We start from the raw sequence: 72,089 nt of genomic DNA, 5'->3' as shown, positions 1-72,089 counted from the left end.
TATTGATCCATTCATTAATTCACTCATTAAATTCATGATTTTATTCATTGATTCATCCATTCATTTTGCAACCCTTACATTCATCCATTCATTAATTCACACTTGTGCCATTCTCGAACATTTAATCAAACTTTCATTTGTCTGAAATATTAAAACTTCTGCCTATATAACTGTTTAAGGTTATGCTTATTTAAGAACATTTAAGCATGATAAGATGTTGAGTATCGATATCTCGAAAAGAATTTACGATTTATTCTGCAAGCTCAACTCTATTTTATAAAGCCTATATTGCTTAATTGCGACAAATACGATCAGTAAATAAGGAATCATAAGTTATTTGAGCATCGAATCGGGTACAGGTAGGGGGGTAATCAGATATATCCACTCATTGCATCGATTAAACGATTAAACCATATCTTTCATCAGCAGAAGATGTAACACACTATGACGTCAAATGCGAACATGATGATTTGATTTCTTCAAGCATTCTTAGCAAAGAAGGGATACTTACTTCTGTAGTATGCCAAAACTTTCTATTGCATCGTGTTTGATTGCAATGTGAGGTTGTTATCATCATGATTCTTTTCATGTTTGATCGAAAAGTGCAACTCGTCTAATATTTGCCCCATTTTGAAATTAATCAGGGGACAGATACAATCTTCATTTTGGAAAATATCATGCCTGACCTGAGCACCCCCCGAAGCCTTCACATTCTCCGAACATCCCTTTCTTTCCGTTATAGCTTTCCGTACAACATTAAATGGTAATGCATTCTTGCCGATGTGTACAAATCACTTGGAGGCCCGAATCATTTGAATCCCCCAGCTCATAACTTACGCTAAAATGCCATCATTACCATATCAGTTGGGTAATAATGACTGGAGGGGCAATTTACATGTACATTGATTAAATAAGCACATCAAACTTCGATTAAACTGGTTGAGGTCATGTGATGCAAACAGCCACACCGGGGATATCGAACCCATACATACTGAATGTATTTACGTTTTTTTTCAATAGCATACCTATTGGTCGGTTTCGAATCGGTTTCGTTAAGGCCACCGCACTCCTTACGACTGTTCGCGATCCGATCTTGGAACAGATCCCATTTTGCTCATTTTCTGAAAATGTGAATGGAACATATCATTTTATTTGAGGTTGAAATTAATTGAAAGAATGCTAATATAACCATTTTGAAAGATAACAAGCCTTTATTTTGGAGTAAAGCAAAATTAGTGTCAAATCGTAGCCAATCGTGCGACTGCTATGACGTCATTACGACTAGATATTATATTCGATTTTATTCTAAGAAGGATGATAGCATAGTCACAGATTTGAACATACATGTAGGTATTCGTACGATGATTACAGAGTAAGATATTCCTAGTCTCAATATCGGTATCAGCATCAAATTCTACTACATTTTATTCTGAAATCGGGTCGCATCCCCTAAACGCATTTTTTTTAGAAATGCGACGGCGGCCTAACGCTCAGTCACACCAACAAAATTGACTCCAAACGGACCGATTGTATACCATCGGACATAATGTAACAGTTTTTATCGGTTTGGAGTCAGTTCCGTTAGTGTGATGGAGCATTACTAGTGCGATTAGTGATCAAAACGTCAAGGCATGGCCTTTGGTGTGACGTGTTTGACGACACTCTTGCAACTGTATCATTAATCTGTTCATCCGGTCATCAATGCAACAGCATTTTACAGCTACCACTAACTGAAACTTCCATAGATTATTCGAATCTAGGAAAAAATATACTTTCAGCCATTAAAACTCATTTATAATAAAGGTATACTAAGGGCAAACTTTCCGCCTCCCCCTTTTCAATGTTGTCTTATGTGGCCAGAAGTACCACATGCGTATATATTTTTTTCAACCTTGAGGAATACCGACTAGCCCCCAAAGAAATAGCTGAAATGCGCTAGTTACAAGGTTGCTGCTAGAGGTGGATGGGCTGCAACTGAGTAGTCCCAACCAACATACCAGTGTCGATTTCTTAGTTTAATGAATTTTTCATGTACTACAGACCATGCCAAGTTTATTACATATGCATCCAGCGGTATGAACACGCCATCAGCGACGTATATATGTTTATGTGAACACGGGATGACACGAAGATGTAGCGATGCTTTTTAAATGACAGACGGGCAAAGCAATACTTGACACATCTCATCATGACGATTGCACTGAAACATCGAATGTATCAACAGAGAGTTGAACATCCATAGCTTGCCGGTATCCTTTCAAGATAATGGACATGATCGTTCCATGTCGTATAGGAATTTAGTTGAGTCGTGTTAAAGAGCTGCGATACAGTGACATCTGCAAATCCAACTCAAGACCGATAGAAAGCTACTACGTTGTGACCAAGGACATCCTATCGGCGGGTTTGGAGTCGGCCTTCTGGGTGTGACCGTAACATGTGCATTGGGCAACTTGTAAGAAGGCGAAAGCCATGAAAGACGTAAAAGAAAGGAATTTCTAGAAAGTCACAGGTGCATTCGTTTATTATTCATACGATAATTACTGTATGTTAAACGTCATTCCACAACATTTCGAATGTGACATTTGGTAAAGGTCAGGTTGCTTGGTTCTTTTTGTAGTAAGCCCCTTGTATTTAGTCTCCTTTTATAACAATCCGTGTACTATCTATGTTGTTAAAAGATGGGAAACGAAACGATTGTCGGTGAGAGGTGGTACAATATTTTGGCTATCTTTACTTATTCACCTTATCCACTGTGCAACATGTATTATGCAGAATGATTATCCATCATCTTAAAATTAAAAATTCAGTATTCACATCATAAGCTTCATTTATATATATATTTGTCAATCTATCCATAGTCATGCAAGGTGTCCATCATCTAGAGCAGGCCTGATCTAGAGTGATGATAGTTTTAACTGAATGTTAGCTGCCCTTATCATATGATTGTTATTGTTGTTTGAGATGTGGAATGTCCTCTATGTTGCATTTGAAATTGCTTCAGGAATCCCATGGTCTCCTAGGATGCAATATCATCATGATCATGAATATGTGAATCATGAAATTTGGTTTTCATTGATAATAACCCCTCCCCGATGGTAATGATCAACTACACGAGTGGAAATTTGAATGTAAAAAAATAATAATAATGAAAATAGGAAAGGTCTAGCCAACACTGCCACCTTGAAGGTGGATACGTTAAACATCTCCTTTGATTGAGCTACACTCGATATCAGTCTCTACCAGGTGGTGTCAACCTGGGGGTAATAGTTTGGCTCGTACATTCTTGATCGCGTGTAGAAAGTAAATGGGTAATCCACAGCGAGTCGTTCACCTGTCCGGTGCTAAGGTTGGATTCGACCATGACCGCCATGAGAATGTAACACATTCCCTCTGGAACATTAAGAAAGAGAAAGAATACGAAATATGATTCACTGAATTAGTGACGACGACTCGACCTATCTGAATGGCATTGGATAGGCCTATGGTTTCTCCTGCCTTGATAATATGAACTTTTTGTTCATTCTTAGATTTTATATTACTCTATCGCTTTTTGGATCGAACGCATACAATGTCATTCTTTTTAATATATTAAATAAAGGCTTGTTTCTTGGTCATTGATGACCATAAGTCTACCGTCACCTATATACTTTGCAACCCTTTTCGAACCTCTTTTTGACAGAAGCAAAACAGACATTCAACGCCGGAAGACATGTTCTCATGTTTTCATAGTCAAAAAGAGAGATATCATGACGTATTTTGCCGCACTCGGTTTGCTGCACAAAAGCCGTTGAAAATATCACCACTCCGTCCTGTTTTCCAACCTCGAAAGAATTATTCGTCATTTTGCCAACAATTAAAGGAATTGACTTTACACCGGGGCAGTCACCTTTCAATTATTAATGTACCCATCACCTGATAAGGGTATAGGTACACCTGCAATGTCAGACACGGCAGTTTGGAGCCTTGAATACGCGCCATTGTTCAGTCCGTGCTTTGCTGGAAAAAGAAAGGGAGAGAAAATGCAAGCGGCACTTTTACCGTAATGTGAATTTCAATTAATTTTGAATTCCAAAGTGAGCGTAGTACGTAGGCTAAATTGACTAAGTTAACCGTCGCTATATTCAATTATGGAAGGCAGGAGCGTGTTTCTCTTCGTACAACGAGGCTCGTAGAAAAAAAAATAAAAACGAAAGGAGACATTTCGTTTTGGGGGAAAAAGAACAGGAAGTTTCGCCTTAATGTTATTTATAATGAGCTTGGACCCCTGCCATCAAATGCTAAAGGAAGAACGGCTTTCGCATTGCTCCCTGATAACCGCTGTAGATGGAAATTAAAGCGTGTCTGATCATACAGAATGCCACTTTGAATACTCAAAATATGAATACTAGAGCTTCTTGCGAATGAAAGTGACATTCCATTTTTTATGAGAAAGAATCATCGCAAGACATCATAATGCATCTCGACGAAAAGCATATATGGTCAAGGCGTTTTGCAGCCTTTGTGCTATTGCAAACATTAGATTCTTAATGAAACATACTTAAGTGTTTCTTTGTTCTAATTTTTAGGTATCAAAATGTTCATAACTTTCCTTACATGCAATATAAAAAACAACCGTTAAATTTGGTTTGTAGAGCATAATTGTAGCTTTTGATGGTATTCTATTAAGGCTATTTAAAATAAAAAGCCTGAACTTGATTCCAGTTTTCTTGAGTGTTTCTCACAAGAAAAAGGAGACTTCCCTTTTTCCTTTGGGTAACGCCCTTGGTAGTCTTTGCTGTTTCAGGCAAGTGTAAAATTGTCATGGAAAGTGAAGGTCAACCAGGTTTTATAATCACATTCCTTTAATAATTGATATCTACGGCGAAGTTTGAAGTTCAGCCGTCCACAAATCACGTCCCTATTAGAGCCTTTGTGGAAAATTTGCCCAATAGCATAGAATAATTGATGCCCGTTGCCTGGCAACAGCAAGACTTCCGGTTGACTCCGACACAGTTACTTTGAATGTGGTTTGAAAAGACAACAACTTTCGTGTTGGATCAGGATAAAGAGAGGAAGGCGGTGGGTGTGGGGGGGGGGGCTCCACCAAAATTTCAACCCGAATTTGTTCATAAAGAAGAAGTGTATGGTATGGCACATCCTCCCCTTTTCCCCTTTACCTAGGATTATATAGCTGCTTGACGTCAACATTTTATTGTTAAAGTGAACCTCTATTTGTAGTGATGACCCATTGTCTCCTTTGCATGCCGACCCCCCCCCCACCCCGGAACCATAAAAAAAAATGATTGCCTCTACCCCGATTCTGTGAAAACCACATGGTTGTAAATTGGTAGGTGTATGTGAGAATGCATGCACGGCGTGACAATGAGAGGGAAACACTACCATGACTAGCGATCGTTTGAAGGATGATATATTTGCTTAATTTTCCATCCATTTCAATTGATTTTAGGGATGGATTCGAAATTTTGTAAATGGGAGGGAATCGGGCTCATAAAGTGGATGGATTTCTTTGAAATTTCCTTTAAAAAGAGGAAAGATCTTATCTTTTCACAAAAAAGAGGCAATTGCCTTTTGTTTAAGAGCGGCAATGTGTCAATAAAGAACAAAATGGGGCGCCTACTTCCTGTGCCCCACTTGACGCAGGCGAATGGGGCAGTGGGCATGAAAATGCCCTGAAAAGGCCTTCAGTGGCGCTGCCATATACCATGCGGAGAGATCCATAACGCAATGACTCGCGGTTGAGTTCTTTGCTTAGTGACCGTCAAATAGGCCTGATACAATTTGTCAAGGGAAATTTTCCGGTGCGTCCGTCAAAAATAATGCACCTTGGAGTCAGGGTGAGAGTATGAGGGTTTTTCTTAGGTTGGAATTGTATTAGGGGAGAAAGGGAGAGAGTGTGCTTGAGAGAAAGTGTCTTTTTTTTTATAGTAGGCCTATACACGTAGTGAATGAGTGAAAGAGAGGGAGAGAAACAAGGAGAGAAAGACAGTGGAGAAAGAGACAAAAAGAGAAAGAGGGGGGGGGGGGGGGCGCGGCATAAAAAAGGTAAAGGAATGTGAATTTACATAAGTTATCAGAGGGGTAATATTTTGGAAATTTCTCGTTTACTTTTTAATGAAAACTAGAGAAAAAATAGCGTTTTTGCTTTACGGCACACAAAGTCACATGGAATAAAGAAATCAATAGCAATGTTTTGTAAATGATTGATGATTTTTTTTTTATTGTGCATGTTCATATATAATTTTTTATTGACGGAGAATAAATACAATACAACACAACATACTGACAAAAGGAGAGTCGTACTATTGAGTGTTATTAAACATATGGAGATAACATGCCCACGTGCTAGATAGAAAAAAGATAAAAGAAAAGATATGCACTGTCCACGGTTTCACGGAACATTGTGTTAAAAAGGACATTATGCATAAAATGGAGGATGCATGCACATACATAATTCAAAATAGAGAATACATGATAAAGATAGAAACGGCCAGTCGGTTTGCGAGCACATAATCATAAAAATTCAAGGTATATAAAATTGCGAAAAGTAGGGGTCGAGAAATGGTTTTTAAAATGTGTGTGTGCGAAGGGGGGGGGGTTGAACTTGGGGATGAGGCAACGCAGAAATCACTTGGGTAATGTTACGGGGTTTTTTTACTCGTTTATTGAAAAAAAGTGTATGTGTATAGGGGTGATAGGCGAGCGTCAGCCCCCTACACACCTTACACATACACACGAACAACACACCCATACGCACGCTCCCCTACCCCCTCACACACACACACACAACTTCACAAACACGAACACACACACCCATACGCACGCTCCCCTACCCCCGCTCACACACACACACACACACACCCACCTTCACAAAGGAAATTGAATACTTTAAGTAGAATATACACATAGAGAAAGTGTCTGGAAAACATTAAAAACAACACAAACAGCTATAACGTTTGTAGTTAAGAGAAAGAGAGAGAGAGAGAGAGAGATGTAGTATGGAAACTGTGGCAAGGGTATCTTTCACCCTCATTTCATATTTGATAATGCATCGACGATGATAGCTGAATGATTGTCAACCCCATAGGGGGTTTTGCATAGGTGGTAAGAATATAGAGCATTTTCCCTACTACTTCATGTAAGGGAGAGAAAATTGGGGTAGGTCGTCAGGATTGTTAGCAGTGGAATAATTTCAACCCCGATTTTGTAAATTTGATTAACAACCTTGGACTTTAAATTGTGAACAAATTTTCAGCATTACTCCTAATTGTGTTTAAGATCGCATGCTCAATCTGTAATGAAAGTCATAAGTCAGAAAAAAATTGGAACCAGTGAGATTCGAACCTGTCATCTAAAAACCTTGGACTTTTATACACATATTTAAAGATCATACTTAAAATGTATTTGTCATTTATTGAATATACCTTATTTACAATATTATATAATGACAAAAGCTTTAAAAAATCATTATTTATATGACGTCATCATCAAAGGATTCTTTTTTTAATACGTAACGTACTAACTTAACTTCAAGTAGTCACGTTAAATTCACGTTAAGCTGCAGCCTATTATGGAGCCCCCCCCCCCCTCATTATTCTTAGAGAAACACTCAATTTTTTTTCCGTCAAAGCCTATCATTTGTCTTGGAATGAAGGTGATTTTTTTTAAGGCGCCCTTTTTTTTAAAGATGAAACACTGGTCCCTCATTTACAATAAAAAAATTGAATAAGAAATGTTCCTTAAATCTCTACTGCCTACGTACGCCCCTGCACCCACCTATAATGATCAGTGTTGGTTGAGATTAGAGACTTGAGAGAAATGGAGCTTTTCGATTCGATGAGCGAAGTAATCGGGCCTATAAGTGGTTGATAATGGATCATTTGCTGTTACCCAAAAGCTGTTAAGATTGACGGGGTCAAAGGTCAAGAAGATGGATGCATTTGGGGTAGGCAGAAGTTGCATTAAAACGAGTGTTAAGTTACTCATTTCTGTGCCACGTGCTTGATAATTGATAAATCGTCAGAGTGAGCCTGCTGGGGAAAGCGTAATTTGTATTCCAATGTCATGGTTTGATTAGATTTTTGAGAGGATTTAGTTGGATAAATTAGAGCTTATTGCAGAGCAAATAGGGAAAGAGGAAAGCAGATGAACAAAGAGAAAATGAAAGCGATAGGGGAACAAATGAGAACGAAGTAAGGGGGAGATTGGGAAAGAGAGAAATAGAGGAGGGGGGGGGGATAACTGACTAACATTGAAACTTTAATTGTTTCGGTTTTTACCTGGAAAAATAGATTTACTGTTAAAACCTTTTCATTTTATAAAATTCAAATTTTGTTTTATCCGGTTACATGAAAAAGCCACCTAAAATAAATAGGCTTCATAAAAACTTTTTTTTGCCATAAAACATCCATAAAATCAGCTTCGAACACTCCGCTAAACACTTCCCAATAGGTTCAATTAGGATTTTCTAATAATAATTTTCTAATAATGCGCGTCCTTTATTCTATATTTGCTTAAGAGGCACTTACATTTAGCTCCATGTTAAGTAAATTAATGTTTTCAGGGGGAAATGCCGTGAAAATCCATGCAATTCTGTAAAATATCTGTAACCGTGGAAAACTGGATAATTAGAAATCCATAGACAAAATAAAGTTGTGGTAACATGATTAATGGAAGCATGTCTACAGTAAAAATTATGGGAAGGGAATCCATAACCAATTAAAAACATAAATGAAATGATGAATATCTTGCTCTATCATTGTTTAAAAGTCGTCTATCATATAATTACATCAGAGTTCACTTCAGGTGCTAAACTTAAAGATGGTTGTTAAAGATCTCTGTGTCATGAACAATATATTATTATAAAAATGACATGCCATAATGTAATTCAATGAATAAACTCATTCGATCGAATTCTATATTTTACGGTTTGGGCCATCACAGATACGGCTACGATAATAATTTCTGCGATTGTCACTTCATATCAACTCGTAATTGACCCTGAATTCAATTGAATGCATATTGCATGTAATGCATTTACAAACTTTCATTGAAATGCATAATGTACATGCATAATCTGTTTGATCCTTGTAATAATGTAGGCTTTTGGCGATTTACGTAATGAGGGCTCCAATGAAAGAACTTTAATGGTTTTGGAAAGTGGGTTCCAAATATCGTTCTTTGTTAAATGCGCGTTTTGATGACTACCATACCATTTGAATTTCAAATTTAATCTTTTTTTTACAAAGAAAACTATTACACATTTCCGGTTATGAGGGAGTCAGTTTATATTCAGCTAAAATGTAGATTACAATGAATTTTAATGCATAAAGTAACACTTAGAACCACACAGTGCCTTACCAAACCATGTTGAACGGTTTGATTTGTGGTATGGTTTTGAAAAGTGGGTTCCAAATATCGGGTTTTATGTGAAATGCGTTTTGATGACTGCCATGACGTTTGAATTTCATATTTAATATTTTACAAAGAAATATATAACACATTTTCGGTTATGGGGAAGGTATTTTAGTAATGCATTTTTATTCAGCTTTATGTAGATCATAATGTATTTTAATGCATAAAGTAATACTTGGAACCGCATAGTGCCTTACCAATCCATGTTGAACGGTTCGATTGGTGGTAGGTCGGTTTCCATATTCAAATTGCTCGGCATGCATGCGTCGGCAAGCGAGTCCACTATTTAAAAGTCAAATAGAAAATTAGATTGAACTTGAATGGGACCTGACGGGGGATGCGGGAATTATCACCTTGCATGGACAAGCACGCGTGGGACCGAGGCCAAAAAATGAGACTCGATTTGTATTTGAATAGTACATATTGGTGTATCAATCATTCGGGACTAATAATTGTTAACGTTTAGCGGAAGCCGCCATGGCCAAACGTGTTTGGGATGGTTGGGCCGTTGATTAGGCCCTGCGTGTGTATAATGAATGCAGTTGTGGAGGGGGCACAGAGGGGGTGTGGGCGTCCAGGGGCAGTGTGGTTCGGTCATCGAGGGGCACTTTCGTCTTTGGAGGTAGGAGAAGGGTGGGGGCAGGGGGGGGGGGTCATCATCTGTTTGGGAAATGAAAAAAGCGAGATACCAAGGTAAAAAGGATTTATGGATTTGACATCGCCATTACCTACTCGCATATATATTTAATGAATTTATTTTCTGTCTTAAATCTTACTTTTAGTCTATGGTGGAGAGGGGGGGGGGGGGGTGCACGTATGGTATATGGGGCTACACTCTTAAAAAGGATTGGTATCAAAGTGTGAACTCGGAGCTTACCCGTCCCGTCCCTACACTCTTAAAAAGGATTGGTCAAAATGACCAATCTGTTGGTTAATATGTGTCCGACCGATAAAATTGGTCAATATCAACCAAAATTTTGGTCGATTTGAACCAAAACTTTGGTTGCTTTTGACCAATTTTATCGGTAGGACACATATTAACCAACAGATTGGTCATTTTGACCAATCCTTTTTAAGAGTGTAGGGACGGGACGGGTAAGCTCCGAGTTCACACTTTGATAAGTTTTATTATGATAGTCTGCGTAAATTGAGGCAACAATCGTCAGTGGATCAGTGGCGTCGGGTATTTTGATCGAAGATTTATTCATGAAAAATAAATTGAGCTTTGACTTTTTAATCAACCTAAAGATATACATTTAAAAAAAAATGTTAACAACTGCGAACTTTACATGTATGGCACAGTCATATCGAGGGAAGAAAACAACATCGGTATTGATGGTCATTGTTTATAATGATGTAATAGCTTATGCCGGTCTCGATTTGGTTTCGTCCGTGAGACCGTATCTTTAAATTTGATTCTCTTTGGGTGGGCGACTGCATTTTTTTTTCTTGTCAAACTTTCCTCGGGAAAATGTGTACCCCCCCTTTGGAAAATACTGGATCCGCCCGTGGTTTGTGCTCTGCTTCATGTGTATGAATAACTGAAGAATTGCATAAACTATATTGACCGTTTTAACACCTGTTCAAAGTATTTCTATGATTATACGCTCCTTATATTATATAGAATAGAATTATATATTTTATGCATGCAGTACGAAAACGGAAATGATTAATACATTTATTATTGCAATCAATTAATTTTGTTTTTTTCTTCTCTCTTTTTTTCTTCCTCTCTATTTTCTTTCTTTCTTCCTCCCTTCCTTCTATCCTTCCTTCCTTCCATTCTTTCCTTTCTTCGGACTTTTTTCTTCTGTTTCATAAACGACTGCATATATCATCGATTCTTCTCTGGAACCCGCTTCATCTTGGTTCTATTCTTCGCATCGAATTTCAGGTAAGTGTTAAATTCTTATTTGATAATCACATGTATAAACAATCAAGTTTGTTTTATGTGCCTTTAAGTGCTTGAAAATATACTTCACTAAACAAGACCGAACAAGGCTGATGTAGGAAACACTTTACAACAATCTTATATACGAAAAAAGGAAGATATAATTTAGATTAATTTTACGCAGAAAATAATCTAACCGGCTCAATGAGAGTTTGGGGTAAGTAAAGAATATGAATACAGGCAGCACAAAAGTAAGGCGTGCAATTCTGAGGTTAGCATGCTAGCCGAGTAACGCTCTACATACACGGGGGCCGCCCTTCAGTACATGGATGCGATGGGAGCATGTACCGTGTCAGCAATATTTCTACTGCACGTGACCCCGAGATTTAATTGAGAAAGTCATCTTCGATATTGCATGATCTTCGCAAACATGCATCATATGATATTGCTACATGATCTGCATCCAAACCTAAACATACATTCAAATGCAAGGTTCTGTACAATATTAATAATACAATGTTCTTCCCTTTTCCGCTATTTGTTGCTTAGGCCGTAATGTCGAATGCACGCTAAAGGGGGACGAAATATTTCATTTTTGCGTAACACCGATGTTTTTTTCTTTGTAATAAATAATGAAATTCCACATGTTTACTTCAAATCATGACGTCTTGGGTTACACATATATTGCTATAACATACCTTCAAGTAAGCTGTTTTAGTAGTTTCTATATCTTTGCTATTGCATACTTTTTTAATTATAGCCAATAGCAGTCACAATCACTTTAATGATTTGATATAATGTGCCCCCCCAAAAAAAAAATGGTTAAGAATGAACAACGCATTGCTTAAAAATGGTAATTAGCAATGATTAACAAAAGCTATGGTAACGAAATATTAACAAGTAGGGTCTCGAAAAGTAATCGAAATGATAGAACTTGCAAACATGGATTTGTAGCCCGATATAAGCATGATTAATTCATTCGTAAATTTTTTATCATCATTACGTCACACCCCTCTCCTGATAATTCTTACTCAAAATTCAGACTCTAATGATTTTCCAAATAAATTTCCGAGAATGTCAAACAACCAGTCGTTATAGCCCCTGCATAATGAACTCACCCACATACGCTATGAAAACAGAAACAAGAAAATGAAGATCATTACGAATGTTGTCACGTGACCTGAATTGACGACTAGCGTATCGCCTGCGCTCGCTTCCCGGCGGTCCTGGCATGTTCGCCGGAGCAAATTGAATTAGACGCGTTTATCATAAGCATAATTTAACTGGGTCTGCAATGATGTGCATGAAATATTTAAGGTAGAGGGAAAAAATAACGATCTTGGCCGTCATTGCTGACATTGTATAGGGTATCTAATGAAAACAATATCAATAATGCAGCGGTAGCCTACAGCGAGCGAATTGAAGGCGTGCTAGTTACGCGTCCCGGTTTTGGATAGAGTCACATAAATGATAATTGCGGCATTGAATATTGCATCAGGATGTAATGGAAATTGTCTTTTCTGCATATTTTCAGGTTGTAAAAAAGAATTTATCAGCGTTATGCTTTCCGATACCAAGACCAATTATTTATGTACCATGGTATGTTTGTGTTGATATACCTTAAGTATTATTCATTTTATTTAATAATCTATGGTATGTCATCCCCGCCGGGTAAACCTAATCATTTTCCCCACACCCTCTGTTTTTTATTACTACAACACATTTAAAGGGTAGATTTAATTCATTCAAATACTCCGTCATATCAAAATAGTGATACAACAATGTAACCATGACACGGAATATCTTATCATGTATCTTAGCTTTTGAAATGTTTAACGAAAAGTTTTATGTTTCGTATATTCCACATAAACAACAACAAAGCCTCTTCATTATTTTGAGGTCTGGTACTTTACCCAACAGGGTGATCCATGCCTTCATTACAACGAGGGAAAGTTGTATAATACTACGACACAGAGGTATTGGTCACTTGAATGGTAATGATAAATGAACATATCATTTTGTACGCACCCTGTAGTTTTAGATATTTTTATCGTTGACTTATAGCACCTGCAAATGTGCTGAGCGTAGATTTGACGGATAGCCACGACGTATTCATTGACAAAAATATACTTCTTAGTAAGGATGACCAAGATTTACACGACAGAATTGAGACAATCCCTCTCGAAAAGGTTGGCATTTTATCCAATTTAGTGTGAAAATATGCATCGGGATACCGTCATTTGGGAGGCATTCGCTTTAGTGATAGAATTCACAACTGATATGTTTACACACACACACACAACATAAATGCATGGTAACACCGCCCGAGCGTTGTTGGAGCGGTCGAGGAGCGGAGTGAAAAAAAATCATCACCGCTCGCTCCCGTTCACCATTTTTGATTTTGATTGTTTTTATTTTGTTTTCGATTTTTGTTTTTGATTTTTTCCTCAATTTTGTGAGCGAAATTCGACCCCCTCTCCCTACCGCTCCACGACCGCTCCAACAACGCTCGGGCGGTGTGACCAGGCCTTAAGTATTTTTACTAGTGTGTCCTTGCGTTGGCCCAAGCCCCCATTAATAGGTTTATGGTTGGCTCCGTCTTTGTCGTTGGGTAGGATAATTACCCACGCTAATTTCTGTATTCATGATTTCGGATTTAATTGATATTCTCTGTAATTAACCTGTGTTCTATATCCTACCTTTTCTCACATTCGATACGTTGCGCTAAAATGCTACAACAAAAACACTATACGTCCTTACTTCGTTTACATCTAACTTCGGATAGCATTTCTGAAAGAAAATATTCTACGTCACCTGCCATAAACATAAATCAAAAATTACATTTGAATAAACCACGTGACTTCATTAAATTATCTCTCACGGGCGCCATTTTCCTTCTTCTCATTCATCCCCAGACATCATATTGTGACGTCATGCCACGTGTTAAACCAATGATCACTTCACCAAACGGTATTAAAGTCAAATCCCTGCATATTACGTTGCTCATATTCCTAAGCCACACACTGATACTCTGCAAATCGCAATAATCCAATGACAACTGTAATTTGACAAAGTCATGATAATGCGCAATTTTTAAAACTTTTACTCATGATCATTTTGTTTCATTGTCGATTTGGTTATTGACCATGCGTCGCCCAGATTATAATGAGGTCGTCTGAATCAAATCCCTACAAGCTCCACTAATAACATAGCATGCTTCCGATCTATGCATTTAATCAAACACCATTGAGCTTGATTACCATGTAATTACGAAGCCCACGTACTCATCAATGTTATCTGATATACAGAGGAATATCACGGAAAACATACCATTTTATCGAAATGACAAACAGTGGTTTATACATTCTCCGTGCGAACAGCGAAGTTGATCATGACTTTTTAAATGCATTGATATCATTTTTTGTCTCCTTAATTGACATTTCGTGCTGTTAATTGAATGACATATGTAACAAAGGCATGAAGGAGACGCAATTAGGCTAACCCACGGTGCGTTATCACCAAAAGTGGGTAAATGTACAACTTGTCAATTACTCAGCAATCCCCAGCGTAATTTACTATATATGAGTAATACAAACAAGTTAAAAGGGTTTATTTTAAATGAAAAACGCTGAAATCTGATTACAAAGATTTATATCTCTCCCTCCTTTTCTGCCTCTCAAATTACTTTGGCTTATCAGGGTTTTATTTAATTTCTTAGTGCTTTTATATCAGTTATGTGTTCAAAAGATGTATATTATATATTTCATGATAAAAAAGTACCAAGCAATGCCATGTGCCAAGTGATTCTCATGGATAAAGGAATAAAATTAAATAGGTCAGTAGTAGAAATATAAGAAAGTAATTCTTCATTACATATTCTCATGCGGTTTTGTGTATCCACGTGTACTCATTTATCTATGATGATTTTCAGCTTGCCAATTTTTCAGTTAAATTCTATCTTGTTTAATGATACAAAATTTTTTATGTATTTTTAGCACTATAACAATTGATATTTATAATGATAGACGTATTATTGATATTATTGTAGATGACAACTAGGACTGACGTTAACAGCTCCGCAAGATCAGCTCCAAATGAGCTATGGATGCACTTACCTTTTATGATTATTAACTTTTATGAAATGAAACAATCCCCTCATGATAATCGCAGGGCGAACGGACCAACCACTTTTCATTTTACCCATAGTGTAGCTCGACGTTTCTCATTAAACCCACCCTTTTCCGCCAGTAAAACAAGATATGAATGTCGTAAAAGGACGTGAAATGCTTTTACGCTCTCGCAGGGGGGAAAGGAATGGCGGGAAGAAATGGCGGGAAATTTTCGGAGCTGGGACGGGTATAAATCATCACCTGACTCGGAGACCCATGTAATTAAGGAGAGAGCCCCGAGACGATGGTATAAACAAACATGAGAAGAGAAGCAGAGGAGCATGTCAAAGGCGATAGACTGATCCGACAAGGGGGGCATGGGTAGACCCAAATATTGAGGAGGGGTGGAGGGGTGCACGTATGAGCATTTGCATTTAACTCAATACATTCAACTTTAGTAGCCCACGGAGGGAAGCGTGATGGCAGTTTTTATCTAGTCAAACTAATATTCGAATCAACACGTCAAACTTGCAACTGCTTTCTCCAAGTTATAGCAAAATTAATCTTTTCAAATAAGCATCGGCATATTTTTGTAACACTTTATGAAATGCATATATATTCATCTATATAATTTAGTATCTCTATTTTTTGTCTGTTTTCCATAAGGACCAAGGCGCCGTTATATAAAAGTTACCAATAAAATATGTTTGTCATAATCAATATCAATAACAATTATTTTCAATAAAAACTTCCATAGTAACTTGGCTCAATAACTATATCAACATTAAGCGATTTGTTTCATTTACCTCTGGTGGATAAGTTACTAAAATAGTAATTTTTCTGCAACCGTTTCCTCTAATTCTATAACATGTAAAGTAATTCTATAACATGTAAAGTAACAATTCCCAACTTTTGCGATTAGTTGCAGAGTTAACTTTTAAAGTTTAGTTTGCAATACCAGGACGGGATCACTCGACCAGTCAAAGATCTGGGGCCCGTCTTACATAGAGTTATGACTGATCCAATCAATCTCATCTGTATGGAAATCCATCCATGCCTTGTTTTTTTTTTCTACAAGTAATTTATTTGCACAATCTCCTAAGTGAACAAAGAGAATCACACTGAATCTTCAAGAGAACGAATAATGTATGAATATAAATATTACCTAGAAATTATTTTAAACATTTTTTTAGATTTTGACGTTACTGGCCATCCATAGTTGCGGTCAATCGGCTCAATCGCAACTCATTGTAAGAAGGCTTCCAGTATATTATGCAGCAATAGAGCTATCTTCAGTAGATGTGAACATATAGCTTGATAGTATGTACATTATATATCATTATACCGTATATATATACCATATTACTTCTCTCTTCATGCTTGTTCTCGACGGAAGAGCAAAACATATATATATACTCTTTCAAGGTCTTACAGTGGTAGGATTTTTGCAAAGACAAGGAAGAGCCATTAAGCCAACTTTATTCTGTTTTAAATCTGAAAGCAATTACCCGTTTAATGTGAGAACATCCATAAATCAGGGTCCTGTCTTACAAAGAGTTACAATTGATGAAATCGACCACGAATCTGGAAAGCCAGCAACTTCAACATCTAAAATACATGTTTCAAAACATTGTCTAGATAGGATGTCTATTCATACAATCATAGTTTTCTTAAAAGTTCAGCGTGCTTCTTTTTGTTTACAAAGGATATCGTGGATATTTCCTGAAAAAAAATGATGACGTTGATGGATTTCAATATACTTGAGGTTGATCGAATCCGTCGTAACTCTCTGTGAGACGGGCCTCCCTAAAGTCTGATTAAGAATATGCAAATGCTAGGAAGAAGAGAAGCTCAATGAACGCAAATAAACAAGGACTGACCATATTTATAAGAAAGATTGAGTTTTTAAGACTAAGGGGGTATATGTATTACCCCTTTTCCCCCAGAAGAATCCCACAGGGGTGTGAGCATACACCCACTTCCATTGATGCATTTACGGCGTGTCGTAGGGTGAAGCTAAACACGGCAATCCACGTCATGGTAGCAACACTGGTGATTTATCGTCAACCATGAGACCTCATGCGTGCAATAAACAAATGACAAGATCAGATACTGGGTTTATCTCTGTCAGGGCACCGCAAGAATCATATATCTTCAGCCCCCGACTAAATTAAGTGGATTTGTAATCTCAAGTCAGAGATTAAAAGTGGCATTAATGTTATCGGGAAGGACGCAGTTATGGTAGTCTTAAAACACGAACAGTAAACACTGCGTTACTTAATCATCTCGAATCTCCTTACTTTTTTTTACCTTTTTAGTCGAGAGGTTCTTTTAAATCAATAGATCAAACGCCATGCTTGTGTAATGAATATTGTCGAGAAACTTTTGAACTGTCCCCCACAGTTCACTGTCTATACTCAAAACAGAAAAGGTAAAAGTTGACAAGTTTAGACTTGACAATTGAATTCTGATAATAAAGGTTCAAACAATTTAAGACAATGTTTTTTTTCAGAGAAGTAACATTCCAAAACTGAGTAAAATGAATTTAATATGTACATATTCTAGGACGGAAATCACAAACTTCACGTGTCTTTGAAATAGTGTTACTTAAGACTTTTACACTTCGTAATATTACACACTATTGGATGTTACTGTACATGTTATTATATAGATAGCAAAGGATTAACCAGCGAGAATTTAAGGGAGTGGGTATGAAAACCAACGACAAGACATATACGTCCCAGTCGACACTTTGAATTTTAATGAACACATTGACAGAAATATTTCCTCCATATGAATGGGATCTTCGTCATTGCATTCAGAGCCAATACCACATTGGTCAGAATAATATCACGAAAACGGGCAGGGGAATGTGGCAACCTATCCCCATTAGAACGAGATAGTTATAACTTACTACAGTCTCCAGATGTAACGTTCGTTAAGTCCAAATCATTTTCCCAAATAATACCATTACGAATGTAAACTTTCAACAACATTGGCGAGGCCGTAAGGGCGTTGTGGTGTTGTGGTATAGTGCCTAGTGGTTTTGACTCTCGACTTTCAATATGAGGGACGTGGGTTCGATTCCCAGCCATGACGGTGTTTTATTCAGCAAGAAATTTGACCACATTGCATTTAACCCATGTAGGGTTAATGGGTACCCAGTAGGAAGAAATCCCTCAAATTGTTGAGCGCCTGTTATGTTATGGGCAGCACAGCTAAAGCCGGGGTAATAATAGCAGCGATTTGAATCCTCGGGCAAAAAGCGCTTTATAAATCCAGCTACTAATTACTACTATAAAAAGAATAAACATTTACATGAAAAAAAAAACAATTTGGCTAACCTCGACAGATTCTTTGCGGTTTAATTCAGTTTCATGAAAAATCGTTTGGAAATGCCTCGGTCCGCCTAAAAAAAGAAACTCGCGGGAAACAGACAAGATAAAAAAAATGCTGATCGGAAAGGTCGTTTGGTTGAATCCTTTTATTATCGAAACAAAAGTATACACGACATCAAACATGTCGCGCGTGACATTTTGTCGCCAACTATTCGGCCGAAATATCACGAGTTATGATTGATTATTACTCCGTTGATTGTTTTGGACGAGATGAAATTGCTTTGTCCTTGTGACATCACTGCTGTAAATTTAAGGTTGATATTGGGTCGTCCCTCGTTTCGCGCGCTTTTCAATTTGAAAGAGGGCGGAGCATAGCCGCGAAGTAGTCTGAGTTATGACGTCATCTTGATGTAAAGTGCTCCGGATTAAGGTGGTTGGATATAGAGGGAATTTAGGTCAATGATATATGTTCTGCGTCTTGAAGTCGGAAAGCTGGTTCCTTGAAGGCAGCCGCGAGGTCCTACCTGAATGTAATAATACTAAACAATCCCAATGACACCCATAGCACTATCGTGCCTAACTGTCTCAAAGATGTGATTGGTTAACATTGTCGTTTTGCAAGGGATCTCTTGAGGAATCATCACTTAAAATAACCACCCCCCCCCCCTCAAAAAAAGAGATGAAAAAAAAACACTGAAAGTTTTGCTCACCAAAGGTGTTTCGTAACCAATGGTCCCGGAACAAAAGGAGAATAATATGAATTGTAATTTGATATTTCTATATCCCCATTACTATGCACGATCAGGTGTAAAAAAAACCTGAGCATTTTGTGTTGTCATGGAGCTACTGCATGGTGTTATAGGAAAAACTTTTTTTATTAGGCAAGGGTGGATGCTTTCCTTTCTCAAACTTGGACTTATTGCAAGTTGCTGTAGTTGTTACTGCGGTGACTATTTGTCAACAACCTGCTCAATGGCAACGTGGGCTTATCGATATGTTTTATTTATCTTTGCCGTCAGTGTATTCCGTCACACAGTTGCTATTGTGAATTGTGTGTGTTTATTTCATACTCCCAGAAGGACGATTACTACCAATACCTTCCGTTGCAAAAGTTGCAAATGTGTTTCATGGGCTGGGCTATAACCCCACGCCAAAGCTATGATGAGACAGCAGTGTCTTCGAGGAACACGAGGATCGCCATGAGAGGAAGAGCCGTTGAGAGATGGACCCCGGTGAACATAAATCTTCAAGACATAATTCAATCATGTCCCCCAATATCTCTAATAAGCTCCCTCGAGTTAAACCCCCATGCTTCCTCGCAAATCCCCCTGTGACATTTAAGCAGGAGAGATGATGAAAGACATTACAGGATTGCCATGAAGATGCAGAGAACCGCGTGGCGTATGTATAGGAGTGGCGTGGGTGAGGCGGCCGCCACGCGATCAACATTCTCATTCAGAAAACACGAACAAAGAAGAAAAAATCAAATAGATTAATACAAACCATAACAAAAGATATGATAGGATATTTACCAGATTAAAGACCCAACATACGAAATTGTGTCGATTCACCTCAGATAAAAAATTTATTGAATAAGATTTAAAAAAGACAAACTTAAAACTGATAAGACGACTTTCCCCTCCCATCAATACTCTTGCATTGACAACATGCCTTGATTTGGATTGGCAAAGAATCACATTCCCTTTGGTAACTGTCAGTTAAAACTTACTTTATCGGATAAAGAGTGTGACAATTCCTTCCATGGCGATTGGGCGATGTGGCGTATTCGTGTAAATCAAGCTAAGTGGGGGAACCTACTAATTGTTGCAGAACTTCGCGGTTCGAGCCCTGGTCACGTCTTTCGGATGACAACGTAAATGGTAGGTCCCAGAAGTGAATAATCATATCTGAATAATACAAGTTTGAAAAAAACACACCTAAATTACACCCCCTCATGATAAGGTCCCCTGAATGCACAATCTGCTACCATGATAGCGATTTAAATCGACATCGTGATATTAGTTATTTCTCTTTTTGTTGCACATTGACCTTTAAGGGAAGTTATCAATAACCATGGAAGTGACATTCAATTGTTTATTTTCATTTCTACATTAAGATACAGTAAAATGTGGTTTCATCACTCGAGTATGCTAGTATCTCGACTCCATTCATGATTCTGGCATTAGAATATATTCATCAGGGAAAAAAGCAAATCTAGTCACTTTTCAAGCTGATACGCTTGTCGCATCCGACGTGAACGGACGGCTGGTGTTGTTGAAGAGACAGGTGGTTTCACATTATGTAGATTTCATTTTGGCGGGAAAGACTTTACTTCGCGCGTTACGAAATACGCACGTGACAAGTTTGTCTTAATTGCTTTCAAAGTATGACATGCGGACAATTCTCAGAATATCATGTAAAAGAAGAGTTAGGAGTTTTTGCAGGTCGACGTACGGAGGATTCATGAGCAGGGTAAATGTTTTGTCAAATGTCAAAGACAACTAAGAAGTCTTTGTCGAGAGTCGGTGAACCTAAACAAGTTTAGCCCTAGTTTAAGAGCTGATGAAAAACTGCAAATGTATCGTTTGTCCAGAATCCCGGACTAAACTGCTGATTTGATTCAGCAATTTTCATCAAAGATTTCTTTGTTGTTCTTTGCCGTGACAGGCATTTAGTAATACCTTTCTTTCATTCTGTTCTTAAATCTTCCGTCGCCAAGCGAAAAAAAAATCCCAATAGACAGATTCATAAACGGAGTGTGGCCCATTTGCACTGCTATAATCTGGCCCATTGCCTCTTAACTTCGGAATGCAAGCGCGTTTTGTTTAAAAGATGTCGGGTAGAAAACACAATTAAGAGGCGATCTCATGACTGGGAGAGAGTGTTTGTTCAGTCGCGGACCCCGCCGACTTCATTCGAAGCCCGCCGGCGGAGCCTCACGTCCGAATGTCGGATCTTCTTCTTTTCGTCTTGGTGATTATGTGTTTCTCAGTTTCCGATTGGGATATCTCCAAACACTTGTGTCTCTGTGGCAATAAAGTGTGAGAATATCATATGAATGTGGGAAGGATGAAGATGAGATGGAGAAAGGTATGTCAAAAATTGAGCTTGGGCTGAAGGGGTAAAACATGTTTCTGAGATGAGTTCCATTGGGTTAATGAAAATGGAAAGCAAAGTATTTTTATTCTACCATGAGAGTGCTTTTGAATGAATTGTGTGTTGATTATTACAGCTCCAGTTCAATCTCTTTCATAGTCTTTTTTATGATGATGGTGATGGGCATGATTGTGATAATCCTGAAATGCAGATAAGGTATTTCGTTTGCTTTTCTAATCATGAAATTACTGCCTAAAATCATGCATGACCAAGGGGCGTGCTAATGAACTGATTTCTAAATACCTATTTCTGCAGTCTCCCTTGATCCTTGGTGCCTATTTCTTATGTTTTCATGATCTACATATCCTCAAATATCGTTAACGAACCCACTAAATAGATATTCATTTACTTTCAATGTTCATTCCTAGCTCGAGTCCTTTGTCCAGCCACATGGCTCTCAAGTCAATCTGCATATGCTAAATGATAACAGTACCTCTGCAGAAGAGGATCCAGGGTTTTTGTAAAAGATGGAGTACAGAAACCTCAACATTCCCTCAAAATAAGGAAGAAGCAATTCCTCCTAAATTACTTGAAAATAGAAACATACACAGCAAAGGTGGCTCTTATTCCCGCAATCGACCTGAATCCTTACACAACATCTACCCACTCGTTCCGTATGAAACCTTTCCCGGCATATCACTTTGGTCTTGAGGCAAAGCATTTGAGCCCAGTTCCGAAGAAGCATGCAACTCAAGTAGAGGATTATCACCTTATGTTCTATTTCTTAAAAGGAGCGATTAATTAACAGTGAAACCAACAATGGCGGGACGTCTTGCTTTCTCCTCGCGATACAGTTGGATCCTCGGGAGGTGAGATTAGTAACAGATAATGCCAAGGGAATGCTATGATCTCTACACACCATGGGCTAGCTCCCGTTAATTAGGGTCTGATCTTTCGGTATATCGATCTTTAGCTTCTTCATCATTCGGCAGTTCTCCTTCCAAGTGATGGCCTCCAGTCTTCCATTTTATCCTGGAAATTTGCTATTTCAAATACGGCATAATTGGCATGACGGGAGAGTGTGTTTGGCAAGATTTTCTTTCACATCGGAAGTCGTATTGCGACCCTGCTCTTTCACTTTTAGGAGCAACGGATCCGATGCCTAACCGTGCCTCAATAACGGAGTGTTCCTCTTAAATCGATTACCCAAGCTTCTTTCATGATTTTTATAGGGATCCTTCTTATTTTGTCGAGTGAATGAAGGTTATTATTTTTTCTGTTTTAATGGACATGATTATATTGATATAAGCTCCGTTACAAAACGAAATCTGATGTCAACAAAGCCATTGCATGCCGACGCATGGCCATGAGTTTTGTGTAGAAAACCGTACTGACCACCACACTGGGGCATCGATTGACTTGTGGATGACGTCACTTTCTGTACATGTCAACGTAGAGCTATAATGCGAGCAATTATTACTGACCCTTTTCACGGCTTTATCATTCTAGTTTAGCAACTGGTCTCACACCTTTCTTTACTCATCAATCGTGTCTTATCCGAAATAATGCTATAATTAGTTTATCCAATGCTGTGTAAACGTGAAGGTCTGGTTGTTTTGCCCGAGACGTCACTGTAAGGTGTCATAAAAGAGAAAAGGTTCAAGGAATATGGAATACAGTATCAGAGACACCTATTTTTAAAGGTGTTTAGGTATGTATGGGGTGTGTATTGATGCGTGTGTGTATGCGGGGGGGGGGGGGGCGTCAAATATACAAGACAGGGAATTGTTTCGTTCGATCGTTACATTTCGAAAATAAGCCAGAAAAAAAAATGATATTCGGTTTCTTCTGTACTTCAGGAAAAAGTCTTCTCGCAAAGTTTCAAAGAAAGGGGAAGGAAGGGATAACAAAACCGACGTATTAGGCTCCAACAAACATGCCAAATACCAACTTGTACGCCATTAAGTACCAAACACGTGTTGTTTGAAGACATGCATTTTATCCGTTGTAAGATAACTTCACATTTCGCCAATCTATGCAATGTTTACTCAGAATATCCCTTTTTCCTCCACGGGATAGATATTTCTTTAAACATAATTCAAGTGATAAAGGACACAAGATGAGGCTTTTATCCATGAACCTCTCGCTTTTCATCTCGTGATATTGTCCAACTATTGGGTAAAATTTGAATGGATTGGCACGGACTGCGTGAGATTAGTGTAAATATGGCCGAGCACTTGATATGGCATGGGCAGATAATTGCGGAACCGCCTCAATGGCAAACCCAATACCCGGGTAGCTTGGCGACCAGGCTACAGACTCGGTAACAGATCATCATCTTCATCATCACCATCAGGAATTTTGAGAGACCTTCATTTTATTTTTTTAGAAAAAAAGAAATGGTACTACCCATTCCTTTCTGGAAAAGGTTGATATAGAATATTTTTGTTTGATGTTGTTTAAATGAATGTGTCAAGGATGCATTGGAAGGTTTTTTTCTCGGTAAGAACGATTCAAATTAGGAGAGACGAAGGGAGGGTCAGATGCATCAGAAAAATAGTAAGGAGGAAGAAGAGGAGGAGCAAAAGAGGGAGGGGGAGAGAGAGAGAACTGGGGCGGGAAGATAGATAGAGAGAGAGAGAGAGAGGGTGGGAGGAAGAGAGGAGACGTGTAGAAAATTAGTTTTTTACACAAAATGTCATTTTCGTATGACAATTTGGAGAGTTGCGGAATAAACATAAAACCTTAGCATGATGAATAAGCCAAATGCATAATTTCCATGTAAAAACCACTTTAAATTAAACATGAGATCAAGTAATACGATTTATCTAACACTTGATAGTTTCCAATTCATTTTGATATAACACTTTAATGATAGGGTCTCCTCTACTAGACTAAGCCCTGAGCTATCATAGCTTGTCTCTATTTGCTGGCGGCAAGAGGAAACGTCTTCCCTCCATGTTGGGAAACTAAAAAAATGAGGAAAATCGTCTTATTTGCTCATCACACTAAAATGTGTGTTCACAGGCACTATCTCCTCTTCAAGGGGCTTTCCTCGGCTTAGCAAAGAGAATTTCATGTCTGCTATCACTTTTTTTGGTTTAATTTGCTTGTCAGCTTCGGAATTTCTTTTCGGGTTTGTGGTGTTGTCATACTGGTAGCCAAGCGAGAAATAGATTCGCACCGCGGTCAGAAAGCCCGTCCTCCCACCCGTTTATTTTTTCTCTCATAAATTCCTTTACGCCCGTGTCGTTCCAATCTTTATAAACATTCATCACAAGATATACATTATATTCCGCGTAGAGTTAAAAAAAAAAAACAGTTTCAGGCAGTGAGCAACAATGTCTGTTACAGTGCTTGTTACATTAAAGTATTCGGCATTCTCAACCCTTGATGAAGATTTTTTTTCGTACCAACTTTGGTTCAATCATTCAACAATCGATCCGATTAACGCACTTATCACGCAATAAAGAAAAAAATTATGTTGAAATTTACAGTATAAAATGGCGGGATCTCATTGTATTAAACTGTGAGCCTAAACATAGAAACGAAGCTTTTCACATTGAAGTAAAGATTATACGAATTCCATTGCTCGGCTGCTGCCTGTAGCTATATATAATAATAGCATCCTTAATTCCTGAAGACGGACAGTCAACCTGCCCGAAACGGCGAGTAACCTCTCTTTACTTCATCCTGCTACTACTCAAACCATGACTACCCATAAGCCATATTCAGTTCATCTCATCTGGTTTACAGTCCTTTTCAGGACTTCACTTACTTCAAGAAAAAGATATCTCTAATTTCCTCTTTCATCCTTTATCTTCTTTCCATTTCATTTTTGCTGCCTGTATTTCCTTTTCCTTCTTCATATTGCACATGGTGAACTGTTAACCTTCTCTACGTTATAATTAATACCAATCAAAATATTAAATCTGTTAAGGGAGGCTTTGTGGATGAAGTTCAGCATAAGGGTTGGAAATATGAGTTAAAATTAGTGCTTTAAAGGTCATAAATGATAAGCTTCATGTATAAGGTAGTATGTGAACTCGAGTGAAACTTTGCATTGTTTCTTTTTTTTCAACACCTTACCGATACCATTAGATTTTAATATTGGCTTTATGGTTTTTGCGAGTAAACGAAAAAAAAAAAACACGTGCTTGTAAAATCAATCTCTCTTCTCTTTAATGGTCGCAACGGAGGAATTAAAGGTACATTTAAAATATTTGCTTTTATAAAATACTAAAAAAATATCATAGCAAAGTTATTTGTCAATGTATTTAGAATCCATTACTCAACCATTTATCTATGTTTTTATTGCTTTGAAATTGAAGAGGATTGAATTTGGATAGAAATTGGTAGACATTTACTACTATTTAACAGCAATATCAGCGATTTGGATTGTGCCAGAGAGTACAAAGGACCCTATAGTGGGGAAATTTTATGTGTGATTGTGTGTAATAAAGTTGAAATATATTGCTGTCTACACACTTTTTTTTCATTATTATGTTTTTCTTCTTTTTTTGAAAGTGTATTCATTCCATTAATACAAACACACACCCACAACCCACACACACCCGAAATAAGCTTGTACGTTAAAGAAAAAAAAACCCGCTGAAATTGCTGTGAATATTCATCATCATAATCAGTAGAATCAATTAAGAAAAAGACTATCCATTACCAGAATTATCCAAATGAATCATGGAAGGGACCATATATTTTCATAATTCATTTCAATAATTATGATGTTGAAAAGGGCAAGGTTGAAATGACATTATCTGTCTGACACGGCATTTCAGTTCGAGTTCCCCTTAAAGTTCGCAGAAATTGCTTCCAATGCTATCCTTGCAGTACAGGAAGATAATGTTCATTGCATCTACCTCGAAGTTAAGTACTATGAAACAAAAAATCGATTTCATACGTACATTTCCCGTTCTGACATGAATCAAAAAGCTGTCTTTTATAACGGAAAGATGAAAGGTCACTTATCTTATCTGCTCTCCCTGGCATTCCTTAGTATTTAAAGCGACATGTTTCAATTTGCTGGAATTTATTTTCACACGAATATCGGTAGAAGAAAGTAATGATGCACTCGTCTAAGAACAAAAGTGGAGATAGAAAGAGCTGCAGTTCACTCACGTATACAGAGAGGAAGATAGTTGCAGTGTTGGGCGGAGTCCACGAGAAGGAAAGAGGCATTAATACAAATTTAAATGTAGTTCTCATGAAAAAGACATTTAATTGTATATTTCATTTACGTGGACGTTAATGCAACAGTCACCTCAGCGTGACGGACTACAAATCGGTCGATGGTCTGTCCTTGTAAATAATGTAACAGCTTTGATCGGTCGGTCTGGAGTCGGTTTTGTGAGTGTGACTGTCGCCTTGCAAAGCTGTAAACGGCAGAGGTGACGGCATAGAATCTTAAATCATTTAGTGAGTATATTATCAGTATTTATACCAGGATTCATAGTGATACGTGTCAAATTATAGAGTATAATTAAGTCGTAATTACATTTAATGGCCATAACTGACTTAAAAAATATGCGAATAGATACTGACGATAAAGATTTGTGATGGAAACAATAAGGAAATTCTGAGTTAGTGGTGAGGGGTGGGGGGGGGGCGAGGGGAGTGTATCTGTATGGATGCACAGGTGTTTGCGGGGGGGGGCAGGATCGCCTTTCTCCAACGCGGCAATCATAACTTCATTCGAACCCGGCATAGATGCTCCTCTTAATTGCCAGCTATTAACTCGTGTTTGCTTCTGGCAGTATCACTTCACAGATACCATCATTCTCCCCTCGTCACTCTCCGCCGAGATTGGATGGCTACTCTCCACCGGTAAAGTGATTGGGCAAACTCCAAAGCTTTCAAGAAAATCAAACAAGCTCTTGTCAATGTACACATCCCATTCATAGCTCAGATAATAAATCATCCCCCATTTGTAAAATGCTTATTGTTCTGTATCAGTGAAATTATATCTCGGTAGAGAGGATAATTGTGATTCAGGGCGAAAGTAATAGTTGTAGAATATAGGTAGTGGAGGACTTGAATAGACACTGCATATGTTAAATTTGAAATGTATATTTGAGCATGATGCAGATAATGTACTGTCTGTGTTAAGACTGAAAAATGTGAAAGTACTATTTCTATATTTGTAATTTTATATTTGGGCATCGCCACCATGGTATACTACTACTACTACTACTACTACTACTACTACTACTACTACTACTACTACTACTACTACTACTACTACTACTACTACTACTACTACTACTACTACTACTACTACTACTACTACTGCTGCTGCTGCTGCTACTACTACTATCACTACTACTACTACTACTACCACTACTACTACTACTACTACTCCTACTACTATTAGTGGTAACAGAAGTAGTAATAGTAGTACTGCTGCTACTGCTACTATAGTACTACTACTACTACTTCTACTACCACTACAACTACTTCTACTACTACTACTTCTACTATTACTACAACTACTTCTACTACTACTACTACTACTACTACTACTACTACTACTACTACTACTACTACTACTACTACTACTACTACTACTACTACTACTACTACTACTACTACTACTACTACTACTACTACTACTACTACTACTACTGCTATTGCTGCTGTTGCTGCTGCTGCTACTACTACTACCGATGTTCAACAAATCTTGCTTACTTCTTTCACGACTCTTACGTGTACTATTTTTATTGCACATGTGACATATCTCGCGAAATAAGTTCTGCTTGCAATCGCAACCCTGCTTATTAAAAAAACTTGCAAAAAAAACATCAAACAGGCCGCGCAGTCGTACATTTCTTTTTTTTTTATTTGTCACTTTTGTTTGGATACCCTAATTCTATTGTACATAGACATGCACTTAAGTCTTTGTCTGCTTAACAAATTGCGTTTGAATGAAAGAGGGCAACGAATTGAAACAGGGAGCCCGAAAGTTCGAACGGTAATCAATTTATAAAAGAAACAAACGAATGAGATAAGACATGTTGCGTGAAAAATAGGGCGCATCTACATTAAAAACATCGACTGTAACTTAAAAACGTCCTTGCACAGTAAAATTCAATAATATGGAATGTACTGAACTGTCAAATTAGCTTGTATGTTCCATTATTTATTCTACATCACATTATTAGGTTTAGAAATGACGAGGTTTTTTTGTGTGTGTGCGAAGGTGAGGAACGTCTGTTTACATCAGATGATATTTGCAGTAGAAAGTAATATATATATTTTTTTACTTTGAAGCATGCCAATGACATAACATGATCACGTGATAAAAAGAAGAGATCTAAAGTAAATTGTAAACTATCTTATCATTTTAGAGTGCAAAAAAAGGATTCTATGATATTTACTATAGACGCATGCATGTATTACATGCTATCTCTGCCACTTGACATGTTTAAGTGTAAAAAATGTGTAACTATCGAATCTCATGAGTGAAGAATAGTATATTAGTATAACAATATAATAGTATAATAGTAATAGTATATCGTGTTTATATAATGCCAATATCTTATAATGAAAAACAGTGTACCTATGGCATTATCTTAGAGTGTTGGATAGTGTAACTATCGTTTCCTCTTTGAGTGAAGAACAGGGGAACTATCACATAATTTTGAAGTGAAGTGCAGTAGTTCTAATCATGTGACATCGGGAAAAATGGTAGGAAATTTTAAGTATGTAGTGAACTTTCACATTTTCTATAAGAGTGAATGATATTAGTTATACATTAATTACGTGACATCGGTTCAAAACTAGCAGATTTCTCAATCTGAAGTAGACATTAACTTGTCGTATGTTTTTAGAGTGCGGGATAGAAGTTACGTCATGATGACGTGACATTGGGTCAAATTGTAAGATATCTAAACTTACATCGGTAGTAAACTATCGCATTCTTTTAGAGTGGAGAAAAGTGCAAATATCGCACCCTTGATTAAGAATAGTGAAACTATCGCATCATTTTAGAGCAAGAATGTATATTTACACAGGGACAAATTATAGGAGATCTAAAGTAGATAGTAAAATGTCACACTATTTTAAAGTGAAGAGTCATAATGTCATAATGAAGAGTCATAAAGACGCTACATTGATCCGAATTGAAATATTTCAGAAGTAGACAGACTATTGCATCTTTATGAGAATAAGAGATAATGTCTTAAAGAAATCACGTTACATCCGCCTCCCCCCTAAAAAAAGAGAGAAGAGATCTACACTAGATAGTTAACTTTGTATAATTTTGAGTGAGGGATAGCGCGTCTATGATAGTCATGTGAAATGGGATTAAACAAGGGATCTATAGTAAATTATATCATCCTATATCTTTATAGAATGAAAAAAAGAAGTGCTTCAAAATGATCACGTGACATCCGCTCCAAAAGGAAGAGATCTAATGTAGATGGTAAACTTTCGCATCTTACCAGAGTGAAGAATAGCATGGACCATGTGACTTCCAGTCCAAAAAGAATAGAGATCTTAAGTAGATATCAGACTAGTGAATAATTAAAGAATGACAAATAGCAGAGCTAGTGCATTCTGGTTTCTGATTGCATTTGCAATATTTCCGAATGTAGCTGTCGTAAGTTAGTACCGTTTCGATGCGCGATGTATTTCGATACTTTTGATGACTTTAGGTGAAAGAAACAGCCATGTGTTGTTATGCTTTGGCGAAAGAAAACTTATCTCAACTTTTATCCATCCAGTTCCGTAATTCTTAACCAATTTAATTGCCCATTGTGATGCTAGGACAAGGAATTTGAAAACCTCAGAACCCATGATTACACCTTTTCTTCATTTATTTTTTCTTCTCAAATTCTTTATACTTGTTTTTTTTTCTTTATCTCTTTTTTGTTTATCATTTCCCCTCTGTCTTTCATTTTCTCCCATCTCCTACCCCCCATCTCTCTCTCTCCCTCCCTCTCTGCCTTCCCTACTGAAAAGAACACAGTGTCTCACAGTGTGTGCCACAGTGTGTTCAGAGTGTGGAACACAATGTGAAATCACCTTCACACTGTTAAATTTGAGCATTTCAACAGTGTGAATCACATCTTCTCATAGTTGACCATATGAACACACTGTGAACACTCACGTTATAGACGTGTCCACAGTGTGAAGGGGATTTCACTTGTGTTCCACACGATGAACACACAATGTGAAATCACCTTCACACTATTAAATATGACCATTTCCACAGTGTGAATCGCATATTCATACAGTCGACCATGTGAACACGCGGTGAACATTCATACTGTCGAGGTGTTCACAGTGTGGAAATATCTTCACACTGTTGAATATGAGCATTTCAACAGTGTGAATCACACTTTCGCATAGTCGACCATGTGAACACGATGTGAAAAGTCACACTGTCGAGTTGTCCACAGTTTGAACATTTCTTCACATTGTTGAATATGAGCATTTAACCGTTGTTAATAATATTTTCACGTACAATCCACTATGTGATCACAGTGTGTTCACATATAGTCCACTGTGTGAACACACGGTGTGACATTGTGTTATATCCAGCAGGGTATTCTCTCCCTCTCTAACACACACTTTATCACATAACCTCACCCACATAATAGCACCCCCACCTCATTGGTTAGGTACTTTTTCTTTATCTCTATTGATATTGTTTATCATTTTGTCTCTCTCTTTCTTTCCTTCCCTCTCCCTCCATCTCTCAAACTCTGCACCCATTAAAACTCTCTATATCCCCTCTCCCCACCCTCAGAACAGCACCCCTCCCCCACATTGGTTTCAAACGCGACGATCATACACTTCAATCGTTGCAAATATGATTGTGATAGAAGTGGACCCGGGAGCTTCATCTTCAAATTGCGAGGGTCTCTTTCACATCACGAACACACGACAATGGAGTAGATTGTCTATTTGCAGGCGATACCTATTGCTACACGCTATATTTTCCGATAACTTTCACGCCCCAAAAGGTCTTATATCCAGACTTTTCAATAATGACAACTGAATAAGGGAACGCTTCTCTATTTATTTAATCTAAGTGCTTTAAATTAGCTACACGGTATATTTTTTGAGAACTCTGGCGCCCAAAAGGTTTCATATGAAGACTTTGCAATAACCACAATTGTATACGAGAACGCTTGATTTTTTTTTAAAGTAATGTAAGTTGCCTGATTATTTCCACTTACCTTTTAGGGCTGCTGAAGTTATTATTATTATTTCTAACTTTCCTCGTTAAATTTACACAATCTTTCATTTTCTCTTTGGATATACTAATGTATATATTTATTTTTCTTAAAATTGATATGTGAACAGTAAGCATCATGCATGTCACAGTAGATTGTGAGGTTGTTGAATGTTAAGTACACTCTAAATTCCAAAGATTTAAAATAAATCCAGATCGGCTGTGAATAGTGACCAACCGAATATTAGATTTAGATTTAAACCTTGTTGATTTTAATATAAATCTAAAAGATTTTGATTTAAATCTTTTGACATTCAAAAGTTAATCCTTAAGATTTGAAATAAATTTAAAATTCGTCTGGTCACTATTCACAGCCGATCTGGATTTCTACTAAATCCTTGGAATTTAGAGTGAATTTACGAATGGTATATGCCTAAGATGGAAAAAAATATAATTGGAGAAAAAAAATCAGTTCGATTCGAAAATAATTCAGATTATATCTTCCAAAGAAGTAGCTAGCTTGTAGTGAACGATGAAATGAACGATTTAAGCTGATTTTTTTCTATAGAGTTCACAATATTCATAATATTTTTTGAACTACAAAGATGTGTGTCAAAATGAGTTGTAAAATTATAAATTAAAACTAAAGAATAATTATCTAAAAAAATCATCTGAATTTGGTAGACTAGTACGCACGGTGGCGTTTCTTCACAGGTTCCCAGGTAAGGACAATAATTTTGATGAGGAATTTCACATTGTTATCACACCCAAGTCTTACGACTCTTTGCTTCGATACTGAACGATACTGAAGACCAAGTTTAATCGATACTTTCCTACAGGTGAGTGATACTATAAATACTCGCTAAAGTGCTAGGTATTCTTTTATCAAAAAGGCATGTATGGTGAGACGAGAGCGTATGCTGTTGACCGAAATCACGTGTTTAATATATATGTATACATATATATATATATATATGAATAGAGTAGGTTACGTTTCAGGATTTGAGAGAAATCATTAAACATGTGATTTAAAAAAAAATAATTCGGATGTTCCTTTTTTATTCGGGTTAATATCATTGCTGCAGCATAGTAATAGATTTACGCGCTGATTATTATACGGATATTTATTAGGAATACAAAATTCTGACTCCACCACTTTTTCTCAGAGGTTACATTATATTCCCTCCATCTCGGGTGTTATTTTGGGATATAAAGAAGCAATATAAGTACATGCACTGCATTGACTTGGTTTTTAAAACTATAAAGTCGCGTTTTAAATGACAACAGTATAAAATGAATCGATATTCATTAAACAACGAGTGGTCACTGACGTCAGTCAGGAGATTTAAATACACTTTTAAAAGAGTGATAAATGCCCTCATTATGATATATTCAGACAACACTTAAAACGAAACATGAATTCACATCAAAATAAGCCGATAGGAGCGCCACGCCTTAGAAAGTGGATATCAATAGAAAATGATTTAATATGAATCCTTCTTTGTGAGAATACTGTATAGGCAAAACGATATTCTCTAGCTCCAAACAAGATGTCACTGGCGACACTCCGTGAATGATGTTATTGAACTGGTGCAAGTGATATTATACCTTTTCGCTCTCAAAAAAAAATCCTGATGGATTCAACGTTGAATAAAAACGCAATACACCCCGAGTTCAATAATTTATGAGGAATACAACCTATGCCTTACAATCCGGGACCCTGTCATAAATGATAAAGAGTTTTACAAAAATGATAACTATGGCACTATGGCAATTACCGTGGTGACATGGCCCAATAACCAATCATAATCAAGATCATGTGGTAGTTACAATAATGGCAAAGTCACTATAGTCTTTTATGAAACCGACCCATGTGGGTTCGTTCATGATTATGAGTAGACCAGTATGTATTAAATACACGTGATATAGACAGCTGACGTATAAAGGGTATTCATATTGATTACACGTTCCATGTACCGTGTGTACAGTGAACCCAAAGTGCACGCTCCGTGAAAAACCGAGAGAGGTGAGATCATCTCGAAGAAAATATTGGCATTGATATTCAATAACATGTATCAGTGGAGGATAACATCAGAGGAAGGAAATAGGGGGGGGGTGCAACAGGTTGATTGGGTGAGGGAGGAGCTGGGGGGTTTCAGCCCCCCCCCCCACACGCACACTTTTTACCAAACCGTGTACAAAAACGTAAAAATGACCATATGATTGTGATTTTTTGCATGATCAGCTCCCCTCCCATTTTTAGCTCAGCCCCCCCCCCCCCCACTTTCAAAAACCGTTCCGCGGCCCCTTTAAGGTGAAAATTCCCCAACTAAAAGTAAGTGATTTTTATAAGAGGGATCATTGGATTATTCCCCGTGTATCTGTTTTTATTCCGCCTTTATTTTACACAGAAGAAAAAACGCTGTTTAAAATGTTTGCTTAAGATTAATTAATATACGACCGTTACAGCAGTTGTTTAAACGGTTTAAACAAGCGTTTCAAATCTTACTAAACAGCAAGCAACTTTTAAAACTTTTTCATTACTTTTTCAGACATAATAGCAGCTATAAAAGATTTATTTGACTTTAAAACCCCTCCATTTGTAGAAATACTTTAAAGATAATGCGCAACCTAACAAAAAAATCCCAGTATACTGACCTTTTTTGCATCCCCAATTTAATTCCCTATGATTGTAACACAAACCAAATACACGACCATATCATTCACTTTCATTAGCTATGTTCACCTTCATACATAGCCTAAAGGCAAAGGTTCTACGTGTTAAAGAAAATGCATAACTGAAGAATGTGATAAAAGCCTAAAGCAAACCATTTGATTAAATTATTCCGACACTTATATGCGCGCCTTTTTTAGGGTCTATCGTTTTCCCTGTCAGTTACGGCTTTTCATTTCCGTATATGTGTTACACCGCCCAAAGCTGTGTAGGGTTCGGTTCTCTACAAACCCGAGTCGGCTGGCGCCGGGGGCAAAGAAGGGCAGAGGTCCCTCCGTGTCTGCGCTCTTGGCCATGTTACGAGCAATCGGGTTGAAAGAGGGAAAGGATAGCGAGAGAGTGGAAAATGAAAAGATCCCGGGAACATGATGAGGAGGAAAGATTTATGAACTTTTTACTGAGAGGACAAGGCTCCAAAAGAGATGAGATCTGCACATTTCATTTTCATTCAAAGGGCCGGGCAATAAACTGATACGGCAAAAGGGTATAGGCCCTCAATGAAAGCAACAGTGGGAAGATCTCCCTCCGCGCTGCACACCGGATACAAAAACACTAAAATGTATAGAAAAAGCCCGTCAAATGACGAGGAATAGCTTGGGAGGTCTTTGTCGAAAATTAGGGATCCAGAACCGCAGTTTGATCCTAAGTTTCGGAGTTGAGGTACTGGAAAAAAATGGCATGTCGTTTGTTCAGGGTTCGGGACGAAACTGCTATTTTGATTCACCAATTTTCGACAAAGACCTCTTGGTTGTTCATTGATATGATGGGTATTTGACAATACATTTTGTATGTCTTTGAATCCGTCGTTCATCGTGAAGCACCCACCCCCCCCATCCCCCTAGACTGAATATCAAAACAGACATTCATAGTTATGAACATAAACAAAGAAAATAAATACGATAGCCGTCAGGCGACTAAACGCAATAACCATGCAGTTCGTAGTCCTTTCTGCGCATGATCAGAGGAAGGTCGTTCGTACTAAAGTGACATGATGGTTTAAAATTTAATGAGATAAGCACCAACTTTGATGCCTTGATTATTCTTTATATTCTTTTAAATTGTGTTTTTCATTCACATCCACAAAAAGCAACAATGTGTCCACGAACGACTGGTATTTCACATTGTGCAACAAGCTACAATATGCATTCAAAGTAGAAATAAAAATCTTCATAAAGTGTTCATTTGTGTGCTATCCTATATTCACCTGGTCTATTCAGTTTCTTCATCCTGCTATGTAAGGCATGCTTACGTAATATATTGCATAGAAAAATCTGCTTATCATAATGAAATAAATTGAAGGTCATTCGTCCAAAATTGTCCATAAAGTAACTAGTCAATACTAACTATTGACCATCACCCCAGCAATATATTTTATAGCTGTCTATTATACAACGAGTGTTTGATTATAAAAAAAAATGGGCTTCGTGCGTTTGTTATATCTGGATCATTTGCATTCCTTCAAGTACCATATCAGTTGAAAGAGGGTTATAACGGCCACACAATCATTTCCACCACCCCTTTTCCAATTTTACTTATAATGTCTGCCCTGTGCACTCGTATTACGGCCACGCGACGGGCAAACCAGTCGATAATCATAATCGTGAAAGTCGTAAGGATCGATCAATAGTGTTGTTTATTAAATTACGCCAATGGTCGCACTGCTGGTAGTATTGATACTGGCTTTCCAAATGGGCTGGACTCGGCTGCTCCATCTGGACCAGTTGTCTGCCCATCGATCCGCAAATGTACCCCCCCCCCCCTTCTTTTGGATGTTTGAACGGGGCAGCCCAAATTATCAAGATGTGAACGTGACTATTGAGCCAGTAGAACGGAAGGGGAAGGGCACATCCACCAGCGTCATTTTGTTTTAGAAAATACTGCGTTCGATGAGTATGGATCCCCACACATTCAACTGGGGAATAAACATTCAACAAATTATTGTCAGTGTCTCCATTAATGCAAGATTTTCGAATTTAGAATTCGAATTCTCCCTTTTTCTGCAACGGGCACCAGGTCCCCCAACTCTACCATATTTTGAAAAAAATATATATATAATCTTATGTTTTTATGAAACTCAATTTTCATTAACATAATGTCTTTCGATGAAGGTATACACTTTAATTTCAACTGATGTGTTCAACATAATTTTTTTTAGTCCATTAAACTTGCCGAAGTCTCAATTTTGAGCATCCAATTGAAACGTGTTTCGACAGGATGCGCGCGGATTTAAAACTTCAAAATTCTACTAAGAGTTTCGAAAAATATGTCTGTTCATATACTCTGAGTGAACAGACTGGATTCAATGATTCACAAAACCAACAATGCGTGATATTTCAGTCGCTTTACCTTTTATACATTTGGGTTTTTTTCTACGAAATCGTTTTTATGCAACGCTTGCATGTCAAACAATACCCCTTGCCATTTCGACGAAGATGCGATTGGTTTGTTTTCCGTGCGCGCTCACGCGACCTGCTCGACCGCACTCGAACGACGATCAAATAATCATCACGATTTCCTTTCGATCCCGACCCGTCAAATCATCATGATTCCGCGCCGGTCCGCTGGAATATAGATGACTTATTATCTGTTTGGATAAGCGATATATCAAATATAAGTGCGAAAAATGAAAGGGAATTAATACGGTAATTTCTTTTCACGGCCACTCAGGCGCCCCCGGTTGCCTCCCCCCTCATCTATCTCTCTATGCATCCTGTTCACGAAATTTATTCATTGCAAAAGTGAGAAGAGTTCGCGCTTTTCCTTTATATCCGACGTTGCGTTAGTGAGTGAGTTAACAGTTCATATAATAGCGTGTACAGACACTCGAAATGTTCACGATGTTTATTTAATATAACCGTTGCGTGATAGTTCCCCCACGTTTTCATGTTAACGTAGGGGAAGGCGGGGTAAGTTGTGACAGTTGTTACTTTTTGCATGTTAGAATTGATATGATTAATAATCTTGTTGAAATGAGTACCCTGCCTTAGAATTCAATTCTTCTAAAATATTTTTCACCTATATATAACTTTCTACCCCCACACTGAAAGTCATTGTCACCTTTGAAAAAAGAGGTGTCAAATGGCTCAACTTGCCCCATCTGTGGGGTAAGTTTGAGCCACCTTCTGGGGTAAGTTGAGCCACAAAAACTATGTACAAAATGTATGGGGGAGAACCAGCATGTCATTTTTTTTGTTTAAAGTCTTTTTACTTGCTAATTCTCTATAAATACTAACATCCTTTAAAAGGAAAAGAGCAGTCATGTAAATTTGCTCCTTTCAGCCTGCATTTCAATCGATTTTTATGGTTTGTTTGTTTTTTAAGATACATTACCATAAGAATTACCATGGCTCAACTTGCCCCATGCTGTTTGGCTCAACTTACCCCAGTCCGAACTTAGTGCGATAATTTAATATCCACACATTTATTATGCATCCATCATATAAAAGACTATGACAAGAATGAAGATCCATACCTGGACTAACAATGTTGTTATCATGTCTTTATTATATTTAAAGACGTGTGTGTGTATATAACACTTATCTATTTCACACTCTTTTTTACTTTTTTGGCTGAAATACATATTTTTCCCTCTAAAAACTACTTTTTGTTTCAAAGTTGAAAACAATGTGGTGGGTTTAGGGGTTATGCTATGGGTCATCAATACATGACAACACCACAATGTCTGACTCATTCATTATTGGCCTGGGGCTGGTGGCTCAACTTGCCCCTATGCTCAACTTACCCCGCCTTCACCTATACGATGAACGGTCGCTTCTCTGCTTATAAAGAATGTTCACTTTACATGTGTTGATTTTATTAACTGTTTTTCCCTCGTTAAGGTCACCATAGATGTCGGTGTACTATTCGTTTCCTGATCAGGCTGACAACTTCATTTCTCGACGGCTGTTGAAATTAGTCCTGCTTTATCAATAAATGAAGACTCAGTTACCTTATATACAACTGCGCTGCAGCCTGCTTCGTTGTTTAAGGGAACCTAAAAACTCGAATGAGGCCCTTTCTGCATTACTCACTCTATCTCGAAGAACATTCGCAATCTATCTAATTTAGATGTTAAAGAACAGAACTTGATAGACGAATAACATCCTTCCTGTCGCTCAACTGTTACAATATAGCGTATGTCGACAGTATTTTCTTAAGTTAAATTCGATTACTTTCTATAAAAATAATAAAGCCACTCTACATTGTGATCCCACTTTATGTTCTTACTCTAACATGTCTATGTTCTTAGTATAATGTTTTAGTAAAATTGGCTCATGAATGATGTAAAAAATGGTTATTCTAAAGCAAAACAGGCCATTAGTTTCATAGGGTATTAAATATTGACGCTTCAATTGAGCAATTCTGCTTATCACCTATAACACCCCGGTTAGTTAAAAAAATACGGGAGAATCATACCTGTTGTCAAGCTCAGCATGCAAATTGTCTTAATGTGAACGGAAATTTGTGATCGCGCGATCGCTTCTACATGTAAGTTAGTTCACAGACGAGCTAAAAATTACAGATCTACAGATGAATACACTGCAGTCACACGAACGAAACAGACTCCAAACTGACCGATCGGTATGTCATCCGAATTACCAAGTTAGATTTAGTCGGTCTGGGGTCGGTTCTGCTACATTTATATCACCACTTACAAAAGAATCGTAACTTCGAACAATGTTTTCTATTTTGTTTATATATACACACTGTACAATGTGAAAAAGAGTCACGTTCTAGGATAATGTCGATTGAAGCCTTAAACATGTTTGCCTCTCCATTTAGCTATTTGAATTAATTTGATAAGTCATGCTAAACTTTACGATTAGCTTTCGAAACGCCAGCGTGGCTATCAGCTCATTGAGCTATTGTCGTTTGAATCGACAGGTGCGGAGGTGTAAGTTAGAGCGATTTCACCGCGGCAGATTTGACGGATACCATACAAGATAAAACGGAAACGGTATGCAAACGGCGAGGAAGGTTTTACATGAATAGCTATGCATACTCCAAAGGTGTTTTTCCTGTCTTTCCCCGTGCACTAGAATAGAAACATTCGATTAATTTCCCTCTTTTGTTTCTTCAAAACAATTTCAACAACATGTATGATAAGCCATCTATATAATATATCCAAAGGATGTCTGATTCATTTTTAGTTAGTGATAAACTTCAGAGTAAAAAAAAGGGAAAAAGACCTGCACCTACCATTACAAATTTCTTATCATTTGTGCAAGACATTCGTCACCAGTCTTCATGGTTAAATCATGGAGCTATTAATAGCTCTATGGTTAAATCAAAATGATTATCATTACCAAATCTCTAAACTAAATCATTCAACATGTTGGGGATAAATTAGATTAGAGCATCTCAAATATAATTCACAAAAGACCATCAAACATTCACCAAAATTGATTTCTTCCGATTTGACAAGAGGTTCACTTTTTTCTTATGCAAAAACACAAAAATACGATAAAAAAATACAATACAATGGCAAATAAATAATAATGGTAAGTCCTGTCGCAGTACCTATTTTTCAGAAAATAAAAGATTACATTTTGTAACTGATCTAATTACAAGTCACTGGTCGACCGTGCTCTTAAACGTTGGAAAGAGTGTTCGGGTGGCATCGGGATATTTCCGTGGGGGGGGGGTAAGATGACCAAGAATGCCGTCATATTTGTTCATACTTTAAAGGCAGGGGCGATTATGTTTATAGATCTACACGACTCTGATCTCTCATTTGTATACTCTTTTTTCCTTATTTTATCCCCCTCTCTCTATCTTTCTCTTCTTTTTTCTTCTTTCTTGGGGAAAATTCACAAGGGGCAGTCACTCCTGATTAATTTCAAAACTATTCTATTGCTATATGCGGGGCAGAGGAATGACGGCAAAAGGGGTGGTGGCTTAAAGGAAACAGCATTTTGCGCTGAATCAGGCCAATAGCAGTTTATTCAAACCATGCAATAACGACCATTATACATTCAGCCTTTAGACATTGTATTCTAACTACAGACCTTATTCATTGGCCTAATGAGAACATTACTCGTCGTAATCAAATAATTGAACGAGAGAGTGGCAGTTAATGTAACCCCCGGGGAGGGTTGCATCTGTTTGATCGTGAAAGATGTCTCATTGTATTTTTAGAATATAAACAATTACATTAAAACTTATCTTTATTGTTTTATGACAAATGATAGAATGGGCAAAATTATCATAACAAACCCGTTCACGCCGTTTGGGGCGGTAAATTGCCAATTTGTCCACTGCCAACTCGTCCACGCACCACAAGGTCTACCTTCATTAAATGCCATTCCGTCCATCGACATTTAGTCTGACAACCATTTGGTCGAATAGTAATTTTGTCCAATCATCACTCCTTCTAATTACCATTTCGCCTAGGCCATTTCGTCTTATAACCAGTTGGTGTAATACCCATTTTCTTTACATTAATTTTGCACAATTAACACTTTATTTCAATTAGACCAAATGATATATGGACTGAATGGCTATTGCACCAACTGGTTATAATGACATTAGACTAAATGAAAGTAGACATGTGGTGAGTAGACGAACTGATGATAGACCAAATGGTAGTAGACGAGTTGCCAATTGGACGAATTGGCATTGGACGAATTGTTTTAATCTGATTATTGATTATATTTACTGAACACTCGCTTTAGATTCTCAGTAGCGTTCACTACATAACGATATAAGATTACTCAGATAATTATCACAAAGTGCTATCACAACATTTTTTTTAAATTTTGTATAAGGTGATATTTTCTGCTCACTCGCTTTGCTCACAAGTGACAATTTAGAACATATCCCGCGTTCTACCCGGTGATTTATTTCTCTCATATTTTTTCCTGACTGCGTATACAAATTAACATTAATTTCAGGAACATGAGCATTTCTGAAACTCTCTTTGGGTCAAACCATTGCAATATAACTTGTTGATCAAAATACGATGAATAGTTCGTAAGATGATATTTTCATTTCCGTAACATTTATAGGCCCATCAGAGGAGTTGATGGAAGATTAAATGTAAAATCGTATTAACAGGTGTACAAGAATTCGGTCCTTAGTTGTAGGACGTGGTGTTCGCGGAGCAAATACGTTGGAACATTTCAGGCAAACTGACAAACGTTTGATTTTAATGGAAGTCTGATATCATTCTTTCACCTCGGAACAATCTCAACTAGTGCATTGACGTCTCCGAACATCGCCGAATCACGATGGACGATCGTGATGGACTCACAGGCAAATATTTGACCAGAGATAGTAATATTGGGCCAAATGCAATAAATTCACCGCATGTACGGGGCCATTTGGGAATGGCAGACATTTATCGAAAATTTGTGTAATTTCCTACATTCTTTTTCTCATTCTGTGTCGCTCCTACATTCATACCCCGCCAATTTCATTATCTGTCGATATTCAATCCTTATCCTGCATCTATTTTCTTTTTCATTTTTTGTTCTCTTTCTTCTTATTCTTTTTCTTCTCATTTTCTTCTTCTTCCTCTCTTTTGTTTTCTTCGTCTTCTTTTTCTTCATCATCTTCTTCATCGTATTCGTACTCGAATTCGTTTTCTATTTCTTATTCATCTACCCATCCATCTATTTATCTATTCATCCATCCAGGCATTAATCAATCTTTCTATAAACCTATCCATCCGTCCATCCAATCAGCAATTTATCCATCAAACAATCCATCCATCTATCTATCCATCCATCTATCAATCCACCTGTCCTTTGATCCATCATCCATCTACATCTAACTATCCATCTATCTATCTATCCATCCATCTCTCCATCCCTCCTTCTATCTATCTATCTATATATCTATCTATCTATCCTCCTATCTATCTATCTATCTACATCTATCTATCTATCTATCCACCTTCCCTCTATCTATCCTTCTATCTATCCATCTCTATGCCCCTCTCACTATAGATACCACCACTCTACCATCATCATCTTTCGCTTCCCATCTGCCGTCCCATCGGATCAAATGTGCTATTTACATAACGACGATCGCTGATTTTTTTTCTTCTCCCTTGTTACAAATACCTCTGCCTCGTACAATCATTGATGCTTTTTATTCATTTCTCACCGTTCTCCCGGGACCATCACCTGTACGCAACCATGGTCCCAGATCCATAAATGAACCCGCGTTCCAGATCACCATTATGAGATCATGATCATATCCATCCTTAGAAATATGAATTTTGTTAAAAGAAACATTGCACGCCATATATATTAATTCTTTCATTCATCTTTTCATGTCAGTTACCGATGAAGTATTATAAGCCATTGCGATTAGCGGGAAACAGATTGACTAATAGATAATTCGGGGGAAAAGGGAACGATTTGTTCTTTGTGAAAAGTAAGGTGGGGTCAGTTGTCACCAAAGTGCAGTTTTCTCTGGTAGAAAATGCAACATCACTATAATTCGATGTTGTGTTTATATCTCTTTTCACCCGTGCGCCTTGAGCGCTTACATTTAAATGCATTTGGCACATGTATTGTTATTAATCAAATATTATTTGTGAAGATCTTGTATAGGCCTCATCAAGTTGCCTTTTAATCTATCCAGATGTGCATCCTATAGGAAAGTAGAAATAGACGAAGAGACATCAAGAGTAATTTAGTATTCAGATGACATCATTCATATTAATGATTTTGGATGGGGTTTAGTTAAATCCCAATTGTTTATTTTATAAACATTTTTTTTGCCTCTATTAGAGGATTTATTCACATCAAAATCAGGGGTTACACAGTAAATCACAATCAAATCAAAGGTTACACAATAAATCATAAAACATAAAAGTATTATTACAATAATTACAAAATCATATCTAGTTAGATCTTGTATAGGCCTCATCAAGTTGCCTTTTTAATCTATCCAGATGTGCATCCTATAGGAAAATACAAATAGACAAAGAGACATCCAGAGTAATTAAGTATTCAGATGACATCATTCATATTAATGATCTTGGATGGGGTTTAGTTAATTCCCAATTGTTTATTTTATAAACATTTTTTTGCCTCTATTAGAGGATTTATTCACATCAAAATCAGGGGTTACACAGTAAATCACATTCAAATTAAAGGTTACACAATATATCATAAAACATAAAAGTATTATTACAATAATTACAAAATCATATCTAGTTACATAGGTTCTTCTTACACGAATCTTAGCAAGCCCTTGGGCAGTTCATCTTTTCTTTGATCTTTTTAGTAGCAATGTTGTACATTTCTATCCGTTTTTTAATTTCTGTTATAAATACATGTTTCAAAACAGAACTTCTTTTTTTCAATTCCTGATTTGTTCCTATACAAAATAACTTTGACCAAAATGCAATAGTTACAAAGATATTTGTTTCACTATCACTTTCAACTTTGAGTAATTGTTTGATGTTTACTTCCATTTTTACATTGTAAACTTCTCGCTAAATAATTTCGATATATTTAAAAAAAGATTTGTTTACTTCACAGTCAATAAAAGCGTGTATAATATCTTTTTTAACCTTGCATGTTGGACACAAATCATCTGTTGCAAAATTCCATTTGAACAGGTGACCTCTCACTGGTAGGAGATTATATAATAACTTAAGATTGAACTCTCGTAATTTTTTTTCTCTAACTTGAATAAGATTATTTTTACATACATTTGCCCAATTTTATAAACTTATAAAACCTCTGGCACTCTGTGTTATTATGATACATACAATTCAGATACGGTGAATTACAACACGAAATGTCGGCGGTTACTACGCTGGTTTGCGTAAGACACGTAGCTACGATCATGATGAGGACAGACGATATCACAATATATTTGAGGTATCGATTTGCACTTCAGCTTGGGATCACGTGGTCATTTTTTTCTGTTACCAGTGATGCATCTATTTGTTCATCGACCTAAAGTGAGATATTGTTTAAAATGTAAGTGTACTGCTGATAGGCGATGGAAGTTTGCATAGGACGAATTTGCAGAACTCATTGGATTTTTTTAGGACCAATGTAAGGATATTGGTCACCCCCCCCCCCCCACACACACACATACAGTTTTGGTCCCAATTATTGTAAACGATATATTTATCTTTTCTGTTGTCTTCTCTTATCTACGAAGATATATATTTTTACTGCAGGTACCATATTAAGGATACAGTGAGGTCTTTGTTCACTGGTGTAAGCAATGACGCTTATAACTCTGTGTGTGCTCATATATTTTAGGAACCGCATTATGAAGAATTTATGCTGGCCCGAGCTTGGGGAAATAAACGTATTAGTGAAGGAAAAATAATTACGCTTCTTCCCCTTCGCTTAACCAGCTCGGGCCGCGACAGAATCAGTCAGATGAGATAGACACACACGCATGAAGTCATACGCATTATCACACACATATTGACACACCATTACATACCCACACACACGATCATATTTTTTTACACACGTGCACAACGCATGTTCATATACTTCAAGCAAAATAAAAGAGAAATGTATATAAAGTTGTCTTGGTCAAGAGCCGTGCCGGGAATCGAACCCCGGACTTCCGTAGTGTTGTTTGGCGCCTTATAGACCACTCGGCCCCTGCACCTCACCGTACAAACACACACATATATAAACGCACACGCGCAGGCGCACACATCCACCCCAGTCATAGACCCATCACCTATCATTAACAACGAACTTTTTCCCCTACAAATTTCACCATCTTTCCCTAAAGTCTCTCTTACTGCACAGCTGATCATTCTTCATCTATATTTATCTGATGCTGGTATTAATAGAAATAAATGCGAAAAGACACCTGTTTGCGAAAGTTCTTGATGTATGGGTGACGTCACTTATCTAATGGATGTAATTGATAACCCCGTTTAAGTTCATTATTAAGAACGCTGTAATTTTGTTTGCTTTTTAAGCTCAATGTTGCTTGCAATACGTCATTATTGGATTATTGATAGACTAGATTATTGACAATTTCTAGAATAAATGATATCGTTACTACTAGAGTTATTGCATATTTCTAAATCGACCCAAAGCTGATGCGAGGCCACTTGGGAAGCGATAAACACTCAAGCACACTGGTAGATATTTATTTTGTTTTAAAATCGATTACAAGTCCTTTTAAGCCAAAGTTTGATAACAAATGATTAACCACTTTATTCCTTTGAATAACCATATATAAAAAATATTGAAATTATTGAATATAACGTTATGACCTAATGATCCTTGTCATTCGTTATGTATTTTAAAGAAGCGGTAGCTTGTTGGAAGAATCGCTATACTGAAAGGGGAATTTATACACTAAATTACCCTGCCCATTGGCTTTACTTTCTTATCTCTTATCAGATGTGGGTTAGTGACTCCCTCATATCCTTTAAATACACTTTCTAAATGATTTCGATAATCAATTCTCAAATTATTTATTTAAAAAATAATTATAATAGCTAACAACAACTTAGATATTCTTACGCTCTTGCTAGAAATAAAGTCCATACTGACTTTTGTTTATCGTATCGTACTACGTCATATCCAGGAATGTTTATACAAGTTACTTCATATTTTATGGTCTATTGCAAGTGTGTGCCCTTATTTAATTAATCATTATCTTTAGAAATAGCAATCGAGGTTGTAGAAATGAAAATGTCCAAAAATAAATTTTTCGAGGTCGATTTTGGATTGACGCATGTCACTGACCCATAGAGATTGAGAGTGTGAGAGAAAGAAGGGATGTGTGAGAGAGACTGATAGAGAGAGGGAGAAAGAGAAAGAAAGTGAGAGTGTGAGAGAGAGGGAGGGGTGAATGATAGCACATTAGGAGTGGGGTGTGTGTACGTGTGTGTTGAAAAGGTGTATGTGTGATGGTGTGGGACTGTGGGAGTGTGTGTATGTGCATGAATACGAGAGGAAAAGCATAAATAGGAATGGTAAGATACTAACGTGGACACTACGAATGCAGGGCCTATACACCTGTGCGAAATGGCGGCACGAGATCTGTAAGTGAGAATCCTTTGAATTATTCAGGTGCCAGATAACGAAGGCGGCTCGTTCAAGTATAGAATATGATTCTCAAGACATTTAACCTTATTTTCGGGTTCAGCAGAAATGAGAAATTGATATTGACGAATATAGGCACGTTTCAAATGATGTCATCAATATTTTCAGGCGAATGAGGGTACTTGCTCTATCGCCAAACTGGGTAGCAGCAACTCCCACTTTTGTTAGACCAGTCTTTGGTCTGACGCCGCCGGGGGTTGAACTCCAGACTCCCGGTCGAGAGGCGAACGCTCTGCCATCTGAGCCAACACACTGGTATTAAATACACTGGAATAAATTAGATTTAAGAACTCACATTTTGCTTTACACAGTTGACTGCTCAAATTGCATTTTTGGTTTAATAATCAAATGTTTTCCTTATTGGCTTTGGTGGCTACCTTAATCTGAACTATTTTGTTAAATGATTTTAAATGTTTACATTGTTATACGAAATATGGTTTTAAAAACAACACAGACTTATGTGTCAAAACTTCACTACCGAGTCTGAACATAATTTGAAATATAAAAAAACAACAAAAATATATGTAGGCTATTACGATAACGCCAAGGGGTGTTGAACTAAGCACCATTAATTGATCAATTATATAATATGATTGCTATGGTCTTTTAAGGCCTCGTCTGGTGTGGTGTTAAAACCACTCGTTGGAATTGTAACGTACCGGAGCACCCCCCCCCAACGTTGGAAGAAATTTAATAATATGCGCATGCGCTAAGTTGATATCTACTGAAGACAGCAAGTTACCGTTGTCTCAAGCTGCAGTCACATCAATGACACCGACCTCAAACGACCAATGATGTGCAATTGGTGATAACGTAAAAGCTTTGATCGGTCTGGAGTCGGTTTCGTCGGTGTGACTGGGGCATTGAAAAGAGCTTGATGTGCGGGACATTCCCTCGAATTATACAAAATGTCTTGTGTCTCTTTGAAAGCTACAACGTCAGAGTAACACCGGTAAAGCGTACTCAAGGCTGGTAAAGTCTTTTTGTGTTCTTCCCGATGACCTAACATCGGTCGGTTTGGGGTCGAACCGGTTAGTGCGACTGGTGGATACTTTTTTTCTATTGATATTATATTGAATATATAATAACGTAACGTTTACGCAATCAAAAGTGTTTCTTTGTACCCGGGAACATAGTGAAATTGTAATCTTCCGGTTAACTATTTCTACCACAACAAAAACTACAATAACTACCGCTACTTCTACTACTTACACCACCACCACCAGAATTACTACAACATGCAACAACAACAACAACTACTACTATAACTACTACTACTACTACTACTACTATTACTACTACTACTACTACTACTACTTCTACTACTACTTCTACTACTACTTCTACTACTATACTACTACTACTACTTCTTCTACTACTACTACTACTACTACTACTACTTCTACTACTATACTAGTACTACTAATATTACTACTACTACTAATATTACTACTATTACTATTTTTAGTACTTCTTCTGCAATAAACTGCTTAAAAGAAAAAACTGCACATGGTATACTACATATCAGATTTTCTTTTTTTTTTAATATTCAATACATTAACTCTGTCTGAATATATCAAATTCAAGTAATCGGAAATCAAGACCATATGTTAAATATAGACAAAAGACAACATACCACGGCACTTTAATTATTGTTCTGTGGATATTGAAAACAAGCTTTGTGAATAACAAAACCATAAAGCCATATTGTGCACTTATTATGGCTTTTTGAATCTACAATGGAAAGAAATCGCTAAATGTGGTGAACGCGGTAATTCGTCTTGTAATGAGGGGATTATTATACGGGTGGGTGTTTTGGGGTTTGAATTGAAATCAAGGAGGATCATTGTCACTCCTTGGATGGTCATCGACGCTGTTGCATCGGCACCAGCTCACCAGGAGGAAGGCACTTCTTCAAACATCCAACTATCTAAGATTCAAAGCCACATTTGAGGTTAGTATTTTACAGTGCGTCCGAGAAAAATAAATAAAACGGGATATCGTGTTATCTTCTTCAACATAGCCAAACGATTTTTGGTCTTTCTTTGATATTAGCATAATTATCATGTTTTTAACCTTTTTTATTTTGAGACCATGATATGAATAGTTCACGCATAGATGGACAACAAGATTTCGAAATTTCAAGGTCAAAACAGAGTTGCGCGGGAAAATGTGTTTTGGGTTCGACGACCTTGCATAAAAGAAAGCGAGGGTTCATTAGCATGGCTTTTGTAATCTTTGATAAGTATCTTTAATCAGTTTCTTAATTAGGTTGGCTACAGATTTAAAGCAAAGCGTCTGTGCAAATTGTTTCCGATATGCATGGTATTTATTGTTTTTACTCCGCAATGCGTAAACAAAGCATCAAGTATTCGGTTTCGAAGCAGACAAGAGATTTCACTCTTACTACTTAGATTAAATGAATTCATGATCATGATTCACGACTTGATTTTGAACTGCCAACTAAAGACTCTGTACTGTATTCCCTAAATCATTTATATATGATGCGAGGATATGAATTAAAGTTATTCTATTGGGCAAAATTTTAGGATGTCACATAAAAATTCATTATTTACGCTCCTCTGTCACGCACCCCTCCTCCTCCTTATCATCATCCTACTCCTAAAGTAACGTCACGTTCCATCGCTGAGTCGGGCAATTATTGCTCAACGCCGGGCCGGATATTGCCGTTAGCCCCCGCTAGTCACAGAGTGCATATCGTTAACCCCCAAAGGAAGGTGGACTTGTAAAACTAAACGGTCCGGGATTTGACTCGGGTCTTGAGTTCATATGTTTGTAGGAAGAACGTCTCTCGTCCTCAGTTGTTGTTTTTAAACAAGAGTGCAAGCCTCCCCGAGATTTCCTTCATGTGTTTTTCTCTTAAGAAATGTTCAGAGGAGTGATTTATTTCAGCATACCAGGGGGGTTTGCACGTGCAGTGGATGAACGTGTCACGATTCATACAATTAGAACCTCGTGATCCCTCACATTGCAAATACGTCTAGTTTTATCTCAGTCTGTAAAGCTTTTATGAATTAGTTGCTTATGTCGGCATTGGAGTAATAACCTCTTTTCTTCACATCTATTCGCACCCTCCATGATCATGGATCATATTTCATTTGAACGTAGGCTTAAAATTGTTCTAATGATGATATAACTTCACAAGATCCTGCATGATACATCGGGTAAATTGAGTTGCCCATGGTTACAAACTGTAAGTAGAAACATTAACATACGATCATTATATAATAATTAAGACAGTTGAATGAAATAGTATGGAGAAATCGAACCGTAAATAAAAACAAATAATGACATGAATAATTAGAAGGGTAAAATTCTGAAAAACAACACGCGCCATACTGACGAAAGATGAGAAAATATAAACGGAAAGCCAACGTCTTGTGGCATGACTGTTTGGTATTTTCCTCCAACTTCCAACTAATGACATCGCGTGTCAGACTAGACCCTATCTGTGACAAGTTGAGCCAACTTTCCGAGAACACTCAGCGAATTTTTATCTTTAGTCGAATGCCGCGGCACGACCTACAATGCTGACACGCATGGCAAACTGCAAGCGATAACAGTGACTTATCTTGTAGCGGCACGACGCGCACGTTCAGTACTGTCAAAGGCACTTGGTGAATTTGAAAAGAAAGTAAATACTCGTGTGGAACTTCAGATAGCGCCGTGTCATTTCTTTTTTTTCCATCAGTAACGTTTACTTCTTCTTACTTGTATCTTGGTGTTGTTTCGTCTGATGGGGAAAGTTGGGGATTATCATGGCGAGCTGGGCTTCGTCACGAGCTCTTAATGTAGATACATAAAAACTAATCTATTGCTCTATCACAGTGGACAGTAGAAGGGAAGAGATAAAAGTATGGGAGGACAGCGATCACAATTCCCAATTAATGACGCTTCTGTATGTCAGGGTTTTTTTCAAACAGAATTCTGATGGAGAAACATAGAAGTAGATCACAAAATGCACAACATGGCAATTACAAGATAATCTCAGAATGAGGTTTTGAATTTCATAAACTAAATTTAGCTCATGTTATGAAATCATTAAAAGTAAAACATTATAATTGGATATATGGGCGGTACAATGATGGAATAAAGAAATCCCACTTTCTCAATAAATAAATTGTTTGTGTTTCAATCTATTAGAATAGTTGGATATAGCTTAGCCAATAATCTGATAATGTTAATAGTGTTCGGAAAAGTCTGATATAATTCGCAACTGAAATATGACACGTGATGCCTGCGTTCTATTCCTGTACATGTTAAGTTGCACCTACGATGTCAAATTTGACAACATAACATTTATCATTTGACAATTAAAATGTGAAACGTTGTTTACACAAAAAAAATGTGACAAAATAAAAATTTATGTATAACTCGCTTTATAAATGGTGTATATTATCATTATTAAATATATAAGATATAATTGTGCAAATAAAGTAAATTATTTTTGTATTCCCATATCTTTTCAAACCTTATTTTCCCTACATTGTCTGTTTATTATTATTTTACTATGTGGATAGTTTTGATAGAGTATCATAAAAATTAATATAGGACGGGTCAAAGTGTGGATGTACGATACACTGAGATGGAGATGGTAACCAATATTTTTCACGCTCGAGAATATTTCTCTTTGGGGAGGGGGTGGGCATGCGTACACGGAATTCCCAGAAATTCCTTATATACATTCCATTACCTTTAATGGGAAGTTATTAATCTAAATCTTGCTGCCAATTGAAACAAAACTAGAATAATTGATGAAATGCTCGCTAAAATATGAGTGGCCATTAGGACGAAAACACAATCTGGCATATATCTGTTAATCTTCGCGAATGAGGCAGAGTGGATATTGTTACTATACAGGTCATCCACAGGTCATTCAGGTATTGACTGGTTTAATCAATATTGCATCAAATATCATGTACGGTACTAATGAATCTGGAAAGTGTAATTGTGAATCTTCGACAGTCGAAGATTTTAGATGCTCTCAGAAGTCATTGCATATCTCTTCTTTACTTCTTGATAAAGAAAGGGAAAAATATTAAACGGTAAAGAGTCAAAGAATTCAGGATTTTTCGATAAAAAATTGTTCTACACCTTGAACATCTAAAGGACACATCATAAACATATTGCATCATGTTAATAGAACGGTCATGAAGATGTTTTGTGTGGAAGGGGACGGGGTATTTTTACCGCGGTAACATAACGTGAACACCAAACACCATATAGTCCCAGACATTCAAACTTCTGTAGGCTGGCTGTCATCACGCTTCATACTCGGATCGATCTCAACCCCTGCCCACTAAGCCGACCAAGCCCCCGACAGGCGTAAGCATTTTCTCTGATTAGACAGTGTCATAGAAATGCAACTGACTGATGAGTAGTCCGCCATGTTCTTTTAGCTAACAAGATTGATTTACTAAAACGAGTTTCAATTAACGTCCCTTCTTTTACGTCATAGCGCCAATGACAGGCGTAGTCTTAGCTTAATCACGCTTCAGACCTATACATGCTGGAGAAGAAATGCAACTACTTGATAAGAATAAGTAAACACATGTTTGCATCTTAAACGTGACAACAATGCGTTCTATGAATCCAAATATTAACCTTTTAAGCAGTCATCCTAACAAATATAAAAACACTTGTCATGATTATGGATTTTGAGTGTTGAAAAGGTCATGAAACTAAAATGACCCAGGATCTGTAAGCAGTGTCGCCAGTCTTCTTTTATACAATGACAATAGATCATTTTAATTCAATTCGATGACGTTAACGCGCGAGGTCTGTTACAAATAACGAAGAGAAAATTTAAATTTTGGGAGAGACGTTATTCAGAATTAAGAAAAGAAGACGGTTCTTAGCGTTCCGTGGCAAATGTTTATCGAATGATATGCGTTTTCTATGAAGCGTAGACAATTCAAATTACAATATTTCAAAAAAAGATACTCTTCTGCATGCACGAAAAAAACGCTAAGATATAAAAATGCCATGAGGCTAAACAAAATGCCCTTCAATAATGTATGATTCATTTGATCGTCAAAATGAGCAACACGTCTCGATCAAAATGGGGGGAAAAAAAGATATTTAAAACGCTACATCCACATCAACGATACAGCCCCCTGCTGACCGATAGTATGTGATCGAAAGTAATGGAGCAGCTTTGGGGCGTTCAGGGCCCCGTAACAGATTAAGATTAGCGATTGATCGCTTAATGAAACGGCCGATCATGATCGTCGTTGCATGCGCATTTTGCTTAGAAGGATGACGAGGATCCAATCAAAATAGTTCTTTCAAATTAGCTATTAATCGTTAATATTTGTGTTATACGGGGCCCTTCGCTGATGTGACATGCATTAAGGTGTAAGCTTCCATGTCGTCACATCCGGAAACTGGAAAATATCTGTTTTAGTCTGCATAAGTGAACCGGAGTTTTTCGTTCCTTTTTTCTCTAGAATGAACACAAAATAAGAGGAGGCGGAAGGATACGGTAGGAGCAATCGATATCTATTGTATTTGCCTGATGCGATTGATTAATTTGACCTTGGCATTTCCTGAAAGTCATTGGCGAGAGTGTTATTGACGGGTTATGTCAAGTATATGAATATTTCATGCTGTATGCCATCTAAAAGGGTTAAGCCGATGAGGAAGCTTTGCCCATGGTGTACAAGAAACACTTCAACATTTGCGAGAAAATTAGTAGGTAAGAAAAGAATGGATATTTCTTCTCACCCAGTCGTTTGGTAAACCAGTGAGATGTGGCTTAAACTTATCATTGGATCATATCTAATCATGTCTTTAAAAAATTTAAGAAATTTTGCTAAATAAGAGAATCACACGGGAAAACACTATTCTTTTGTGAATAACACAAAATTCATTTTCACATGTTGATGCGACGGGATTTGGTATTTGACTATTTTACCCACAGGCATTGTTGTAACACACAGATTTTTAATCAGTCGTTAAAAGGCAACTCTCATTATTTGTTGCATGTGCATATTGTCCAAAATATTGACTCGGAACCAATAAGAAGATTTTTTCACCAAAACGTTTTGCATTCTATAATCATGGTGTTAAGTTTAACAGCATGATAAGAGTAGAATTTCTCGTCATCATCACTATCTCTACTTTCCAACATTATCATCATCATCATCACTATCGCCATCACCATCATCATCACCATCATCATCATCACGATCATCATCACTATCATCATCATCACCATCATCATCACTAACATCATCATCACCATCACACCATCATCATCATCATCACCATCATCATCATCGTCAACGTCATGACCATTATCATCATTTTCGTCATCATTACCATTGTTACCGTTGTCACTACCGTCAGCAACATCACCTTAATTATCATTTGTATTGGATAGTCATCATTTTTGGTAATTTCTGGCTTCTACATCATCATATTTTTTTTCTTTCCAGCTCCAGACCTTGTGATCTGTTTCCATTGTTCAGCATCTGTTATAATTTACATAATGGTACAATAATTCATTGATAGAGAGGCGGCGACAACTACGGCAGTACGTCTCTGCGAAATTCAAAGAAAGCCATGATGTTTGTTACATCTTATAAATCGATTTGCCCTCTACAATATCATAATACATGCAAAGAAATTGTGTATTTGTTCGCAATTGTGTCAACGATGCTTATTTATTTCTTACGAGGATAAATATAGGCATAATCAGCATCCGTCGATAGTTTCTGAGTAAAAAGACAAAGGAGAATAAAAAAAGAGAGGAAATAAATTTATGTGTGTGTGTTTGGGGGGTGGAACTTCCCTGGAAAAAATACCGTTTGTGTTTCATCTTCGGGAAAATCATTATTCTACCTACATAATTAAATTCACTACGTAATAGAAATGCGTGGCCTTCTAATAATGTCAATGCTTTATCGTTTTTATGATCAATCAATTGATGTAATTACGCTTGGAGAAAATGCCGAATAGACAAAGTATAGTTTAAGAATGCTTCTCTTGAATTGAACGATATTCGAATTACTTCCCTTACTTCTCCCTACCTCTTACCTCCCTCCCACTCCCTTTTCCACTCTCTCCATTACTTTTTTTCTCTTAGTTTACCATATTTCTATTTTCCTTGTATCTTTGCATTTTGGGTAAATTTCACTTCTTCTTTTTTTTTCTCAATTATATCCTTCCGTATCACCCCCTCATGAATCACTGTTTTGCAGACATGCACGTAACGAAAACATCCTCGGTCTGTTTTAACACTAAAATATCACTTATAAAGTTCACAACAGACGCTTTCGTATCGAATGCGCGCCCCGGTCACCCCATCAATACAACTACCCCACCACCCGACACTGCCGGCGTGCGTCTTCGCAATCATTGCCACCGCTAATGGCCATCCCCGCACACGTTAAATCAATGCCCACCTGTTCATAGCTCTTATCATGGGGACCTTGTCGAGATCTCTCTTCATCACCACTTTCACCACTGCAATTTTATCTCTTTTTCCAATAATGATTCACGCAGACACCATCCAAATTAGAACACTGAATGATTCATAATGTGGTCATCACGTCTTATGGCTAAGATACGTCACGCCGTCCGATGACAGACGACACACAAATCAACAAATTAAATCCAGGAACGATTTCGTAATCAATTACTAGTAACTTTCAAGACTGCATCACGCTCACATTTAAAGGGTTTATAGCTTTAATGATAGTTATTCAGATAGCACTGCCATGCATGCATTGAAGAACATTGCAGGTGCGGATTGCGCGTTGCGTAAATCAATTAGTGGTTGAAACTTTTTTTTTACATCACTTGTCTACTGTCCCGTTTATTATCAATCGATGTATCGATTCATCGATCGAAAAAAATACCGGTTTAGGCTGCCCCGGGCAAACTATAATAAAGACTGATTTTCGTCACATGGTGAGAATGCAGGGTTTGTCAGAGATGAATGGAGTTTGTTTTAGAAAAGTCACACTCGTTTTTGCAACTTGCTCGAAACAGCACGAATAAACCACTTGACTGGGACGTTTGCAGCTACAAACTAATGTTAACTGCGCATTACATGCATGTTATTTTCCAAGTATGTTAAAAATATTACTCTCCAACAAAATCGATAATATCTTCGAAGTACGTGACTGATCATTCTCTCCGAAATTGTTCATATATTCAAATAAATGCAAAAACATCATATGGACTATTTCACTATACAAGCAGAGTGCATGGGTCACTTTTACAGATATTTAAGGGTCTTCCATTCCAAACGATTTTCATTCCATGCTCTTTCTTAAATATATATACATATATATATATATATATATATATATATATATATATATATATATATATATATACATATATATAGGCGTAAACAATTCAAGCATTGATATATAAATATATATACAATATTCTTTACAATTCTTTACAATATTTAGATATATATATATATATATATCGCCTTTTCTCCGTTAGATATGAATCTACTCCAAAATGTTATAACTAATTATTATTAGATATAATTATGTGACAACTAAAAACATTATTGAAGAATAATATATATAGATGAATTCCTATCGATTGGTTTGTTGAAAAAAAGACGCAGTGACTCAGAAATTTGCACCACAGTGAGTTTACAAAGGGAAATAGATTGGTCACATCATCATCACAATATTATATTTGAAATTTTAAATGTGTCAATTAAACTTTCACTTATTATTAGAACATTATTAGAACAAATTGAAAACTCAGACTAGAAGAGTGTCCACAGTTTTAGATATGAATTTTGTTTTTATGAGTGAATCACGTCATTACATCCACTCTGAGAATACACTGTGAACATACTGTGAACACAAAGTGGGCATACTATGAACACACTGTGAATACACTATCATCACACAGTAAATATGCTGTGAAAAAATGCGTAAACACACTGCGAATACACTATCAACACAAAGTGAATTTGTTGTGAACACACTGCAAATACACTATAAACACACATGGAATATACTGTGAAAAAAATGTGAACATACTACAAATCAACACAGTGAATATACTGTGAATATATTTTGAACACACTGTGTTTCCAGTAGGGATTAGTGATTATGATAGACTCGATAAATATCTTCTTTCATTCATTAGATTTCATTTTTATTTCTATTTCTGTTAGAATGCTTCTTCCGAGTGGGATCCTTTGCTGACAGCGTTCTATACAACAGGATTTTCTTCAGTTAGGAATACAGAACTGAAACTGCAACAAATCTGGTGAGTAACAAGTTTATTATTCTGTATCGTCCATTTTACTTCATGAGCATGGTGCCAGTCACTACAACTTTTGATCACATACAGACTGTATGGTTAACCAAAGATACAAATATTATCATAGATAATATGGTAGATGGTATGGTTCTTACGTTGCTTAGGCAAATAGCAGAGTTTCTGAGTGGCATACCCAACCAAAGTACTGGTGACACCAACTATTATTAGTTTATAGTGAGCATGATTTTGAGGATGATGCTGATGGCGATGGTGATGGCAGGAATGATGGCAGTGGTTATCATAGTGATTGTCGTTGTGATGATACAGAAGGTGACAGTGATGATGATGATGGTGATGACGACGGTTGGGACAATGATGACGAAGATGGCCAATATAATATGACGATAACGTCCATGATGAGGGCCATAACACACTGGTGCTATTTCTGATGATGATGATAGTGGTATAGATGAAGATGTGCATGGTATTCACAATAATAGTCATAATTTATTGTGATAGAGATGATATTACATTAATGAGAGGTATTTCCATTGTTGATGACAATCACACGAAACTATTTTCCACAGGCATATGCAGCCTATGTCTTTTACCATGCTCACCCCTGACTGGTGAGGCAATGAGTTATTAACCACTTTGTATATGATTTACTGGATATTATTTTTGCAGTAGGATTTCAGGTCTGGGTGGGCACGATATATGATAGATGAGTTCTCGTCAAAGGACCTAATTACGGATTGAGAACGCCGCATGGCGATCAAGACTCAAAGGATATTATGCAGAGTCAAGGAAGTGAATTATCAAATGGTTAGTCGTTTACAGACCAAATATCCGTCAAGTTTAGAGCTATGACCTATTCGGTAATGATGTATTTGAGTATTGTAGATCATTCATTAATTGAGGTCGGCCAGACGTCCTGAGGTCGGTCAGACGTTAAACGTAGACGTTTATTATTCAAAAGCAAAAGCAGGTTAGCCTATACACTGCTACAAGACTATCACCTTGGCTTTAGAAAGAATGGCAATTGAGCACGACGGTTCATTGGAAGTCTTATAATGCTATCATCTTTGCGATTAATCATTTGAATGTATGATATTTCGATGACTCCTATAAGCTACTAGCAGTCTGAAGTAACAATGTTCTGTTTCACGAAGAGATTCATGAAGATGTGCATAATCTTACGTACGACTGAAGGGCTAAATATGAAATCTCGAATTTTTCTCGACATGGTTAGAAAGTATGTCTTTATATCAAGAAAATATTTGTTAATAAGTGGGAAAATGTGTCCTAACTATGAGAATGTCAAATGAATCATCAACATAAACAACTTGAATTAATGGGATACTGTAATATAAAGGCACTCATAATACAGCGAATGGAACTACCCTTTTATAAACAAAACTATCTAATTATTCGCATAAAGCTCGAGCCTTCTTTAAATCGTAGCCACTCTCTGTCTGTGATCATTCTGACGATAAGTACAATTCAGTACCAATTTAAAATATTCCTTACATCATAATTCACGGCGTTATCAACAGCATGTCAGGTTGACATGAAATATGAAAGAAAAAGCACATACATAGGTAGTGATCTTATTTATCCGAAAATGTTAACGGAACTACAGAGAGCCTTGACAGTCCTTAAGGACTTTGTTTTTGTCGGCATGATATATGTCTTTTCTAGGCGATTAAGGCAACAATGGTTATTAATGCCCTATCTGCTCTCTTTTATAGTCGATTAAGGCACTATTATACCCTAACTATTCCCTTTTCTTCAGTCACATATTTATGCAAGGCCAAATCATATATTAATCATCAAAGAATAAAAAAAAAACATTAAGGAGAAAAAAGTTCAAAAGTTGTTTACACGTAAGTCAATCATATGCCATGAGGTAGTTCGTTCGTAGTCTGATAATAAGGCATCTCATTATCGTTGATATTGGTTGGTAGTTGATCTGATTACTCCTTAAATAATATTTGTGATGCGATCATTTTTAAGGGCTATCGTAGTCTTTCTCCATCCATCCAGATCCGAAATTGTATACGGATAAGGCTTGTATGTTCAGCTAAAAGCAGATCGATTTCAACCCCCCTCCCCCTCAAAAAAATGTGAAGAAATTGACCCCCCCAACCCTCTGTTGTCAAGTCCAAAGGAAATAACATTATTATGATTTTTCACCTGTAGTGGATTGGATCTTGGAAAGTGTGAGACAAGAGGTTCCCAACTTGCACCATGTAATGTCCACACGTATGCATAGAAGATATGGGGTCCGTTTCGTAAAGGACTTGCAAATGTTGAAACTTAATGCCATAAACTACTGTGGTAACAGGGCTCAGCAGCCAATCATAATCCAGATTTCCATTGTGGTCGTAATAACAAAGTTACAACAGTTACAAGTCCTTTATGAAATGGGCATTGGCACAATCAGTCAGACAGGCTCCCTAGCATTCTTAAAGCAATTTGGGATGATCGAAGGGTTGTTTCCCCCATCATTGTTCTATAGGTGTGAATGCAGAATGAGATTGAGGAAGTTCTTAGATCACTGCGAAGCTCTCGGGTGGTTTCTTGAAATGAGAATATTCATCCGTCACCCTTTCTTCATATCCGCTAATGAAAATGAGAGATCTGTGATAAATCCCTTCATATGTTGCCTCCAGTGCTGCTAAAATTAATAGGCACTTATCACAGTAGAAATGGATGAAGTTCGATTGATTTGGATCTTTAGTGAAAATTTCATTTTAATTATCCCGGAATACATGACAGTTTCGGATTAATCGCATCAAGAATTGCAGGTAATAAAACCCGTCGGGTGATTGATAGAATAACATGAATGTGCCTTAACGAATTTGTAAAATTGTATGCATGATGATCATTCCGGCCTATCAATTTTGAGAAGCAAGATACACATTTAGCGAGAGCGAAAACGATTTTAGGCATCGCCAGCATTCGATTGTGATTAAACATTTCGTGGTGGTTTTCTAAAAGCCTTTGCTCTCTTAATCTCTCTCCATTCTCTCTTTCTCTCCGTAGTTTTTTATTGAATGGTTTAACCTTTTATAATCTGTTACGTATTTTCTTTTATCTTAAAGTTTGTCACTTCCGTGAACCAAATATAGAGCCCGGGGAACATTTTTTTAAGACTAGAAATGCTGATGTAAATTTGACGAGCAAAAAAGGGGGGGTTCCACTACAAAATGAAGGTCCCTTCGGTTCCGAAAAATTTAAAAAGCAAAAAAAAAAAAAAAGGTTTCACTAAAAAATATAGGTTATTTCGGTTACATTTCCCGAGCTTTTAAAACCCACCTGAATTCCAGGGGGTGCTGCCTATGGAAATTATTAAACGCAGGACGCCCAAGGAAATCTTGAGGTGCTTAAGTACCCCCGCTTACCAAGGCCATGACCAAATATACTGTTTTACTCGATCGTCAGTTGCAACCGTCTACATCCGCAACTTAGTGACATCCAAGAATCCAAGAATGTTACCATTACAAAACTCAAAGTTAACAACTAAATGCTGTTTAAAATTTCAAGCAGGTTGCTTAAGCCGGTCAATCTAAACGATTTCAAACAAGTTGTTTATTTTTTTCTACAAGATGTTAAAAACGTTTAAAGAAAATCAAAAGAAGTTTAAACTTGTCAGAATCACAGGCTTAAAAAGCGTGATGTTTGTTTTTACTGTGTAGGTTACACTTGATTCTTACAAAATATGACTTTCCGTCACACTTAATTCCTGTAAATGTACCTTTGAGTCACACTTAATTCTTAGTAAACATCACTTCCTAGGATTTGATGGTAGACACGGTAAAGGGTTTCTTGATAACAAGACGAAGTCAAGAGCCTTTTACCCTCTCCTCATACCAAGCCAAGTTTTGTGTTCCCCCTTTTGCCCCTATCATGCACTCCTGAACATTTACTCTGTGATCTGAGGAGAACATTAACGGTTGTATTACATCGCTAATTTGATTTTTGTTTTACCCTGCCGTATGAACCGCAATGCAAGAATCAGATGTGGGGTGAGGTTCACTTTGAAAAACCTTTTACACGCTTACTGTCAGCTTCATTTCAGAACGCTTGAGGCCAAAAATGATATCCTTCGTTGTAAGAAAGTTCGGAATCAAACACAGCGAAAAGCGTATCAACCTATAGCATCAGTTCGACGCGTTTATGGCATAATACTTGCATGCAGGTTAGTAGTTCCATGGTTCTACTGTTGGAATAAGATATAAAATTCGTCACCCTTTTCGGTTTACCCGGATATTTTCATAAATTAAATCGAACAAATGGGCAAAGGTAAGGAAGCAGAGGAACACTTTTTTTGTGATATCTAGAATGACAAGCTGTAAGCACCATGGTAATTAAGAATTTTGTTGTTGACAATTTGATATTGAAATTCTTGATTGAGAAACTAGGAGACGTGCCACTCTCTTTTACCACCCTTTAGCGTGTAACGGCTTCTAAAATCGACATGTCATTGCTATCATCTCAGTGTAACCTACCCCACCTCCCTCTCATGGACGCTTACCCTTGCACCCATACCCACTCACACCCACAACATGCAACATACATTCCATGTTTTACCAAACGTCCCCGGTCTGATAGTGTTCTGTCAAACATATAGTCCACGGTTGGTGGTAATTACCTATGCGCACGCACATACACAAACGCTTCCTGAGTTATTCCTCCCTTTCACTCATCAATCTCCCACTCACCCCTCCCCCATCCATCGGTCCATATTCATATTTGTCTCCGGCGTTCTGATGCTGTAGATCGAGTCAGTGACGTAATGAGCCAAAAACTTTGAGAGGGGGCAGAAATGGTGTACTGGGCAAAATGTATTAAAAACTGCAAGCTACATATGTATGCGAGTGAGCAAAATTTCGTCATTTTTATTACAAAAAATAAATTTTGTGATAGATGTCGACATAATATACAGGTAATGCTGTATTTCGCCCTTGTCTCTTTCCTTTTCTCTTTCTTTTTTGGGGGTACTGATTTTTTTTTTTTTTTGGGGAGGGGCAGCGACCTCAAGCTCCCCCATCTGTACATCACTGGATCGAGTAATGAAAATAGAGATAGTGATACGGGAATAGCGCGCATTCAAGTGTCTGGTCACCGCGTGACTACAGGTCCTTCACACCACTTGTGGAAGAAACGCGATCCATACCGTTCTATCTCACTTCACTCCACCGTGCTACTCGATGGTGTACCTTCAGTCGCCATGAGGCCTGTGCTCCTCCCCATCCCTCTAAAACACTACATCAAGTGGTAAAAGTCATAAAGATAAACAATTGAAGAAAATAAAGAAGGATAGGTGTGCATAAAATATAATCAATCAACAATAATTACACCCCAGTTGCTATCTTGTACAATTTTATTTGAAGTATGAAGATTATTTTCGTCCATGTTCCTATACTTTTATAGATCGTTTTCTGAGCTAATGCTTAACTCTTTTTGCAGGAAGAGGTAGAGCGCATAATTATTATGTATCAGTCGTTCTAGCGAAACCGACCCCAGACCGCTCAAACATATAACGTCAATTCCAATGGCATACAACCGGTCGGTTTGAGTCAGTTTCACCGGCGTAACTGTCAGCATTATTATGCATTATGGGACGTCTTGGAAGCCTCGATGTTGCTGTTGTTGTTGATTGATGCACTTACATTCACATACCTGACTTATATGAACAAGCTATATATCAATGTTATCATCGATTTGAAAATGTACCATTAATGGCTCGACTCATCACTTTTGACTTTTCACATAGTTCCTCTCTTTCATCGTGAATGTTCTATTATCATTGTGGCTGACCTTCTAGATCACTTCAATCATTATTCTGCTTATCAATACTGGGTGAACACATTCATTTGTTAATCACATCATCTTGCACCTCAATCGAGGACATTTCTTTCACATTAAAAAGTATAAAATACATTACATTGCTCTTTAAAACTCACTAAGAAAGGAATAAATGTCTGCCACTCTGAGTTGTTTCTTTCAGCAGGTCGAACCCGTTGAACAGTGGATTGAAAAAAAAGATGGACAAAATTCCCAAAGGCCCCTCCCCTCCTAATAAAAAGGAAAGAAAGACAAAATGTGCATACACTCAGCAAGAATTTTTGTGGGGAAAAAAATTAAACTTTCAAGCAGACAGTCATGTCGAGAAAGAGTACTTCATCCCCGCCCTCCATTTTGTCGCCCGACATAATTATGACAATATTCAAATTGAGGAGCGGGCGAACATTAAAACTTGGATGCCAACCCCACTTATTGCTTTTTCGAACCTTTCCAAATCTTGAAGGCTAATCGTCGGCTCCTCTTTTTTGTTTCTTTCTGCATCCAGGTTTTAAATATCCACTGTTCACGGGGTCGACCTGCTCACCAACTTCCGGGTAGCACATTCCTGCCTGATCACTTGGTTTCTCAACGGTAAGGACAGGAGAGACGTACGCCAAGATGCAGATGCCACAGATGCAAATGCCCCAGATGCAAATGCCGCAATTTAACATTGATGAGACGAAGGAGCGGATGACGGAATTCATTGGAACTGCCAAGACAAGGATAACGAATCCGGTAACGCAGAAGCGATTCATCCTCATCATCGTCTGCATAGCTCTTCTTCTGGACAATATGTTGTACATGGTTATAGTTCCCATCATCCCAGATTTTCTGAGGTCAATAGGAGCTTGGGACACGGTAACACCGACGCCCATTCCTGGTACAAACACGTCCTTATATTCGAACATTACCAACTCTTCCCAAGATGATGTTGATGTAGAGTATAAAAATGAAAATGTTGCCATTGGTATTCTCTTTGCCTCAAAAGCAATTATCCAGCTTTTCGTGAATCCGTTCTCTGGAACGTTGATTGACAAGATTGGATATGACATACCCATGATGATAGGATTGGTGGTAATGTTCATTGCAACTACGGTGTTTGCCTTCGGGAAGAGTTACGGTGTACTGTTCTTCGCAAGAAGTCTTCAGGGTGTTGGTTCTGCCTTCGCGGATACTGCTGGTCTTGCCATGATTGCAGATCGGTTCACATCGGAGCATGAGCGAAGTCGTGCGTTGGGTATTGCCCTCGCGTTCATCTCCTTCGGGTGTCTCGTCGCTCCTCCATTCGGAGGCGTTCTCTACGAATTCGCTGGCAAGGTCGTACCCTTCGTGATTCTAGCCTTCATCTCACTATCCGATGGATTTATGCTGCTATTTGTGGTCAAACCCTACTCCGAAAGAAGATGGCAAATGCCAAGAGGTACACCAATCTATAAACTTATCATTGATCCGTATATAGCGGTAGCAGCAGGTGCACTTTCAATGTCAAACGTGGCACTAGCGTTTTTAGAACCTACCATGGCATTATGGATGGAGGATACCATGCAGGCAGTCAGTTGGCAAACAGGAATCATCTGGCTCCCAGCCTTCTTTCCTCACGTCATTGGTGTCATCATTACGGTCAAGCTCGCTGCTCGAGCGCCCCATTACCAATGGCTAATGGCAGCCATTGGCATGGCCATCATAGGACTCAGTACCTTCATTGTCCCATTCTGTAAGACATTTGGAGTTCTTATAGTTCCTCTGTGTGGCATCTGCTTCGGTATCGCTCTTGTTGATACAGCTCTTCTGCCAATCCTGGGCTACCTTGTGGACGTCCGGCATAACCCAGTCTACGGAAGCATCTACGCCATCGCGGATATATCTTACTCGCTCGCTTACGCCATTGGTCCAATCCTGGCTGGTCAGATTGTTCAAGGGGTCGGTTTCCTGAACCTCAACATTATCATCGGTGTCTTCACATTAGCTTACGTACCGCTGCTCATTTTCCTTCGCCGGGTCTATGACATGACACCACAATCGCATGAAGACACCATTCTTCTCACAGAAGAACCGGCCACAGGTCTCTATCAAAGCGTCAAAGACGAATACAAACGCAGCCAGAAGGATGGCATTAACTCTTCCTATAAGCAGTACGACGCATTCGGCATGGATAAACTCGGCAATGGAAGACTTGATGGGCCTACCAACGTGGAGAAATCTGACTCGAGTGATAACATGAACGGCTTTGCCGGCTCGCGGACAGATAACAAGGCAAAATCCAAGAATCCCTATGTTCATAAAGTTGTGGCAAGGCAGCTGGATTACAGCTCCCTATCGGAGCAAGAAGATTAATACCAAGTTATATTAGGAAGCGAATATATTATATTGATATTTATTTGAAGAGTATACTTAAGAATTGAGGAACTGGTCACGTATGGATGCAAATGTTTTAATGTTTCTTAGATTTCAAGAAAGAAAATCATACCTATAACGAAAGTTTCAACGATAGTGGTAGTAGCAATTATTGTAGAATGACAGTACTAAAATAGTAGCAGTACAAAAATGACATGAAGAGCAGCATTGTACAATTAAATGTCAGGATTGTGTTCCGTATACTGTGGCGCCAAGGACTCTTGTGCACGTTCGATTGCCATTGTCCGCTCCATGGGGAACGTTCCTCCCATTCACTGGACGAAAAAAAATGCCCGTGGTATCCTAAGAATTACAAGCAGACAGAAAACAGCTATTACAAGCGTGTTTGTAAACGAACGCCTCGAATCATCCACCATGACTGTTCATTTTTCTTCGTTTTTTTTATACAGAGAATCCATATTTAAACTCATGTTGGCTGATTCGCGAAGTTTATATACAAAACACGTTCTACCTCTAACATGTCTTAAGATGGCGGTCAGACAGGTTGGCTTATGCCGGCATACGCTCTGTTTTTACAGAAGCAAAACTCGAGAGATCATCTCTCCAATCCGCTGAATTCCACTGGAATGAGATCAAATATTGGTTCTTTGTGTAACTATAAAGATTAAAAGATAATTCGTTAGATAGACTAACAAATATACATGTTATATCGTGGCTATGCAGAGAATATTGCTAAGATGGTTTGTGGGACGTCAATTAGACGAAAGCAGTTTTGAAAGGTCTTATGAACATCACTCTAAAAAGGTTACGTGAAAAACAAATGCCCAATATTTGGTTAAAGGGAATATATGGATGTTAGTTGGGTCACATTGGCAACCGTCATTGGTTATAGTCACACAACATTGCGTAAAATTTACACAGCATTAGGTGTTGTTTGACTCAACCAACCTGCATGCTCACTTTTACAGTGGGCGAACACATCTTCACCACCATAAAGATGTAAAGGTATAAAAACAAAATTTGAAAAATGTGTTCGGACTTTTTGTAAAGTTATACTCGCTATGCGAAAATGTGGTTCAAGGAAATCGAATACATCTGTTAAGTCTGTTATAATGGTAACAACGGTTTTGTACATACAAATCATAAATTCTGTATCAGTAAAGATGAACTTTTATATCTTTCAGAAATTTGATATCATCACCACTTTTATCTTATGTTTATGTTTTGAACTATTTGGTCATCAGCTATTGTACATGATGTGAATTATATTCGAGTTGGAAACCTTATTAAAGAATGAAACTCGGTTTAATGACATGATTTGTTCACTGCAAAAATGCCGGTGTTAATTTAACACCAGCCTGGTGTCTATATTGGTCAAAACCAGAGAGGTGGTGAAGCAACACCAGTTTGGCGTTAGGCTAACACCAATTTGCCATTAAAGCAACACCAATACGTGTTAAACCAATATCGGTTTGATTCTTAACTGGTGTTGTTTCAACACCTCTCTGGTGTGGACGATATAGATACCAGGCTGGTGTTAAATTAACACCGGTGTTTTTGCAGTGTTTAAATCAGTATCTCATAAAGCACTATATTGAAAGATGAATGTTTTCATGGGGAGGGGAATATATAAATTCCTTAGTTATCAACAAATAAAGTTTACTTATAATGTGTAAATGTTAGTAGGATAAGGTTGATAAATTTTGTTACCGAATCAGCGTTAATCCTTTAATTCGTTTTTTTTTGTTCTGTGTTCACAAATGTTCTAATAATATTCTGGTTTATCATTGGAATAAGATAAAGAAGAAAATGTGGGGCATTTTGACTGCCGTTGGCAACTTTTCTTTGTGGCACGAAAGCCAAAACCTAGAAACGTAATCAATACCATTAACCGCAATTAAAAGCAACGATTTTGATTGGATTTTTTTTTTCAACATTGTGTCATGTATAATGTTATTTTGATTGGCCAGTAGTATTATTATATTGATTATATGTGTCATATTATGGTGAAACATATCATACAGATGAATAATTTGAAGGAATTGGCTATCGGTTCGTGGAGTGGGTTTGGTGATACCAATGGGATTACTCTATAGATCTGGTACCATTGCAGGGAAAATGCAATAAACGCAATTTAAAAAATCAAACGCAATTTGATTTTAAACCAATCAGATGCACTCTTTTGTGGGACTTGCGTTTGATTATCTGATTTATGATTGAACCCAGTTTCCCTTTTGCAAAGCCCCCCCCCCCAACATGTTGGCGAAAGACTTTGAAACCTGCCCAATATAATTAGTGCTTTCCTCGCTGCCTACATAACAACATCGTGTGAATCGCTTTCCTCCTTCATATTGCGTGCAAAAACGCACGCATTTGCGACGGTTTTGTCATTAGCATCTTGATGTAATATCGTAAACTCGATCATATACTTTAAGTAAGTGATTTACCAGGTTTCTAAATGAATTCCACTGACTTTTGCGTCAGTTTTGTTCAGGATAAGGAGCCTTTATGATCTCCCTTCCCGGGGAGAGTGTTCCCGTATGTGATCTGCAGACGCGCCGACGATCTCAGCTCGCATTAAATTATTTAGTAGGCTAATTAGCTCGAGCTGCTTTAGAAGGCTATAGCGATAGATGTTTTTGTTTTTCATCTTATCTGGGAGAGAGCCCTATCTAGTTTAAATGCAATGCTGAAGCATTAGTTCCTGAAGATTAAACGTCATCATTTTACATCAATAATTCCATACGCAGCTACTGTATGACCTTTTTGTTTTATATTTAAAACAGAGTGATTGATTATTATAATGCTTTCATTTTGGTGACGTATGAAATAAATGAATATAATACCTAAATGGTTCCAACACCCTTAATTCAAGTTACAAAAACAAAAACAAAACAGGTGGGTCTAAGTAACGCGCTTGTTTTTTTTTTAGAATATATATTACGATTTAGAATAGTAGATTCAATGATGTCTATTTCATCCTAATAGATTCAAAATAAAGAAATAAACACATATTTGGATACTGTTTTATAGATTATGAGTATAGAAAAGCGGTTGAACAAAGAGACGATAATCGTAGACAATTGTTTCTATGTCAATATGGGGCAATAATCCGCAAAATATGTGAAACGTTATCAAATTAAAACATTGATTTCTGAGTCCCGTATTCCCCCTGTAAGCTTTGCGCAGGTAGGTTTTTCAGCAGGTAAGGGGTTAAGCTCCCATGTTATTGTAATGTGTGTGTGGATTAATTACGAATCGCTGGTTATTTGAAATTCTACTAACCATTCAAACGCGTTGATAGAAACATTCCATTCCATGTTCGTAAGATGGCGGTATTCAAAGTCGCAAGTTTTCTCAACATTCCTAACAAAAACAATCTCTTTAAGATATGAACTTCACTTAAGTGAAATAAAGTTATCGTTTAAATATTCTAGTTATTTCTTTTTATTAATGTTATGCTCTTGTTTTTAAGGACATAAAAATACATCTCCACAGTTTTATCAGGTCTTGTTTGTTTATCCAGAATTTATCAAAAGTACATATTACCGAGAGGCTGGGTAATATTTATGCATTTAACGTACATTCCAGTAGAATTGAGAAGATTTCATAAATCTGACCGACGATTGGATATGAATGTATACATTTTCTTACATGATGTGTTATTTTACAATTAAAGTAATTATTTGGTAAATGGTAGTAGATTTCAAGCATTAGTATTTGTATATTCATTGGATTTTATGTTTACATTTTGGTGTGATGACTATCCTCTGTATATTAAATTGATTTTATGGTACGATACCAAACTTAATTTTCGTGGACTTTTTATTTCTTTTCTTACGGTAATCATGGTTACATTACTTACATAAGACTCATAATTTCTATTACTCCCTTTCCTTCGTCCTCCTTTATCCTTCTCTTTCCCTTTCTCTCTATCTCTATATCTGAGAAATTCTCACCTTCTTCTCATTTTTTATTCTATCTTCTCTCTTTTTTCCCTTTCTCTTCCCTACTCCTCTAGATTTCTCACTTTTTGTTTCTTTTATCATTTTTTGTCTGTTTTTCCCTCTCTTTATTTTTAAAATTTTCTTTCATGTCTCTTCCTGTCTATCTGAGCAACTCTCTCACTCTCTTTCTCTCTTATTCTATCCCCCCTCTCCCCCTCCCCCCCCCCCCTCCCCCTCCCCCCCCCCCCCCCCCTCAACACCCCGTCTATATTTCATTGTTTCTTTCTCTACATTTTTTCTCATTTTTGGTGGTCCTATGTTCTTCTCGGAAGTCTTGTAAAGCTAAAAACTGGCTGTTTATCTTAAAGCCTATTCTTTGATTAGTATTTTTTTTAATAAACTTAAATTTTGCTATCTATTTTTTAATATAAAATTCAATTACAATACTTACTGCATATACATATATGAATATCAAGGATCCATGCAGAGAAGATAGAACCAAAGCCAATACAGAAACGGTATTTCTGACTAAAAGGGGGCATCTAACGTTCTAGAGATAAGAAAGAAAAGGTTACTAAATGTTTGTTAGATAGAAATGTCATAGCCACAGGCAAAACTATTCATCCCTCTTATCTGTTCGAAGGAAGAAAATCTGTATAACTCTTCGATTCAATATCCCTTTTGTTGAGCCCTATCAAATTCTTAAATATTATAATGATCGATAAACATTTTCTGTTTCCTTTTGGCAAATATCACTTAGCTCTGTCAACATTGACGTCTAGAATAACGTGCAAACATTTCCCTAACTAAGTGGAACCCCCACCGGCTAATTAGAACGAATGAATTGTTTACAGTTATAAAAAGCAACACGAAATTGCAGAAGCCATTAGTAAAGAGGGAAAATTCGTCTCATCTTTTGTTCCTAAATCAATTGCGGTTAAGGCACTAAAAAAACTAAGTGTAGAGTACTTTGCTTTTTAATTTTCTAAGCACTGTAATTGTCGTAGCCAATAAATACGATATTCTTATCTACGACAATTTTATCTACGACATTTTGCCTGGTAGTGCTCATGGAATTTCCAATCATATTTGTGGAAAAAAAAGAAAGAGAAACACATTAAATAAGTAATTCATCTGTCAACATGGTCAATGTAAGATTAAACAATTATACTTGAGCGGAAGATGGCGCTGTGATAAAAAGCGTGGTCTGTAAGCTTATGACGATTAAAAAAATACAAAAAGAAATAAGCACACTTTATTGATATTTCGTTATGTTATTTTAAATCCAATGAAACAATAAAGGCATAACTTTGATAATCGCAAGGTCAATAAATGTTATCAGCAATGAATTAAAATATGATTTGAAATATTATTCGGTAAACAATTCATTTCAGTCGCGTAATCAGTAATGAAAAAAAATGACAAGAGCATACTATGGCGTACATCGGCCTATGTAGGAAAATATCTTAAACGATGCGAGTCAACAGAGCAAGAAAGTAAAATGATTGGTCTTCCTGAATGATTTTTTGTTCTGTTTTTAAAGATTGAGAGAAAGATTTCGACATAATATCCAGCAATTGGTAGATTATAATAATATATAATTATTATGGAAATTATACAATTTCATTGTAAAGTTAAATAAATGACTGGTCACATGATGTTTTTTAGTCTATCACCTGATTAGGATCTAGCCCGTCATTTTGAACAATTTTATCTCAGAAGACAGTGTAAAGGTGATAGCAGTCCTCTAGATTCTCTCTTATTCTATCTATCATACCCGACAAAGGACTCTGAGGTTATTCTTCGAAAAAAGAAAGACACCCAGAGCGAAACAAAACAATTATGAAGTTGTTTTTCACCCGTTTCTACAGACCCTTTCACCACTAATTGCTATTCATGACGTTTTAAACAGAAACAGAGCGAAGGAACATACAGACGCAAACAAGTCGGCATCGGAATTCAATCTTGTTTGATTGTGCCGTGCCTGGGGTCCCCGAGCGCTACTTTGGTCACACACGAATGCAAACAGAGTGCAGAATTGGAACTACTCTTGTCTTCAAAGCATCACTCGTGGTCGCGTCTCCTGAGGCGCTCCAAGGTGATAGGATATCGAGAACGATCCCTATTAGTTTGAGCTATGTTTCCATGGACAAACGTTTGAAGTGATTTAGCAATATTCATCTTGAAATCACATTCGCAAGATAAACATACGTTTATCAAACGAAAGGGTTCGGGGGAAAAGTCTTCCAAAATGGCATTTAGATCAAATATCGCTTTCAGAATAGCAAATATTTCGTACTCACACGACGTATGGAATTACGATAACTTAATAGATGATTATCCAGACGCATCGGTACGTTAAGGGATCATTCGTAACTTATTTTCGTAACGCAGCTCACTAATAATTCATATTAATCTTTTGCACAAACTTAGTGCGGGGTTTTATTGTCATGAGTTACCAAACTAGCGTAACGAAGAAGCCCTAGCAACCTATACGACGTATATATACGACATCGCGTATATACGTCGTACGGATACTCGTATGAAACATGCCAACGTCGTCATTTTCTAGTCAAATTTGAACAAAGTAATTTTTTCACTTGAGAATATTACAAGCTAGAAACATCAGTTGCTCCAAGTGACTCCCTGTAAGCAAATGATGAAATTACAATAAATTACTATCCATAGGCTATCTCTTTCATGATTAAAACCATGACAATGATTTGATTTTAATATCATTATGATTTCTAATGACGTCATTCATTAAGGTAGACAGTCAAAATCAGAACTGAAATCATATCATGAACATCAATGAGTGCATCCAGAGTGCAC

The 72,089-nt window shown here is 37.3% G+C and overlaps 1 protein-coding gene across 1 annotated transcript; it reads left to right on the top strand.

The window, feature by feature from the left end:
• The first annotated feature begins 53,361 nt into the window (after positions 1–53,361).
• Positions 53,362–68,680, top strand: LOC121431827 (probable vesicular acetylcholine transporter-B). The gene is made up of 3 exons (XM_041629581.1): positions 53,362–53,551; positions 57,014–57,108; positions 63,461–68,680. The coding sequence occupies exon 3, from the start codon at positions 63,574–63,576 to the stop codon at positions 65,287–65,289; it is 1,716 nt and encodes a 571-aa protein (XP_041485515.1). The 5' UTR covers positions 53,362–53,551; positions 57,014–57,108; positions 63,461–63,573; the 3' UTR covers positions 65,290–68,680.
• The last annotated feature ends 3,409 nt before the right edge of the window (positions 68,681–72,089 follow it).

This window comes from Lytechinus variegatus, chromosome 18, assembly GCF_018143015.1.
Source record: "Lytechinus variegatus isolate NC3 chromosome 18, Lvar_3.0, whole genome shotgun sequence".
NCBI classification, from domain to species: Eukaryota; Metazoa; Echinodermata; class Echinoidea; order Temnopleuroida; family Toxopneustidae; genus Lytechinus; species Lytechinus variegatus.
This window is presented reverse-complemented; position numbering and strand designations above follow the sequence as displayed.

Bases quoted from the DNA above. Each gene is read 5' to 3' on its own strand.
- LOC121431827 (XM_041629581.1), top strand. From the start codon at position 63,574: ATGCAGATGCCACAGATGCAAATGCCCCAGATGCAAATGCCGCAATTT.